At 31.8% G+C, this 72089-nt stretch overlaps 2 protein-coding genes and 1 long non-coding RNA gene across 3 annotated transcripts; 2 read left to right on the top strand and 1 right to left on the bottom strand.

Annotated features, from left to right (window-relative positions):
* Positions 1-18101: 18101 nt before the first annotated feature.
* On the top strand, positions 18102-20906 carry LOC134691714 (uncharacterized). Its single transcript, XR_010102188.1, has 3 exons — positions 18102-18760; positions 20188-20247; positions 20777-20906. It is a non-coding gene; the product is annotated as an uncharacterized LOC134691714 (long non-coding RNA).
* An 18808-nt stretch (positions 20907-39714) lies between these two features.
* LOC134691713 (collectin-12-like) lies at positions 39715-47083 on the bottom strand. The gene is made up of 5 exons (XM_063552272.1): positions 46816-47083; positions 43090-43371; positions 41561-41655; positions 40892-40976; positions 39715-39951 (listed from the first exon to the last, which is right to left on the bottom strand). The coding sequence occupies exons 1-5, from the start codon at positions 47042-47044 to the stop codon at positions 39719-39721; spliced, it is 924 nt and encodes a 307-aa protein (XP_063408342.1). The 5' UTR covers positions 47045-47083; the 3' UTR covers positions 39715-39718.
* Positions 47084-61391: 14308 nt separating this feature from the next.
* Positions 61392-67390, top strand: LOC134689750 (collagen alpha-1(VI) chain-like). The gene is made up of 10 exons (XM_063549720.1): positions 61392-61422; positions 61647-61737; positions 62079-62088; positions 62380-62438; positions 62682-62691; positions 62984-63042; positions 63286-63395; positions 64218-64721; positions 66921-66986; positions 67329-67390. The coding sequence occupies exons 1-10, from the start codon at positions 61392-61394 to the stop codon at positions 67388-67390; spliced, it is 1002 nt and encodes a 333-aa protein (XP_063405790.1).
* Positions 67391-72089: the final 4699 nt, after the last annotated feature.

Here is a 72089-nt window from a genome sequence, read left to right as displayed (position 1 = left end):
CTATACAGCCCTTGCACGGTCGGCCCTGACTTGCGCCTTTTTGGGCATTAAATAATTTATATTTTTACCATGTGGTAATTTAAATAATTTAGAATAATAAGAAAGTTTAATAAAAACAAAATTTAAAAAGCAAAAATTTGGATAAATAAATGAATAAAAAAAGTAAAATTTTTAAGATTAAGTAAATAATCAAATAATAAAAAAATAATAAAAGAATATAAAAATAAATATAATAAAATAATATGGAAATAATTTTGTATAAAAAATAAAAATAAAATAAAACAAAATAAATAAATAATTATTAAACACGGAGCCACCGGAAGTAGGAACAAGAGGAAAGCTTGGCCAAGCAAACAGCAGTGAACGGCAGCAACGTTGTCCTGGTACACCAGCAGCCAAGTAAAGAGCGGATAATTTTGATATGCCAAATTGTGTATGTGAATTTATATGCCAAATATTATGTATAAACCACAATAAGCCTAAATTTGTGAATGTGAGTTTTGCAAAAATATTTAGTGGGATGTTTTGTATGTACTAGAAAAAAGAAAAGTGAAATAAAATAAAATAAAATAAATAAAAAACCAAAGGGTGTATGTAAATTTTGACTGCTTTGTGCTAGCCTACCGTAGTTGCAGGACTTTAGAGTGCTAGTACACTGGAACACTTATCCGCAGGAAGACAGTGCCCCACGCTAATTAAATCTGGATTAGCGCAAACCAGATCTTGCGAAGTACAATTTTTTGAGTCTTAGATTTGACTTGCGGCTTAATGACATGAAAAATTTATATAATGACCAAAAGTAGAAACAAAAATAATTTAGGGTGCCGCGAATTTGGAAAAAAAAACCAAAGGTTATCGTGCGTTCTTGTTTAGTTAGCATAATTTTAATAGTTTAATTAACTTATCCCTACATTTCAAATGTTATTATTATTATTGATGTTTTGGGAGGCGACTTTCCTGCTATGGAACTTGCGCCCTAATTTCACTTATCGTTACTGTTTTTAAAGAGAAAAAAAAAACTTAGTGTTTCGTGTTTTGTTCACTACACGTGAGTTCTTAAGTTGTGAGTTTTTTTTTTTTGTTCTTTTTTTTCTAAGTCTTTAATGTATTGTGGTTTTACTTTTGTAAAATTCTGAAGATGTTTTTTAAAATATTTATTTTGTCGTTCAAACTTTTGTTTCGTTGCATGGCTAATTACATAGATTGCTTTGATTTGTATGGTAGAAGTAGCTAATTAATATACATGAGTGTATAAAATGAATCTGAATGTCCATCGCTGAAGATAGAGATTAGATAATGCTTCCCGATAGCCCGGTGTCAATTATTTAATGAAAAATTGCCAAATATATGTATGCGCCAGGTAAAAAAAGATTGTCGCATACTTATGTCACCTACATTGGGATTAATAAAAGAATTAAATAAAAAATAATTATATGTTAAATCCCCTAGATACCAATTAAAGAGACCAGTTTGAGTCATGGTCCCCTTGTTCAGTGAGGATTGTCGTGGTCTGTGTATTGACCCCGACTGCCCTCACTGACCATGAGACCACCGAATAATCAATCTGGTAATTAAATTTTGAGCTGTAACCCACTATTGACACCGTGACTACGGGAACTACTACTACCATACTGTTTGGACCCAGAGATTGGCGTCCTGTGGCCAATGAGGCATGATAGTGTGTGCAACTTTGCAGTATAATGTATAATGAAAGATACATGTGCGACCAGCAGTATTATTTTCATTTGTTATGCAGCATTTTAATTTTAAAATCTAAAATAAGTTTAACAAACATTTTATCCATTAACAAATTTTCTTTTTTTTTTTTTTTTTTCTTTTTTTTTTTTGTGGGGACAGATCTCAATGAGTTCTTCCTAATAAAGGTAGACCCAAATTATTTTATGTAAAAGATAAAATCCATTTCCTGTACAAGTATTATAAAAGTAATACTTTTAGAGTATCATTCTATTCGTGCTCTTTACGTATGTATCAATTGGTAAAAAATTATATCCTGTTAGGATATTTTTTAATTGAAAGTTCTGTATTTGTAACTTTCTTAAACTGTCAAATAAAATAGATCGTTCTGCGTTATATAATTTGCAGTGTAATAAGAAATGTTCTACTGTTTCTTCAACACGACACTCCTCACACAATTTAGTGTCAGATATGCCTATTTGATAAAGATGTTTGTTCAATGGTATATAACCAGTTCTTAATTTAAAAATCAGTCTTTCTTTGTATCTGGACATTTTTGGTATTTTTATGTCAAAATTAATTTTTGGACGTATTTGATACAATGCTCTATCTTTCTCTTTATCCCATTCTTCTTGCCACATTTTTTTCATTAAATTTTTACACAATGTTTTAAAATCATCTTTGAACAACGGTACAAAGATATAGATATTTTGAAAACTTAATGCCTGTTTAGCATGAAAATCAGCCAACTCATTGCCTTGTATTCCTACATGACTTGGTATCCATTCAAAAATTATATTTGTACCTGAATGATACAATGATCTTAGTAAAAAATGAATGTCAAGTAAGAATTGATTTCTTATCTTGTTTAAAGGTATTTTCAGTGCTTGAAGCGCTGATAGAGAGTCTACAAAAATCACAACGTTAAAAGGTAAAAAGTCTTGTAACCATGATATACATAAATAAATTGCTGTCAATTCACACATAAAAATAGAAAGGTGATTGTTCAACTTAAATCCCTTATTGATTTTTAACTCTGGAATGACAAAGGCACAACCAGCATTGCTATTTGGATCTTTTGACCCGTCAGTGAATACTTTAAAATGGTGTTTATATTGAGTATCTATCATAATATTGGCTTCACTTTTAATTAAATGTGGTAAATCCTTTTTAGAAATGTAATCTTTTAAATACATATTTACTATAGGTACTGTAAAATGCCATGGGGGGATTGGACTTTCTCTATATATAACTACATTATTTTCTGAAAAATTATTTCCTTTTAGAGTATCTTTTGCAATTAATGTAAATGGTTTACGTTTAACAGTTTTAATGTAAAATTCAAAAGTAGCAGTATCTTGAATTGATTTTTTGGCTGGATGGTTGTTTTCGAAAGTAGAAATATTTAAATATGATTTTGTTATTAACGCTTTTCTTCTGATTTCGTAAGGAGGGTCTCCCATTTCCACCTGAAGTGCTTTTAATGATGCTGACTTCATGGAACCTGTACATAGACGTAAAGATTGTGTTTGTACCTTATCTAAAATTTTCTTAATAGATGCAGAGGCTGTATTGTAAACCTCACAACCATAGTCAATTTTTGATCTTATTAAAGCAATATAAAATGTTTCAAAGTCTGCTTGTATTGTACTTTTTAATCTAGGTGCTTTCGTTGAAGTTCGCGTTAAATATCAAAATGAATTTCATTGGTCGGAACAATTGCAAACTTTCAATACAGGTATTCTCATCGAGGTCCGCGTTCATGTTTCAAGTCAATACACAATATTCCATCTAGGTGCTTTCGTTGAAGTTCGCGTTACATAGTAAAAGGAATTTCATTGGTCGGAACGTTTGCAAACTTTCAATCCAGGTGTTCTCATCGAGGTCCGCGTCCGTGTTTCAATTCAATACACAATACGGTAAAAAAAAACAAATTATACTCTACGACGTCCGATTAACAAATCAAATTTAGAGGTATAACACTTTTTTTTATTCTTTCAACACATCTATCTTTTTCGCCAATGCTAGTTATAACAATTGATATAAGAACAAGGATTTGTTTACTTTGCAATTTATTGAAACAGTAGCATTAAAATATTATTGTATTCACACCCTTTCATTTAAGGTAATTAAATCCAAATAACTAAATAAATTAATTGTATATTTAATTTTATAAACTAAAAGACTTGTTTCGATATTTCTGTGATCAATCATGAATTTATAATGCATACGAAACATTAATGAATAATTAAAAATTGTCTTGAATATGGAATCATAAAGGACAAAACATATCCTCAGTAACGGAACAAAGCAAAAAAAAAAACACCAGGGTAAAAATAAAATCCGTCATTCTTTCAGAATAGTTCTCGACGGTTAACATATAATTATATAATGCAGCTACTCTATGGGATTGCGACGTCAAAGACGTTATATCTGCCACTGAACATGTACAAAATGGTTTCTTAAAACTGCCGAATAAATGTTTTGGAGGCAGACACGTAAAAAAAAGTAGATATATATATGCAGCAGATTTTTTAGCAGCACTAGTTGGCATATTTCGTCTGTCCTCGCTTCAAACTAATCCATCAAACACCAGAGATGACTAAAATAAAAGTCTTTTAGCAATGATTTTTTTAGGTAGGTATTAAACTTCAATTTGATTATTAACTACCGTAAATTTTCGTTTTTTTTTCAGTATTACGAAAAATATGTTATAATCCCTGACCTTCCCGAAGTTTATATACTTCGTTCATTCGATTGTATGAATTTTTTTCTTTAAACCGGTCTTTGTATGCCAAAAACAATTAAAAGATAAAAGCGATTTTTGTTTGAAGAAACACATGTTATTCTAAAAAAAGAACGTTTTCGCTGTTAACGTCGTCCTGGTGCAAACGTCAAAGTTAAATAAAAATGACACCCTGAGATTACCCTATAGATATTTCGCTAGCTGTGCTAAGGACTAAATTCATAAATCGTTCATTGGCAACCACAAAAAAATAATGATGCAAAACATACATGATAAAACTTCCCAATTTAAAATTGAGAAAATCCAATAGACAACCAAAGTACTATATATATTCTTTATTGCCTCCAGGAGGAGAGTGAAAAATAAATTTTGCCTCCCCGATAAAGACTATATATTTAAAGACACGGAATAAACAATTAGGAAATAGTAGCATGTTACATTGGTTACAAACACATGTATGCAAACATGAAGCAGCCATTTCTTGACCGAACTGGTCAGTGGTAATACAAAACAGGGTTGAAAAAAAAATGAAGAAGAAGCAGACATTTTAATTTATGAAAAAGCAAATCAGAAATTATGTTAAACTGAATTTGAAAGAAAAGAAATTATAAAAATATAGTCTATAATATGTAAATATTTATTTCGGAAAGCTAACAATAAAATGAAAGTAAAATATGTGAATCTTCAGAACATTGGACGGGGCCGTACCAGCCTCCTTTTTGAAATTAAAAAAAAAAGTTGAAACAAAAGCTTGTCTTCATCTTTGTGCATTGTTTCACGGCGAATGCTCAAAAGAAGCAAACTCCCATTAGTCCGGTGTCGCCCCTGCATATTTTGCGTGATCCATGCATGTTTCGCATTCTTTTTAGTTTTTAATTTTGATCGTCTTTTGTTGGTACTTATGTGTCTTATCTGTACCCCATGACCCGGATTTGTCTTTTGTTCATTTATTGTCCTACTTTATGACTATATTCTAAGTGTTAATTGCCATTTGTAGCTTGGAAAGGAGAAGACATGCAACCACTTGTACAGATAAACGACAGAATAACCATACAAGCATTTATGCTTCTCCATTGACGATCTATAGAAATAACTTTATGACTTAACCTAACTATGCAGCAAGCTCTTTTCGCTTCTCTTTTAAATAAAGTTATTGGCAAAATTTTGGCCACCATTTGTGGCGCTATTTTATTCCTACTGTAATTTCAAATTTATCTACAACAACTATAATGATAAGCGAAGGTGGGGACCAAACATTTGCCACCGAATTGTGTCACAATCTCCCCCCCCCCCCTGCATTTATAGTCAACACAATTAGAAAGAGTTACCATCGTCGGACGGGGAATATGAAGGCTTCCAAAAATACAACAAGTGACATGTCTTACTCTTAACAGTTAGAAAACGGACTATCGACATCGACCGCTTGTTTTTGATATTTGAAACTGCATGCATATACGTATAGTATACGTTTATAATAGTGATGAGTTCTTTCGTTTGACGAAAACTGAATTCCTGCATGTTTCACAAGTGTACAACACAGAGAAGCTCTGAAATTACATTACTCCCATTTTGTTTGGTTGTGAACCATCGATGTTTACAGCAATATCAAAGAATAAGATGATGATGTTAGAAAGAACTATGAGCGTCATGTGGCAAATATTACATGCATATCGGACCATGAGTTGTCAATTTGTATGAAAAGATTTCCAATACAACCATATTGTTGAGAAGAAATGTTTACATGCTATACTTTTGTACTAGTAAAACAGGTTTCTTATGGCGTTCACCTTACACACACATCTTTTTAACGATGTTTATAAAAAGACAGAATCAATGTAATGTCATATTTCCCTATTTTTAAATATAACTAAGTTTTTTTTATCTGGCAAGAATATCCCTATTTAGCGGACAAGCAGTTTATTTTTTTTTATACCCCCGCTTTGAAAAAATGGGGGTATACTGTTTTACCTCTGTATGTCACTCCGTCCGTCAGTCAGTCCGTCCCATGAAACTTTCGTCACATTTTTCTCAGGAACTACACATCCACCCTTTCTGTAATTTGGTATTAACATTTATATATGTCAGCCATACCGTGTGATGCGTTTTCAGATTCATCATTCATCGACTTCCTGTTTACCGAACACTTGTATGATTTTACACGTGATAGCCAAGTTGAAAAATTTCGTCACATTTTTCTCAGGAACTACAATACAAGGATTTCTGAAATTTGGTTTCAGGGTTTATCTATTTCAGCTATACCGTGTGATGCGTTTTCAGATTGATCACTTGACAACTTCCTGTTTACCGAACACTTGTATGATTTTACACATGATAGCCAAGTTGAAAATTTTCGTCACATTTTTCTCCGGAACTACAATACAAGGATTTCTGAAATTTGGTTTCAGGATTTATATAAGTCAGCTATACCGTGTGATGCGTTTTTCAGGTTCATCACTCGACAACATCCTGTTAACTGAACACTTGTATATTTTTACACTATTAATATAATCCACTTGCGGTGGGGGTATCATCAGTGAGCAGTAGCTCGCAGTTTCACTTGTTCTATTATTGAATACCAAGACAGAAAATAAATCCCGAAATTCATTTGAAACTTTGATACTCAAAAAATTTCCAGCAAAATCTCCACTTCCCTTGGGGAATATTAGTGTACGTCCAGTTGCATATATAACATGCATGTCGGAACAGGAAATTTGGCATAATGTACTTTAAGAAACACTGCTAAGGAGTCCTTAGTGCTCTAAGGACTGATAACATGCCACTAAGAACTAGATGGGGTGCTGTTACATGTAATTTCTTTTCAAATTATGGTTGAAATTTATATATAATGCATAAATTTTAAATTTTATAGAAAAATAATCATAAATAAACCAGATATTCAACATTATTTAGACACGTGCCTGGTTCTCTTTGATGTACCGAAAATCAATGAACCGTTTGACACGTGTCAAATTACATAACTGAATACACGGGGCTTCTGCTATCTATCTTGTTTAATCGGGCACAGGACGTTTGCGCTTTTTTACCTGTAAAACGATAGGACATTTGCGCTTCAAATACTATGGACATTTGCGCTTTTAATTTTGATTCACCTGTATTAAATTGACCGGACATTTGCGCTTTTTACCTAAAGTGGTCTACCTGTAATCTTAATGAGAAGTAATCATTAAGTTAAAAAAAAAAACTTATATTTGTCATTATAGTTAGTTCACATTTACACAGTCTTGAACATGGAGTTTAAAGTTATAGAGACTAGTAAATGAAAAAAATGTTTATGATTAGGTACATTAATGAACAGGCTCCCCAAACAAGAATTGAGAAGTAGAAACTCGATCATTTATTTAAGTACCAATCAGGACAGATAACAAGAGCAAGATTTGTTCACTCATTGGGCTTCGAATATCAAGCTATAACTGACCTGTAATTGTGATGACAGTACATGCATGGTTTTATCTCATAAGAATGTGTACTTTTAGCTGTACATAAACTTTTAAACAAATATCAACAATATGACATGTTTGTGCTATGAAATGATTTTTAAACTTTTAACCATAAAGAATGACTTTAACTCTGCCCGGTCAAACCTGCCGGTCCCAAGCCCGGATAAAAGAAAAGGGAAGTCATAGATATATATATAAAAAAAGCGCAAATGTCCTATGTGAAAAGCGCAAATGTCAATTTTTAAAAAGCGCAAATGTCCTATGTTTTGAAGCGCAAGTGTCCACAAAAAAAAGCGCAAATGTCCTATGAAAAAGCGCAAATGTCCCGTGCCGGTTTAATCGACAAGTTTGGTAAAGTGGGATACTAATAAATGAATTGTTGTTGAAATTTTGTTAATTTTTTTTTCAGAATGAAGATTTATTTTCTCAAGTATATATTTCTTGTTAATAGTAGATTTGTCACCAGAGCGACACGCGATTATGACTATATTAGGCTACTGTGGTTTTGGTCCTTTGAGGTTCATAGACATATAAACGCAGAGAATTTATACTCTAAATTATAAAATCGATGGTGAGCTCTTGTCTAGCAGAATAAAACTTTAATTTGGGTAGCTATGAATTTGAACATTTTTTACAAAATAGACATAATATTAATTTCTGATTTTTTTGCGGTGTTTAAGAATTTATAATGGTAAATTGAAATTTTGGCAAGAAAAATGTATATATTTATGAATACCATGCAGATGAAAGGGGTCAGAGATCAAACATATTAATGAAATCTTTGGTTCTATTATATTTCTACTACCTAAATAATACATGCTTTTTGTGTATTTATTTCAGAGTCACATGATATAATAATTTTATTAAATTTGTCAAAACGAATTTATGGTTTAAACGATAATTTAGAACAGAGAATAAAAACACTGTCTAAGAGAAAATACATATTCGTGTTGAATTCGCCTCAGTTTGTTAATTCAAGTTTGACAGCAACTTAATCCGTAATCCACATTTAGCTGACAACCTTGTTTATTGTATTTTTCTCAATGAGAGAAACCCCCACTGAGGAAAGTAAGACAAATACATGTATGTTATATTTAATGGTATTTATCAAATCTTAAACGATTGAAAATATCTAAGTAGAATATGAATTTTGCAAAATATATATATCTAATTCAGAGATGTATATATGCGAGCGTAGTTGGTTATAGGGGAGGGGTGTCAGACAATAGTTTCAATTACATGTATAGTTCTATGTCATTAAAAAAATCACCTTTCCACTCTATTCTTTTTTATTATGACTATTTTATTCGTCGTAAACATGCATGGACTATTTGTCACTGGGCGTTAAGCAACCATAAGTCATTTTAAATCTATTCTTTGTATTGTCCATCTCTTTATTCTGTATTTCAAAGTGCTTATCCCATTATCATCTTTATGTCTGTCAATTCCATTTATTTACACATAAATGGTAATCTTTTCATAGCCTCATATATGTACATGTATACATGGTATTTGGAACAGAAAAAAAGATACGTCGTAAATTAGAAAAACAAATGAGAATGAAAATGGGGAATCTGTCAAAGAGACAAGTAACCCGACCATAAAGTAGACAAAAGCCAAAGGCCTCCGATGGGTCTCCAATGTAGCTAGAAACTGGCTACATATAGCTACATGTATGTACATGCAAGCATTAATTACGGTATTCATACGGTAGGTCCAAATACCAACTAGGCCGCCTTGGTGCACTAAGCTCAAGGAATTGCACTAAGTCCATGATGGACCAGTCAAAAAAGTACCAAGGTCATTCAGTACGATACAGATTTGAATAAAAAGCATATATTTAAATTTTGGTGTAAATATGTTCAGAAATAAAAGAGTTATTAACATTTTACATGGCACGCGCCGATTTTGTGTAATGTGTCCAGTTGTCACATTGTTGATTGAATCCAACGAAGCTTGACGAATTTATGAATACTGCACTACGGATATGTAGCAAAGGTTAAATATGCAGCAAGATAACCATTATATTAAAAAAATATGTTAAAAGTTGGTTCGATGATATACAGAAATTTAAAAGTTATTAACATTTTAACGTGACACGCGCTCTGCTTGTGTAATAACTGAGCACCTTGTTAATTGATCCAATCCATTCTGTCAGATTGATGATCTTTTAACTATTAAATTATTTTCTTTGTTTTTAATTAGTAACGATAAAAGGGCTGTTGATCTTTTCTTTGATGATTTTTTGGGGGAAAAAAATGGAGAAAGTGTTTGTTTGCGCTCAGTTTGGAAATTAAAAAAAATACGGAAATAATATAAAAACAACAGCTCAAAGCGGAGTATAATTGTTGATTATTTCTTTCTTTTCAATCTTCCCCATTTACTGTTTAAATATTTGCACGAATAGACACAAATTATAATACAGACTTATTTCAAACTATAAGAGTTAAAATGTGGCGTCCTTGGGGTTCAACGCAATCCATTTTCAACAATAATGACAGTCCGCTTGAAATTTTACAAGAGGTGAATTATTATCAAATTTATATTTCATATAAATAAATAGTTAGTGTATGATTGCCAATGAAACAAATATCCACCACTGTCCAAATATCATAGTGCAACGGCGAAGACAAAAGCAAATAAAGGTCGCGCAATACAACTTTAAACGATGAGAAAACGCATACCGTTTTGTCAGCTTTATTTCTCAGATTTAGCCAAACAGTTTAAATCAAAACTAAATTGTAGAAACATGTTTTTTTATATGCTGGATTTTAATAGTTTTCACAGAACTGAAATAATTTAGGTTATGTAGTTATATTGTTTTACAGAACCGAAATGTTTTATAAACTATATCTGTTGATATTTATCATAATGAAATATTAATAAACGAATTTATATGGGAGAGATCTGTTTGCGCCATAACTGCGTCCTTTTGCGCCACAACTTTTTTCTCCAATGCTACGTTTGCGACACCTGTTTTAAAATTACATGGTATCATTTGCGCCAGAAATAAAACATACGATTGCGCCAACTAGAAGAAATATGACTTCCCTCCACCGTTATTCGGACTTGGAACCGGCAGTTTACAGCCAAATGTTTCCTTTTATAAACCATCCTTTCTTCCAACTGCTGCTACATGAGTACATCCTAGTTTAATGTATGTAGTAGCTTTTAACTTCACTTTATTGTAAAAAAATACAATCATTGAAGGATGAAATGCATAAAACAGTTCACAATAATTCCCCATGGAATGCTTCTGCTCCGTTACAAGTACATATTGCGGTATAAATAGAGTTTCACTCCATAGGGGTGGTGAATGCAAAGCACTGTTTCATGATCAACGTATGTGTGGAAAACATTATCAGCAAAAGTTGATATTTTCTTCTCTTTTGGCATATCGCGTATTAAATATTCAGCAAAGCAAAAAGTTTTCTTCTGTCTCTGTACATAGCTGTATAGACTGTCTATTGCATTTCACGTCATTTCTCTCCAGATGCCCATCATCATGGTGAGAAATACATCCGATCATTATGATACTTTTTAAGACAAACATATTATAAGAATAAAATATTAATCATTAATTCAATATATATGATAGAAATGTGCACAGGTACATTTGGAAGATTAGAATTTGGCGCAAATGATACCCCTGAAAAACAGTAATAGGCGCAAAAGTACTGCCGTGTAATTGTTATGTTTCTTGATTTCTTTATGGATCAGTGATTTCATTACCTGGTTAAATAGGTTCATTCCCTCTATTCCCACTTTTTATAAATCTGGTAAGAAAAGGTAAAATTTCATGTGGGAATAGGAGGAAAACTTGTGCAAACAAAGGATTAAACTGTACAAACATTTTTAATCAACTGTTAATTGACCAGTGAATTTTTTATTAGAACATGTAATAAGTTATTTTTCTGGGTTTTTTTAAATAAAAGAAATATGAAAGAAATTAAAACAAATATAAGTTAATTATTTTATAACTTTTATAACACAAATTCAACTATAGATTCAAATTATACAACAGCATTAAATCAAATCACACATTGTAGCATGCACATTAGACAATCACTGTATATCCTTGAATTAAGAAGTAGTGGTTCCAAAGGTTACTAGATCTTCATCGTAGATGATTGGAATTGCTGAGATTTTGGTTGGTATTGTGTTCAAATTATTGATTGAGGCAGGACAGTTTGAAGTTGAACACTTCCAGTAAGTTCTTATGTCCCTTTTATTCTTTGCCTGGAACTTAAACCCACTGTGTACAATGTTTTGGTTCCCGATTCTGTTTGTAACAAACTTTACTTGTAGTTGTGCTTTAGCCATTGTAACTGAATAATGTCTTGACTGGGCGAGGACCACAAATTATATCAATGTTTTATGCTTTGAAGTAAAGATAATGGTTTTCACCAATTATTTTATACCTTTGGTTATAGGTCCAAGTAATTATATTTTTAGAGGATACTTTTATTCCACATCTGAAGATTATACTTTGTTATAATATTATTTATATCACGATTTATTAGTACAGCAGACAATTTTTTAAGGTTACAACAGAGACATATATATGTGTATATATGTCTCTGGTTACAAATTCAAAAATTTAAAAATAAATCTAACTCCAATCTATTTATACTGGCACGTGCCGTCGAACAAAATCTGTGATGACAGAAAAAATTAAATAACGATTTGACTACAACTTTTAATGACTAAAAAATTCAGATACATTATCTTCATGTAAAAGTACGTCCGATGGTATGTTTTGTCCCTTCATAGCACCAGCCCATCATGGGCTTAGTGCAGTTTCATGATCTTGGTGCACCAAGGCGGCCTAGGTGGTGTTGAGACGCTCCCGTATTTATATGCTAGGACTTATAAATGCATATACGTGTACATGTTTTAGATTGTGTTATAAAGTATTTTTTTAGAAAAAAAAACCAGAAGAATTTTAAAATTTATTGAAAATTATATACTAGACAATGCCAAACCAATCTATCTTTTCTGCTAAAGAGTTGGGGATTAGGGGGGAGCAGTGTCATGATTTTAACAAAATGCGATATATAGTTCATCTTGTATGAATAAAAAGTTTGCTTTTTTTGAAAAAAATCATAAAAGGGTCAGGTATGAAATATAAAAAAATGCAAGAAATTTTAATGCGAGAATTGTATTATAAAGACATGCATATCGGTACTACTTTCCACTTAACATTTATTTGTACATATTCATTTAAAAAAAAAAGATTGAGTTAGAATTATTTTGTTGATCAGAAGATTTTACCAGTTAATCTATACATACTAATCCATACACACAGGTGTCAATATCTACAAATCTACCGATTATTATAAGTTGTCATAAAAAAAAAAATGAAATAGTGTACTTTATAAAAAAAAAATATATATGGATGAATAGATAAATTTATTTCATAAAATTCCAATCCTTTGATAATGTGGCACTGTTATATACTTATAAAACAGCTCAAATTTTATTTGGTTAACACGGTTGAAAAACTTAAAATATAGTGTATCCTATTGAAACATGAACGCGGACCCCATTGAGAACACCTTGGATTGAAACATTGTAAATCTACTAACCAATTAAATGCTTTGGATTTAGAACGCGGACGTCAACGAGAACACCTAGATTGAATACACACTCTCATCTTCAGACCGTCGAACAGGAAGAATACGTGTTGTTGTGCATTCGTGATTGATAAAGATTTAATCAGATTCGCAAAAATATGTAATAACAACTTTAAGTGTTTCTATACAGATTGACCGATGTGATTGAAAATATGCATTTTATATGCATGTTTTGGCTTGAAATTGTGTCGATCTCTAAAGCCGGCAACAGTAGTGGTAGATATCTACAGGTTTTTTTTAAATGAACAAGCATTTTTACATATACATGCATATCATATGTGTCTGTTTTTTAACGAGTTTGGACTTAGTGTGTATATATGTATCCGCTGATAATAATGCTATGTTAGATAAACATAATTATTTAGAATCAAATGTTGTATAGCTATCAATAAGTGCATTTTCAAAATATGTGTTTAGGCTTGATTAAGATTTACATGATTTAACGAATAAATGTAAGAAGATGTGGTGTACTTGCCAATAAATTAGTTCGATGTACAGCCTTCAACAACGAGCAAAACCTAAACCGCATAAACATTTACAAAATTTCCTAAAATTACAAATATGAATTCAAACGAGAAAACTATCGGACTGATTGGTGTACAACACTTATAGAAAAATATACTCAACAACGACAACCACTGGTCACAGAAAAGAGGAGTTCAAACCATCTGTCCCAATTGAAAAAAAACCCGGGAGTTTTTATCTACAGAACAATATCTGGACCCGCCACTGTATAGTGTCCTGGCTAGTATACCTGTAGAATAGTCACAAAGATAATGGCGTCAAAACATATTTTCTTTATTTATGTTTTCATTCCATTCAGTTCTTTAATTTATCGATTGATTAATAAAACTATCGAAGCAATTATTTTAGTTAATCTAATTAAATGTCAGTACGATTTTTTTATAAGATTGTAAGGCCTATATTGCTATATGGCTGTGAAAGTTTTATTGATGCAATAGAAAGTTTTGTAAACTTTTCTTAAAGAACTTGAAAAATCTACTCCAAGCCAGAGGCGGATTTAGGGGGGCAAGGGGGGGGGGGGGCTTTTGTGAAAACATTTGGTTGCTTATATGGGGAATCACTGAAGCGTGACTGAACCTCAGAAGTAAAACCACAATACATTAAAGACTTGGGAAAAAAAACAAAAAAAACCTCACAACTTAAGAACTCACGTGTAAGCAAAACACGAAACACTAAGATTTTTTTTTATTCTCTCCAAAGCAGTAACAATAAGTATAATTAGGACGCAAGTTCCATAACAGGAAAGTCGCCTCCCAAAACATCAATATATATATATATACAGCTCCGATAGTAAATTGACAAATAATCTATATAGATATATTTATAAACTAAACGTATATGGTGGATTTACTTTCGAATGATTGATTTGTATATAATATATCTTGAAAAAATATGGATTTTCAAATATTTGGGTAAATCAGAGCAGAGACATACATATGTGTATATATGTCTCTGCTCAGAGTAGCTAGAGTTTTAATCAAAAAGTTGAGCATTAAACAGAGATTGTTTTTTCAAATTTCAGCAGACTTTAAAATCAGAAATTGAATATTCTCCCAAAACATTATGTTAAAAACTGTTTAAAGAAAACTTTGAATTTGACGAATATTTATACTTAATAAAAGATAAGATAACGTTATGAAGGTTTAGAACTGGAAAGCATCGGTTACCTATAGAGACCGGTAGATGGCGTAGAATTATGAGACAGGAAAGTTACTGTGTACTTTGAAACTCTCAAGAGATAGATTGATGTATTTCACTTTATTCTAAACTGCACAGCTCTAACAGAAAGCAGAAGAGCTGTTTTTTAACCTTACTATGTCCGAGTAAATGTTTCGAAATTGGGCACTTTTTTATTTCAAAAAATATTGTGATTTGAAAAAAATGTATAAATTAATTTGATTCAGAATTATATGTACAAATCAAACTTATTTTTCTCGAGGAATAAATTGAATCAGGAACATATATAGTGTTAGGTATACTGTTCCCAGAGTGAATAGTTACTGAATACAAATCGATATCCTTGTTCTTACATAAAAGTAATAATTTTCCATCAGCGGAAAAGATAGTTACTTTTATTGTGTTGGAAGTTTATTGAGTTAGAAGAATCGTAAACATGTTTTATTTTCTAAATTCTATTTATTTACCCGGACATCGTAGGGTTTAAAATTCATTTGTTTTTACCACATTGGACTTCATATTGTGTATTGAACACGAACGCGGACCTCGACGAGAACACCTGGATTGAAAGTTTGCTAACGTTCCGACCAATGAAATTCATACTATGTAACGCGAACTTCAACGAAAGCACCTAGATGAAATATTGTGTATTGGATTAGAACATGAACGCGGACCTCGATGAGAACACCTGGATTGAAAGTTTGCAATTGTTCCGACCAATAAAATACATTTTGATATGTAACGCGAACTTCAACGAAAGCACCTAGATACAATATTTTATTTCTACGACAATATTTTTTTTTTAGAAATTACCGCTAAAATATAGTAAATAGAAATTATGTCAGAGCAGCAATGCATAATTGTTTCTTTTTCCATTCTTGTTTTTTTTTTTAAATAATGTTGATGTTGATTTTAATTTGGTAGGTAGACTTATATTAAATACCCTAGCCGTAAATATACGGGTTTTTCTTTAAATGCATTAGACGTGAGAGAATGTCGACTTAGAGCAAGTCAAAATCGTTAAATCAAATCGACCTACCCATCGTTTTCGCTGACTAAATTTTATATCATATAAACAGAATACATGTTCATTTATAACAAGACCTTTTGTACGTCAAGGTGAATGACAGCACAATAATCTCTTTACAGAAACGGAACCACAATTCACAATTTTCGTATGTTGCTGCTTTTCCACAATTAACGCCCGTTTCACGTCAGTGACCGGTTTTACAATTTGACACAGTTTTAAAAGTTCATTGAGCTGTTACATCACTTGCAATTTTGAGCAAGACTTAACTGGTTTTTTTTTAAATTCAACAAATGTCTGCATTATCTTCATTGATTTTATTATTTAACACGCCATTGTTTCTTATTACAAGCTACACATATCATTATACGGCTAAAGAATATTTGTTGTTGTCCGAAAATATAAGAAACATTGATTTAAACTATGCTAAAAATAAATAATTTGTGTAAGTTACTTTTATTTCCGTGTCTGTATTTAATGAACGAGTACACTATAGTAAGACAAAAAAAAAGAGAAACGGAAATCTACAGGAATACATACAGTTTCGTAAGTCATTGCAATGGACCATACGTTACTTACATGTCACGAGTTTCATAGCACTCCGCAAGTTTTGAAACGAATATGTGACACAAAGATCTACTGCATTTGAGCAAATTAGAAATAAGTTAAACATCTAACCAAGGACTTATATATACGTCTCTGATCTAACTTTTTCATTTTTAACAGATTGACAAGTTTTGCATTTCTTAAACCGTGCATCAATATCTTAATGTTTTTCTTTAAATTCCTTGTATGTTACGTGTATTGTTCATTCGTGTGAAGATTGTGACTTTAAAAAGAATACATGCATTTATATGTATACAAGTCGATAAAGTTTGAAACAAATAAACGAAAGATACATCGATGATGTTTTGCTTGAGTGATTTACCTGTTAAAAGCTCGGGTTCAACATGGTTTAAAACGAATTAATACCAGTTTGAAATAGTTTAACTGGGGCGTGGCCTATTTTTTAACGTAACTTACCATCAACTTGATTTCAATTGAACGACTGCAAGCGAATCTATTTGACTGGCATTAAAATGATTTGACATGCATTGAAATGAATTAAAAATGATTTTTAATTTTTGTCAATCTGTATCAAATGACGATTAATCTCATTTAAACAGCGTTAATGCGTTTTTGTCCGATCAAGTTAAATTCGGGTTACTAGTGCTTGCAAGAATCGTGTAAAAAGTCAAAAGTCCCTTTATTTTTTCAGTTTGTATGTTTTTTCTACCTATATTTAAGTAGCAGTCTGGCTAAGAATCATGCAAAATGATGAAATAGTGATACACACTGTATCACAAAAATCCACAATACTTTTTGTGTTGAAAGATATTGTGAAGTAAGAGCTGAATTTGTAATATGAAACCATTGAACACATTATATTTTTCTTGGTGCTTTATTGAATATTGGACAAATATGAACTTTCCCCACTTATTGCAGTATAAGAATTTCACTATTTTCTCCTAAGACCGGATGTTTTAAGGAAAATGTTTATATGCAACCTAAAGAGAATAATTTTCTTTAAAAAATATCAAAAAATAAAATATGTAGCCTAGTACTGATTTTGAGTAAATTTGATTTCTTTTTTATTCAAAATGGTCTAAGGGAGATAACTCCTTTGAAGAAACATTACTTTCTCTTACATAACAACAGTTGCCATGTGACTTAAAAACATCTAACGTCGTTATTTTAATTGAATAAAACATAGCTGTACCATTTTCTATCTTTTTATGAAAATACAGAGTGGTTCCTATTTAATTAAAAGGAATAAATAGTATAAAGACTATATTTTCTTAATTCACCCCTGAACTGCAATGTTTACAATAACTCATTTCCTGTTTGCAAAGATTTTGCATCTGCTGTGTTTCATTAGATATAACACAGTTTTATTCCGTTTTTACTGTTACGGGAGTCCATATCTACTTTAAGAAGATACTGTGCATGATGTGGAAATATTTTAGAACATTTTTAGACAAAGGCGAGTCCTTTCACAACTTTTCCAGTGTCAGTTGCCTTGTTGATGTGTATACCATGCTACCGAGTCCGATGCCAGTATTAAAAGAACTTGAGAATTCCTGTTGTAGTTTTCAATTTATCAGGACTGTATCATGATCAAAGACATCCCAACAAAGATCAGCTAGTCAGACTGCAACTCATACATTGTGTAGAAGTACCAAGATTACATAGACAATATCATTGTCAATGTCCATGACTGCATGAGCAAGCAATGAAGCATGACATAACTTGATAACTTCTAAGTACATTTTTGTATGTGTGGCTTTTCACTTGACTGTCTTTTGACTGTGTGGCACAGTGTCCTGTTTATTGTAATAAAAAAGAGAAAACAGTGTTCATGGTGTATGCACCCTCTATCCACTGTGAAAAGGGAGAGCAATAACAGGAGTATGCAGGCATGACCAAAACAGAAAGATCCCTAGACCATGGAGTAATAGTAAGTAATAGTCATACTAACTTAATTTAATTTAAATATTCTTTTGTATGAAGGATAGATTTATATTGAGATAATGAATTCAAATGATATTAGAGTGCAGTAAAATGTCTAATAATAATGATGTACAATGTAACTTATTGTTACCTACAGTGAACTAAAACATTCAAATGTTTTATACACTGTAAATCATTACCCAACCCCTCCATTTTCTATGTTTCATCTCAAAACAAGTACTAGTAACTACATGTACCTCTTAAAACTTTGTGGAAGTAGACCAGCACCATGATCACACACAAAAAAAGGTAAATTGGCAAAATGTGACTAAAATGTTCATGTACATGTATATGATTTACAATCATTTAGCCTGACTTTGTAAATGGGGTATAGCCTAATAATCTTATAATTGCCAAAACCTCACTCATCTCAAAACTATATTTCAGACCATACATGCCATAATATAATACAATAAAATGTATAGTAACAGTTACTTGCATTTATTCAAAAGAAATAACTAGGTATAGAATGTACATGTAATGAACTACATAACCTACAATTGATCAAATAATATATTTAAGAAAAATATATCAGTTACCAGTTACATACATGTACAATAAATTTGTAAATGTACATTACATCTACATGATCTATAATCATATCAAAGAGTCAAAGTTTTAAATCATTTCTTGAAGTTTTGCATATTTGGGTTACCCCTTCTGACAACAACATGCATGACATGTATTGTATCAAATGCCCCTCAATGGGCCCTCATCCAACTTTTCCTTTTTAAATAAATGTAAACCAACAAATAAAATAGCTACAAAGGTACCTTCTACCCCTTTTGAAAAAATATTTAAATAAAGTGAGGTGTTCATTCTGTAACAGTGTTACAAGTCTGATAATATCTAATAATGTACATCAGTTGTACAAGTCTGATAATATCTAATAATGTACATCAGTTGTATATATACATGGATATGAAATTCAGAACCTGTCATTCAATTTAAAAAATAAACTGCTACCCATCTAACATAGCAACAAAATTGATGCTACATGTATTTTTAAGAGTTGTGGAAAAGAAAAAAATCTGGATAATTTAAATTACCTTTCTTTGTTGCGAGAGATTTACAACTGTTTGATTGAAATTTTATTAATTGTATATATACATTTGTACCATGACCACTCAAATGACAATTTTTTAATGACTAAATACTAAAAACCACCTCCCCATATCTCATGTATGTTATAAATTCTATTAATTGTTATGTAATAAATTTTATAATTACAAATTATTGTATTTACTGATTGAAGATCATCCTGATCTTTTAACATTGTTTAACAAAATGAAAACTTGAATTTTCTATGTTATACATGTACTGATCATGATGTACATGTAAATTATGTTCAACATTTTATGTCTTATTTTTTAGGTACATGTATTTCTAACCAGTGTTACCCACAGTCTACCAAGAAAACTAGTACCGAATAAGGTAAGTGATATTTTTTAAATAAATAGTAAATGGATTATAAAACTGATGGTCAATTTTTCAGCAATTCTTATGTACATGTACCTACAATGTCATGAATGTATGCAGTGAAATTGTTTCATTAAAACATATACATTTATCTTGATATTTAAAAAAATAACTGGTTTATACATTGTTCATGTTTGCAATGAACTTTAAAAAAGCATGTTAGGAATTTTGTAATGTAAAATATTGTACATCCACCCTTGGATTTCAAGCATCACTTGATTTTCTCAACTTTCTCTCTAAATTTGAAGATTGTATGTATAAACATGTATGAATGAGATTGAGAGCAGTTAATAAATTTCTTCAGTTTTCATTAGGTAACATCTTTGCTAACCAAGGTTTCTGATCTACTACCCTTTACATTTGATCAAGCTATATTTGTTTTCCCATTCATGATTACTTTCATATATCTTAAAGGGGAGTTACATAAATACATTATGCACTGACTTTATTCTTTTATATTAGGAAATTCTGTCTTTTATTTCAGGTTTCACACACACAATGGTGGTTCATGTGAGAGGAAGAAGTGATTTGTTGGAGAAAGTTCTTGCTTGTCTTTATCTACAAATGATGTTCATTTTACAGTACACAGAACATTGAGGGATGGATTGAACAAAGCTATATATAGAAAATATATCAGAATATTAACTTTATGAATGAATAATAAATCTTTAAAGAAGACATATTTTCATTTCCTCTTGTTTTGAATAATCTTTTGTACATGACTTTTGAATACTGCAATGGGCTTTTAGAAAAGTCAATTACAATACCAGCTGTTAACTATAGCTAATGTACTTTTCTGTTCCTTACCTCCCCAAATAACTGACCAAAGGAGATGTGGTATGATTGCAAATGAGACAACTATCCACAAAAGACCAAAATGAAACAAACATTAACATAGTATAGGTCACCGTAGGGCCTTCAACAATGAGCAAAGCCATACCGCATAGTCGGCTATAAAAGGCCCTGATAAGACAATGTAAAACAATTCAAACGAGAAAACTAACGGCCTTATTTATGTAAAAAAAATGAAAAAAAAACAAATATGTATCACACAAACAAACGACAACCCCTGCATTACAGGCTCCTGACTTGTGACAGGCACATACATAAATAAGGTGGCTGGGTTAAACATGTAAGCGTGATCCCAACCCTCCCCTATCCTGGGACAGTGGTATAACAGTACAACATAAGAATGAACTATCAAAATCAGTTGAAAAAGGCTTAACTCATCAGATAGACATAAATACAAGTAGACGTGGCCGAGTACTTATACATCCAGACACAAAAAGACACAATGAACAGATCTGAGAGTACTTGCAGTTATCTGACAGCTAGTTCAAAGCCACAAACAACTAATAAAAAAATCAAGTCTATATGAAAGAAAGGAGATGTGGGTTGTAATGTATAAGTCAATGAAACAGAAAACAAACACACAAGCACATCTATTATGAAACAACAAAACCAATTGCGAAAGGCAATGGTTTGAATAGATTAGTGGTACATGTATTTGGTTTAATACAAAAAAATGTGGCACCCTTTTTAACAATGATATTCCCAACAACCTTAATACTGATAACTCATCAGTTTTACAAGGTATCAAGAACATGAAGAAGGTATGTAGAAAAGAAAAAGAGATAATCCTAACAACTGAAGTATACACTAGGAAGACAGCAACTCAACAACACAAATATGTCACAATTATTTTGAATACCATACAATTATCAGACCGCTAATGTCAAAGCAAGAAAACTGAAATATCTTTATTTTAGTCAGAATATTTCACTCGATTTGATCAATAACACTTTCAAATTTTAGGAACAATAAAACCAAACAAATAATGATATGGTCACATAAATCTTAAGTCGAAAAATTGATTTTCCAAATATCATGTCATTTCTGAAATATAAAGCATGTCTTTTGAATACCAAAAAATCTGCCTAATCATCACCAACAAAATAGAGATTTGTTTGGAACTGAAAGTCTAAGGTCAAAGTCTGGTCACTGGTACAGTGTGTACAGTTCAAAATGTATAAATATAACCAAGGATTTGTATAGTTAACTATACAAATCCTTGATATAACTATTGTCAATCGGAATTTAAGATCTGAGAATACTCACTTGCTAAAAGCTAGATTACAGCCAATAACAATAAGTACAAAATATGTTTGAAAGACTAAAATAGCAGTCAGTACACTTACAGTACACATCCAACATCCAATGAATCTAGTGTACAGACGTCTTAAACAGTCAGGGAAAAACACAAGCTTGTGCAATGCTAAAATATAGGTACCGACATTGTTTTGAAGTTGCAGATCTAACAATAAGTAATGTTTTTTTAGCTTTCTGTGTGAAATATTTAGCTACATTGTAATCTGACCCAAACAGCATGAATAAACTTCTGTCTGAAATCAAAATTCACCTCATGTTTTGTGCATTTTTCAAAAATCATACCCTTGGCAAGGTGCTCTAAACTTGGTCAATATGTTTGTAAATCCGTCTTCTGTTAGCCTTCCTTATGACCATGATTACTCTAATAATAATTTCGTCGCTACTTAACAGATCTTAACAGAATTGTATATTTGGTCAGCATCTTAAATGTTATGATATATGTTATGAAAAAAAAAGAAGATGTCATTGTGGTATGAGACACCTCACCTCTAGAGACCAAAGGTATTAGAAGGTGTATAATTTTGAGATTTGTCGGGTACTTACTTACCTCCATCTCCAGCTGGGACAATATTTGAAAATTTTAAAGTAGAAGCAAATATTAGTACTAAATAATGTTTGCTAGGAGTCAGACAAATACCTTGGTCTAGGTACTTTTCTTCTTGTGGAGTCTTTTGCACATATTGCAGTTTAAAAAAAGACTAAGTGTTGTTCTTTTATCATTCATATTTCATTAAAATTAATTGTCAGAAACACGCATGAAATATTTGCCACTGTATGTTCTAAAAACTAACAATCAGAAACAGATAATCATCCTTTGTTGGGTAGATGGCGTAAACCATGGAAAATAAATATGTGTATTCCCCCGCAACTGAACGTTGGGGAGGGGCATATTGTTTTACCCATGTTCGTCCCTTTATGGATACATAGTTATTCAGCTTAACTCCTCCTAAAGTTTGAAATCTAGGAAGTTTTCACTTTGCTATCTGTTTGCACATATATTAAAGATGTGCATGTGGTCAGGGTTTGATTTTTATTCTTTTGGGAGATACCAACGGGAGTTTAACTTTTGTCTTTTTTTAGGGTATAAGGGGTTAAATGTTAAAGTTATTTTTAGAACAACACTTTTGTACTGTGGGGGCATCAATTACGTCTCCCAGCTGACACAATAATTTATCAAAGAAAGTCATAAATTGACTTTGCTGTAATATAGTTACTTCAGAGTGCAGTTCTGGGGCGTCACTTTGTATAGTTTTTCATTCAATCTTTTTAAAAAATGTGTAATTTTGCTCCGCTTACCGGTATACAACATATATTCCGCTTTCATAATTAAACCCCCCACCCACTTTTTTTTGGGGGGTGGGGATTTATGATCTACCCTTTCTTTTTTTACATGATACAGATATCATTCAAAGAGAATGTTGGGTCAAACCTAGCTATATAGCAAGCATAAATTAATCTGCCACTTGTATGACAATTGGTTGTCTTTCCATTTTGTATTAAAAACAATGATGCTTCCGACACGTCCAAGTACTGATGAATTTAACTTATTTCAGGGAAGTTCCCCCCCCCCCCCCCCCCCCCACGCAATTGATTCTTAAGATGTAAAGACATGCTCTTTTTTCAATTCATCTATTAAGAAAAGGTTGTTTTAAATAAGTGTAGCCACATAAATTTGTACCATTCTACCATTCTTCTTAGTTAAGTGTCTTCATGAACCTGAAAATCAACTTCTCAAAAAACCGGATCGTATTTACCTAAAAATGTCCATATTAACAAAAATTATATATGCTTTTGCTTCAGAATTCAACAGACTATCTTTTAAAATGGTTTAAAAACATTATTCACATTAAACTAGCAATAAAAAGTAAATAAGGTTATCTACAGAAAGCTTATTTATATAATTTTTGAGAAAAAAGTGCATAAATATTGTAAAAAACGTGACGACATGATCAACATTTTTATGAAAATTCTGTACTAGGCTACATATTTTTATTTTTGATATGTTTTAGACAAGAGTCAACTGAAATAGAAGGATCAAACAAATCAATTGTATCATCAGGGTCTAGGGAGATAATAGAGTTTGAAAATGTCATATTTTTGACAATTTTCCATTTTGAAAATATTTGTTAATTTGGTTGTCATGGTAACCAAGTTTCCCTTTTTGCATCCATCTTTTCAAATGTTTCCTATTTAAGTTGAACATTATAGATTGAAGTATCTGGTATATACTTTTTATAAAGTTCATCAGTATTGCACTTTTTCCAATTAGAAAAAAATATGCAAATTTTGGGTATTTATGGCCATTAAACACCTTGTTGCTAGGAACAGCCGTTTCCATAGCAACAGCTTGATTTTTTGTGTGCAAATTGCCATTTATATTATTTTTGCCTCAAGTTGAATCAATTAAACTATAGCAGATGGATATCCTTCACTATGGATGTATCACCCTTTGCATGATTCTTAGCTGGACTGCTACTTAAGGAACAAAATGCATAAGGTAGCATTGAGCTGATATATACATGTATTGTTTGCATTTAGAAGTGTAGATATTGTTTTTTGCGTGTAAGAAAAAAGAGAAGCATACACTTTTGATCAGTCATTGTTGAGTCTTCAGCTGAAGTAATGTCAACACTCACAATTATACTTGACAAGGTTGATAAGTCGTCATTTTCAGGACACTCATAGAAAATCATTCAAATACCAAAATGTATTTAAGTTAAATGTTCATTTATTAACTAAAACATATTCATAATTCAAATAAACACTTTTTCAACAAATTTTTAGGTAAAAAAAAGTTGATAATTATCATAATTATTCACAAATATGTTACAGAACATGTAAAAATTCTAAGAATTACATGTAGTTATTTTTAGTTATACAACGTAAAAAATTAAAATAATGCAACGACATTCTGAATTATTCTTATAGGTACCCTGTACTTATATGATATAAAACCTTTACTATTCAGTATTGTTTTTTTTCAAATTTCGTAAAGTTTACAAGAATTTTCAAATCTCGGACCAACGGTTAATGTGATTATATCATATATTCCTATTTATCTAGAATTGTTATGTGCAGGATGTATATGAAATTCTTGAAAAGGAGAAAAGTTTACAGGTAAAATTGATGAGTCGTCTCAAAGAAAGAAAATATAGTATCATACTTGATCAAGAATATTTTCTAAAATGATTTTGATTTGAACATAGTCATTTTTACGATTTCTAGAGTTATGCCCATTTTCATATTAAAAAAAATGCTGTATTTTTTCATTTCCGTACTTTAATTTCAGTTTGCCTCAAACAAAGTTTGAAACTAATGTGCAATCTGTATTAACACAAAATGCAGGTAAAGAATGCATTTTGGTGGCATTACTATTCAATGTTATGACCTTTATAAATGGGGAAAATGTTGACTTTATCGGTTTTGTTTTCTATTTTTAGTTTGCCTCAATCAAATTTATCGAACTTATATGCTCGTATCAATAGAAGTTAGATCAAGTATAAGTTTGGGTTGTGTCACCTTTGCCGTTCTTAAGTTTTGTTCTTTTATAAAGTTATATCGTTAATCGACTCTTTTTTAAAGTTCATGTCCTTTGATGGTGATTGGGACAAAATGTTTGTGTATTTAACCTTATATATTAAATCAACAATAAAGACAATATGAAGGCGACTTTATTGAAATTATTGCACTTTATGTAGTGTCTTTCGCATTATTTGAATGTAAATCCAAGAGATCGTAAGGTCCAATTTTTAATCAATGAAGCAAAATTGTATGCAGAAATGAAGCATGTGCAGTAAATTTTCATTTAAAAAAAATAACTTTATTAGATTTGAACTAATTAATATTAAAAAAATTTCTAGCGTAGATTTAGTTTTTTTGATTTTTCATGTTTTTGAACTGGGGTATTAGGGGAGATAACTTTGAAATGGTGCATTTTCTAAGAAAGTCTACATGAACGTTTGCTATTTTAAACATTAAAAGAAGAAAAAACGAACGGTGACCTTATCTTATCTCATGATTCGGTCAATTCATTTTCTAAAAGCTATCTTCTCGCTTTTTGTTTTTAATTCTATCATTTAGATCAGCTTTTGGTCACATAATGCTGTTTTCTCCGTTTAATCCGTAATTTTGTTACAACCTATATCTAGTGAATTTCAAAATGCTCGGTGACCTATCATGTTATATATATTTTTGAACATTTCACAATATATACTACGTTTTGGCAAAGTCTGGACAAATTGTATCATTTTTAATCTATACTACCATACTACCATACTACCTTGAAGACGATTTTCACCTTAGGCACTTTGTAATATATTAAGAAAATTATGATAGATGAAGATACGCTTTCAAGGACAAAAATGTTCAGCAAGTCAAGATCCACAGTTATAAAAAAGTCAAGTGTTTTCGACATAGTAAGGTAGATTGTAACTCTTTAAAGAAGTCATAGCTCTTAATTGATGATTTTTTGTATTCTTTTTTGTGATTTGGACTAGAAGATGGAAGGAAACTAAACAGCACAGGATCAGCAATACAATATCAACAAAAAAGATTTTGTAAATAATTATATTCTTGTTGTAATGTGAGGTATCTTAAATATGAAATGAGGTCAACACTTACAATTATACTTGACAGTGTTAATAAGCCGGTATTTTAAGTAAACGCTTAGAACAACATTTAAATAACAACATTCAAATAACAACAATTATACATTTTTACATATTAAGTGTATACTCTAACATATTTATCAATCATATATACATACGTATTGTACTTAAGTCAACAAATTTTTCAGACAAGGAGTGACAAATTATCAAAATTATTCACAATATATTTCAGAACATTTAAAAAATCTACTAATTACATGTAATTGTTTCCAGTTGTACAACGAGACAAAATACCAATACTTCAATGACATTCTAAATTGCCTTATAGGTACAATGCATTAGTATGGTGTTTCTTCTTTACTTTTAAGTATTGTTTCTACAGATTTGTAAAGTGTGTAGGAATTATCAAATCCAAGGCCGTTTATTTATGACGTCATATCGTAAAATCCTTGTACAACACTGACAGATGTTAGTCGTTGGTTTGTTGTAAAGAAATCTATACTATATTTTTACTTTACCAACAAACAGGTGTTTCAAATTCAAATGTAAATAATAAACTTTTGTTCTAACATTATGGATGATTACGATATATAAAAAAAATATAACTTATTAAATGTAATGCAAACTGTATCTATTCATCTATATTTTAATAACTAAAACATATAACAGGTATTGTTATGGACAGGATGTATCTTATAACATGTATGACTGTAAAACACTTTTGGCCTTATCGAGCGCCGTTTATTCGTATCGTAGGTTTCAACGTAATTTGACGATCCAGCATTCATGCAATAATCGTGTAAAAAATCAAAAGCCTTATTGTGGTTTCAGTTTATAGGAGTTTTCTTATATATGTAAGAAACAAATGCATAAGGTAACATTGAGCTGCTATATACATTTAGTGTGTGTATTTAGAAGTTTAGATATTGTTCTTTGCGTTTTACACTTTTGACCAGTCAGTGTTGTGTCTTTAGCTGAAGTGAAGTCAGCACTCCCAATTATACTTGACAAGGTTAATACGTCGTCATTTTCAGGACATTTATAAAAAAACCTACAAATTCCAATATAGGCTGTTTGGTCTTTAAGTTAAATGTTCATTTATATACTACAACATATTCATAATTCATATACACATTAGACATTATACTTTTTCAACAAATTTTGAAGACAAAAAAAGTAATAATTATCATAATTATTCACAAATATGTTACAGAACATTAACAAAAGATTTTAAAAAATCTAAAAATTACATGTAACTATTTTCAGTTATACAACGTGACAAAATATCAATAATGCAATATCATTTTAAACTATTTTACCTGATGATTACAACATGTAAAATGTATATAAATGATTAAGTATAATTCAAAATGTACCTATTTATTTTTTTACCTTTATTTAAACTCACAAATATAACAGTTATGGCTATACAACGATATTCGCTTCATCGTGTGCCGTTTATTTATATCTTCGGTTTCCATGTGATTTGACCAACCATTTTTTTCAGAGACAAGTGTCTTGTTGAAGGCCGTACGGTGACATACAGCTGTTAATTTCTGTGTCCTGTTGGTCTCATGTGGACAGTTATCTCATTGGCAATCATACCACATCTTATCCTTTTTATTTCTACATGATTAAATCTTTCCACTTTTCTGTGGAAAACTTATTGTTTTTGTTCTGTTCATTAGGTCTTTCCACTTTTCTTCGGAAAGACATATTGTTTTTGTTCTGTTTATTAGGTCTTTCTACTTTTCTGTGGAAAAACTTATTGTTTTTGTTCTGTTCATTAGGTCTTTCCACTTTTCTTCGGAAAGACATATTGCGTTTGTTCTGATTATTAGGTATTTCCACTTTTCTGTGGAAAGACCCATTGTTTTTATTCTGATTGTTTTATTTTTTTTCCGCCTAATTCTGTTCTTGCGATAAATATTTGTTACACAATATGTCGCTTAGATATTTGGTATAGGATAGCGAACAGTTTATGCGCTTTTGAAATTTACCTTGCGTAATCGAATACTTTTCTTTGTCGGAGTTTTCTCCCTAAACACTGTTTTGCTTGTGTCCAGTACTCCTTCGCAACCGTAAAAGGTTACCAAATTCATTTTATATAAATGCTCATTATATCCTTCGCAAATGTTGTCCTATTTTGACCGAAACAATATGAACGCTCCATATAACAGTTATGTCCCCTTATGCATTTGATATACGTGATATTCATTTATATATTGTAAACCATACGTGATAGAGACCTAGGATCTTTTTATTTGAGGTCATTGGTCCAAAAAATGAAAATTAGGTAGAGGTCAAAGGTCGTGTCCTAATTTTTGAATTTGACTTATTTCCACTCATTTCAAGAAACCGTTTAAGATATCGACAAATTGTTTTTCTAGTTGGTACATGTCGTAACAGGTAAATTTTGATTGCAAGGGTACGTTGAACGTAAATGTTAGTGTTCTCCCCTTTTGTATTTTAAAATAGGCTTGTCGTGATATAACTCATTAACTAAATATAGTAAAGACCTATGGTCTTTTCATTTGAGGTCCTTGGTTTATGACCTTGAAATTCATCTCAAGGTCATAGCTTAATTTGACGTTCTAGATTTTGACCATTGCTTCTAGCTCCTATGTATACATGATAAAGCCATGCCACATTAGGCAAAAGGTATCAAACCATTTAACCGGAAGTGAATTTGTGTAAACTGGAAGTAGCTATTTTTTGTACTTTTTTGATATGAAAGTATATAGAACCAGATATTTTTGGAATCAGTGTCAAGTAAATATTCAGATATTATTGAAAGTAATATTTTTTAAACCGAAAGTAACAAATCATCTCCCTTATTTATAAAACAAAATGTATAGTAACCATATATTTTTGGAATCAGCGTACAATAAGCTATTATTTGACGACTGAAATGATATCTAAACTGAATTTTACAACGTTCATATTAAAATACCTTGTTTTTGGTGGAAAGTTTCAACTGTTCTCTGAACATTTGGTTTTTATAAGTTTTTCCTCTTTTCTGTTGAAAAAACTAGTGTATTTGTTCTGATCATTATTTTTTTTTTATAATCTTCTTTGGCAAATTTTGTTTTTGCGATAAATGTTTGTTTTGCAAGGTGTCGCTAAGTTATTTTTGATATTGTATCGTATAGTTTATACGCTTGTATATTTCACCCTGCTTAGCCGTACCATTTTCTTTGTAACAAAAACAGATAGCGACAAAATTCTTTTTACGAATGGTTCGTTTCATCCTCTGGATCTCAAATCAATACACATGTGCTCTGGTCAACGGTCTACACTGAATATCCTGACATATATATTTGAACGTCACGTAACTTATAAACACCCTCGCGCGAGCGTACCTAAAATCAAAATAAAACGTTTCATATTCAAAAATAGAATGTGAAACTTCCAAGACAAAATGTTACTCAGTTTTTTTTTTCTACAAGTTCGAACAAATTGCAAACAGCATGTTATTGAAACCACGAAGTACGAGTCCCAATACAAAATAAAATAAATTTAAGATGAATGAAGCTGTCAGCTGTTATTCCTTATGATATCCTTAAGCTGTTTGTCCTATGATTCTCTAAGAATGGGAAAGTGCCATGCAGACTTCTAATCAATCAATCAATCAATTAACTAATCAAGAAATCTGTTTGAAACGGGTTCCAAGATCCATTAGTTTCTTTCTTGCTTGTTCAAAGAGACAGCAAACAAATACCAACATTGACATAAGCCATATACAAATTAAAAAAACAAAACATGGGTTTTTACTCAATAGCTGTATAACAGAAGAACAAGAGATACATGTACAAAAGAAACAGTCAAACGCATAAATCTAAAACAAACTGACAACGCCATGGCTAAAAATGAAAAAGACAAATGGACAAACAATAGTTCACATGACACAACATAGAAAATTAAAGAATAAACAACACGAACCCCATCATAAACTAGGGGTGATCTCAGGTGCTCAAGAAGGGTAAGCAGATCCTGCTCCACTTGTGGCACCCGTCGTGTTGCTTATGTGATAACAAATCCGGTAAATAGTCTAATTCGGTAGGTAACATTCATGAAAGGGGAGGGGATTGTAGTTACGACGTCAAGAAACATATCCGATATCATTTGTGAAACGGTTATTCCATAACGGTCAACCAACTCGTGTTGGCGTCCGTAAAATTTACAAAAGGATGATTTCATCCCTCACCGTTTGGAACTCTTGCTTTAATAGCTTCCTTGTGAGCAGCAACCCTCTATCAAGAAATTCATGATAGGAAATGAAAGCACGGGAATATCGTTTCAATTGGGAGATATATACACCGTATGCAGTGGCTGCTGGAATGTTGTTACTTAGAAATGAACAGTTCAAAATTTGAAAGCTGAAATCATCTCTTTTGTCGTAAAGTTTTCAACAGACCCTCATTGTCAATTTATAGATGTAAGTCAAGTTATGAAGCCGACTTAACTGTATCTGTAGTATCCTTTATCTTTAGTTCGATGGAATAGATGCGTTCGACATAGTCACCAAATTGTGAATTATTTAGTGTAAGAAGATCATCTATATAGCGGTGTGCTAATGGGGCGTAAAGCAACCAACAATCAATCAATCTATATGGCGGAAAATAGAGTTAAAGGATATTGCCAACTTTTTATTTTTCTTCCTTAAAAGTTCCAGCGTGAAGTCGGCCTCATAATACTTAAGAAACAAGTCGGCAAGTAGAGGGGCACAGTTTGTTCCAATTGGAATGCCGACAGTCTGTTGAAAAACATGTAACAAATATGTTGTCAATTATAAAATCAAGCATCTTGATAATATCAGTTTCAGAGAATTTTTTGTTTGAATCAGAGTGATCCTTTACAAAGTAGGATTTATCCCTTCCTAAGACAAAATACGTTGGCCATGTTTTTATAAAGCAAAGCAATATTAACTCTTTCAATTTGTCATTTACCTTGGAATGTGGAATACTTGTGTAAAGAGTAGAACAGTCAAATGTTTTAATACTGTTACAAGATGAAAGAGAGTTAGATCGTATGTACTCTAAAAGATGTTTGAGTTTTTAAGTATTCACATCTGATTCACGCCACCTCTAGAAATGGCAGTTTCACAATAACTTGGAAGCCCCTCTTTGATTAATGATAAGATAGATGTTAATAATTTAGAAAGAGGTTTCGTGGAATACTTGGGAGTCCCATCAATATACCGTTGTTTGTAAGGACACTTATGTAGTTTAGGTATCCAATACAGTGATGGAAGACCCAGTTCTTCATCTTTGGTTGAAATTCCTAAGGAACATAGAACAGACCTATGATTATCCAGGATTTCTTCTTTGGTAAGTGTCGTAAGGGTATATGTTAAGTGTCCAAGTGAATAATAAATACCTAATTCGTTAATCAAGCAGTTGATGTAATGCCTTTTACACAAAAAGACGATGTTATTTGGGGCTTTATCTGCGGGGACAACAACATTTGTCATGGCGGTCGGATAAAAGTTTTGCGACCTTTGGGTCTTTAAAGATTGACGTAGCATGATCATTGATGGACCCATTCAGTTCTTAATTCTGATTTGTATCAACGACCTCACTGCCTTAATCTATTCGGAAAGATTTTCTACTTCTTCTTTCCCGCGCTAAGTGCATTGCCTGGCATAATCCTGAACTGAATCAATCACAATTTGAAAGTTGTATTTCCAATTGATGGATGAAAGCTTACGATATTTCGGACCTTTCGATAACACATTTCGTAGAGAAGTGTTATTTACAATGTTGAGGTCAATTGGAACTCACACAAATGCAATCAGGAGGTTTAGAATTGAAGACGTCAATAACGAGATCCTTCAAAACGTGTTTGTAATTGAAAATTATAGTTGCAATAGGTTTGGTATTAGTATAAGAAATTATTGGTACAGACTGGTCTTTGAAATAAGGAGGTATTTTCGATTGAACTAAATTATGATGAAGGATATTGCCTAAGTTGACGCCATCGAGACCTTTGTTGGCAAAGGAAAGATTTAGGAAAGATCTTTTCTCTTTTTCATCTGTTCCAATGCGGACTGGCTTGAAAAGTCGGTGAATTGCAATATTCGAAAGTATAGCTTCAAGTTTGTATTGGTTTAAATGGGGGTTTGTAACAGTGGATTCTAAACATAAATTGAACAAAGAATGAAGTGTTCATGTTAGGTCACAGTGTGTCCTTACATGAAGTGTCTCAGGAGATACTATTATTTTAATTTCGAAGAAACTAAATACCTTTCACTCTGTTGATCGTTGAATATTATTGTACAATTTTAACATGCATTGCTCTGTGAGTTTTTATCATGAAAAGAAATGCAGTACTGTGTGTTTTATTGGATTTGTTTTTCCTGAATCTCCCATCTTATATATTAGAATACAAGTGTTTGCTAATTACCCTAAAGTACCTTAAATTAGAACGTGACACTTAAGTTTCAATTCATGTACAGAAAGATGTATAAAACATTCAGCGTTGTGTAGGGTTCGTGCTAGCGTATGATTTTATTTTGACACTGATGCCAGGATCTATTAAACGTTGGATAGTATTTCCTTATATATAATTTGTAATGTTTTTATTCTTAGACTCGCGGTACGGTTTGGCGGTCGGGACGATGTAATTAATGGTACTAGTTATGGTCTTTTTCCGATCAGTTATTATTGTAAAACTTGTATTTTTTTTATTTTTGCATGATTGCATGTGTGTTTGATATCTTATTGTTTAATTTCCTTGACATATTGCCGGTTTTAATAACGGGAAAATAAGTTCACAAGTCGAGAATATGAGAGATGTTTTTCACTTGGTTCGATTATATTTGACAGTATTTTAGGACTTCCTTTCTAACTTGACTTGGTTTTTGGTATTTTGTTGTGTTTTTCTAATTACAAACCGATCTCTTAACTGACAACTGCAGTGCAAGAATTCAAATTGAAAAAGAAACATTTAAATCAACATTTTAATTGAGTAAGAATTGAAAACTTATGAAGTGACAACACACGCACACCAAAGCAAGACTAACGCGTTAAAAAGAGTTTCAGTTCTCTGCTAAACATATTGCCAAAAATCCTAAACAAAAAACGTTTACTAAATACAAACAGTAAATTCCTTTATTTCAAACCGATAAATGAAAATTGGTGTTTTAACACCACTTTTAAGCACTGCATTTAATCTTTTCGTTGCGGTCAGTTTTTATTGGTGGAGGAAGTCGGAGTGCTCTGGGAAAACCAACGACCTATCAGTGTTGACTGGCTAGTGATAACAGTGATAAACGATGAAAACACATGTATGTTGCAAATCATATGTTAGGGATATAACGCAATAAACGTATGCATACAATTTTTTTTATTCAGCTTTGCTACATATTTTACATCAAATTACAATGATGATCGAACCAATGCTAGCAATATCAACGTAGAGTACACGACCTTCCATAATTCTAGATTGATATAGTTTTCACTCAGATAATTGAGATGAATGAGATATGTAGATACTGTAAAAAATATAAATTGAGCCCATCGTTGTAAAAAACAAGTATGAAAGATAAACCAAAGTTAATTAAAAGAGATAAAGCACTACAAACTTTCCTACCACAAGAATAACATTTCCACTACCAGGGATAATAAACCAAGGTTAATTAAAAAAGATAAAGCACTACAAACTTTCCTACCACAAGAATAAAATTTTCACTACCAGGGATAATAAACCATGGTTAATTAAAAGAGATAAAGCACTACAAACCTTCCTACCACAATAACAACATTTCCACTACCAGGGAAACTAAGCAAGAAAACAATTGATCAACAAAATAGAAATGAGGACAGTTGTTTATAACCTGTGAGATATACATTTCATAATAATCTATATTTGTATACATAATTGTGCCTTAATGTCCTTTCCATTTTTTCTGGTATCATAAAAGTTTTCGTGAATTTAAGAAATTTAACCAAATACAGATTACTTTTTTTGTAAATCAAATCCATTCCATTATTCAATTTGTCTTTCACATCGTTCAATTTGATGCTATGCAATGAATATGATTGTGTTCAAATGTCTCCTTATTTTAGTATATGACATACAGATGTAACCATGAATGACAGAATCAAAAACATATAACGAACCTCTTGGATGCGAATAGTTTTTTGGGCTTACCTTGAACGGAAATGCACAAAACCCATACATTATAAAAGCTCGTCATTTATAAAGAGCTACATGTTTATGACCAAAAAGGGCCAAACAAGAATAGCCGAAATACATGTTTAAATGCAAATATGGCACTCACGAACAAATTCGGTACAAGAAATACAGAACGAAATACACTCATGTTATTTAATAGTCGAAATATCAATTGAAGAAATAAAAAATCATGATCTCAACAACTGTTGACTGACTGGTATAATACCGAAATTAGTGAAATGCAAGAATAAAAGCCCAAAATTTGTTAATGTATCTCACAAATATATGAAAATTCACGTGAACATTTGTTGTCGTTCCATCTATACATAGCCCGATATTCAATGTCTACACAATCTTCTTCATATACCCCGTGATTACTATCAGGTTTGCTTCCGTACCAGTCAGTATAGGTTAGAACTGTATTATCTGATTCCCATTTCAAAACAGATTTCTCATCAGAATCAGAAGCTCCAATCCAAATATGACTTGGGTTTTCATCTAAATGATTGATTGATTGTTGGTTGCTTTACGCCGCATTACCACAAAAAGGCTATATCGCGGCGATAACTTATTCAAGTATTTTTTTCAATTAAAAGCATATTTTTAAAATAAGACAAAAAGTCCTTCAATATACTAAAATCCTAGACTAAAGCAAATTGATTATTTACAAATAAAAAACAGCAGTAAGATAACGTAATAAAAATTAAAAATGAATTAAATATAATAACATTGTTATACTTTAAAAGTAAACAACAACTATTAAATTAAATTTGAGAATGATTTAACGAATCCAAAAATATCTGAAGAAGTCAGTTGTTGATAGTGTGTTTATATGTTGTGTTACTTACTTATTTAGTATGTGTTCATTGTGTTTACCTTTGTTGTGTGAATCAAAACAAATTTTGAAAGATATTTCTGTTGACGTTAGCAAAATAATCAATAACATCTCAAAAAGAAATCAGTTTTAAACGAGAATAAAATTATTTATAATTAAAGTCAATAAATTTGATAATCGTATTTTTGTCAGTTTCAATGTTCCAACAGGACTGCGCTGATCATTCTGATTAAATTTTTAAAAAATCCGAAACTGACATTATCAAGATGCTTGATTTCGTGATTGACACTATATTATTTACGTATCGATAACGTGTTTTCAAAAACCAATCGGCTTTCCTATTGGAACCAACAGCTCTTCTGATCGATGTATTCTGCTATTCATAAGAGGCTTTATTCGTATCAAAATTTCTATGGAAGAAAGAAAAAAGTTAGCGGTATCATTTAAGTTCACCCATCGCTATAAAAATGCTGCTTTCTCCCTCAATAATTCGACCAATTACCCATGAGATGCATGATACAACAGAAATAACAAAGCATGCATCATATCTTGACTTTCATTTAGAAACTGACAATGATGGTTGGTCAAAAACAAAATTATGACAAAAAAGATGATTTTAGCTTCCAAATTGTGATTTTCCATTTCCATGTAGCAATATTTCAGCAGCGTATATTGGTCAGTCAATTGTTTCTAGGTTGTGTTGGGTTTACTCTTGCCTGTTTGTCTTTTCTTTAAGCCGTGGCGTTGCTAGTTTTCTTCGACTTTGAATGTCCCTTTGGTATCATTTGCCTGTTTTTTTATTTAGAAATATTACATATATTCGTTGTAGGGTAACACTTACTATCATAAAAGAAAACATGACTGATTAACAGCAAAAAAAATGTTATAAAGTGGGGTTTGGTTTTATATGTTAATATTTCAGATTGTACCTACCGACGGTTGTTAATTTTTTCAAAAACTCATTTTCAAAAGAATTGTCAATTTTTACAAGAAATCCTCCCTTTCTGTGGCAAACAGTCTACAAACAAAACACCCATCAGATATGTTGTCAGCATAGGATGAGTGGTATATATATAACACAATTATGTAAATTTTATTTTTTAAAGTAACATATTTGATAATTGTTTCTATGTGCCACAAGTCATTTAATTGTAAAATACTGTAAAGCACATTCAACATGTTCAAATGAATCTGATCATATTTGATGGAATTTTTGTAAAATTCTATTATTTTTTTTTCTTGGATTGTGACTTATTGTATTCTGTATACAACTCTAAGCCTAATCAAAACCCTCAAGTAACTATAAAGACTTCGACAAGACACATGTTCTACAATTCAAATGATAAACTACTACTAATCATAGTATTAAACTGTCAATAAAGTTAAGTAATTAACTTACATAAACAAATAGACGAATATTGTTAATGTTATACTTTTTTTTGTCACACTTGACACATTGTCATGTGTTCTTTTTTTTCTAAATTGTTTATCCATTGATGTGAACTATTGGCGATTACATTTCAATAAAAGGGATTAACTGATAGTGAAAATCTATGAGTAATCTTTTTTACAAAAATCGTTTACACAAATGTTCAAATATAAAAAAAGAAGATGTGATATGATTGCCTTTGAGACAAATATCCACAAGTGACATTTTATGTACCAAAGTAGTACACACTCATCCCGACAAATACAAACTGCTTGACATTTAATTTTAGTGAAAATACTTATGTTAAGAATACATCATGTACATAGCATCCTAAAGTTAATTGATGTTGCTAACTTCTTATTTTTCTTCCTAAGAATTTCATATATAAAACCTCATAATACTAAAGAAACAAGTCGGCAAGAAGAGAGAGACCATTGGTTCCCATTGGTATTCCAATAGTCTGTTGAAAAACACGTCCTCCAAAGAAAACACATATGATGTCAAATAAGAAATCATGCATCTTGACAAGGTCAGTTTCAGAAAATGTTTTCTCCGAATCGGAGTAATTCTTTACAAAGTAGGATGTATCCCTCCCTAAGACAAGATAATTGTATCTACGTTTGCCAACATGTTGATTCAGAGTATTTCTTGTCGATGTGGTCATATGCTACTGTCCATAAATTGAGTGAAATCGATACCAGATTTAACATACAGAAACTTGAATTTGAAATAACTTGGTTCTTCGTCCATAATCAAAGTCGCCTAATACTTTATCATGTTTTAAGTCATCCCAGCTTATAAAACGGTTAAGGTGAATTGCAAATAACAAAACAATCACTTCTCTGCTGTACATATTTTTAAACAGCTATCTACAAGTACATTTACTTTAAAATATTATTGATTCGAGTCATATTCCTTTTGTTGCCAGAACAAACAAAAATTCAGATTACTTGTACCCCATAAAAGCATGTCTAAAATAGACATGCAAAAGTTCATGGGTCGATATAATTTAATCAGAAAAAATATAGTGGTATTCCAACTAGTGTGACTTGAGCTCCAGTGAACAATCGAAAAGAGTGAATAGCTTAAAAAGTTATGAAGTTGTTGTATTTTCAAAGGTTTCGTTGATGCTACTGCAGTTTCACAAGAGAGTGGACAAATGAAAATTAAAAGTTTCGTGCTTCAGGTAGTAATAATGATATGTGAAAGTGGTTCAACAGATACCAAAGGGACAGTCAAACTCTTAAATCGAAAATAAACTGACAACGCCATGGCAAAATATGAAATAGACAACAGACACACAATAGTACACATGACACAACATATAAAACTAAAGAATAAGCGACACTAACCACACCGAAAACTTGGGGTGGTCTCGGGTGCTCTGGAAGGGTAGGCAGAACCTGCTCCACATATGGCACCCGTCGTGTTGCTTATGTGATATACAAATCCGGTAAATAGTATAATTCGGTAGGTCACATTCATAAAAAAGTTATATCTCAGAGATAGTATTCAAGAAAAAAATTATGATATGGCTACAAACTCAAACAAACAAAAGACTAATGCATTAAAAAAGGTTTTAGTTCTCTGCTAAACATATTGCAAAAACAGCCTGAACAAAAGACGTTAACTTAGAAAAAAAGAAGGATAAATTCCTTTATTTCGAGACGATAAAAAAAACTTATCTGTTGCCAACCGTATGCAAGGGATCTAACAAAATGAACATATGCAACCTGTAATGTGCATATTTTATCATAATTTTAGATTGATGTAGTTTGCACTCAGATAAATGGGATAAATTAGATATGTAGATACTGTGTCTCTCACGCGTCATTGTTTGATTGTTCAACTTGGTGACATACTGTGCAATTGCTATGTTTATGTTCAAATGTATACTTGAATTTATAGATACAATACAGATGAACAAATAAATGACAAAACATAACATATAGTTAATTCTTGCGTCCAAAAAGCTTTTCGGGTTCATCTTAAGTAGTACATTTTAAAGTCCAATACGTATAATTATACTAATTGTACGGAGCTATATGAACACACGTGATCTTAAAAGAATTATAAACATGGTATTTAATAGTCGAAATAACATAGACAATTGAAGGAGAAAACAACTGAACTAAAAAAAGAATAGCTATTGAGAAAATGGTATATTACAGACATTGATAGAATGCAAGAATTACCGCACATAATGTTTTAGTGTATCTCAAAAATATATGAAAATTGTCTTGAACAAATATTGTCGTTCCATTTATACGCAGCATTACATTCCATGTCCACACAATCTTCTTCATTAATTTCCTGACCATTATTAGGTTCCTGTTGGTTCCAGTCAGTATAGTTAAGAACTGTATTATCTGATTCCCATTTAAAAACAGATTCCTTTTCAGAATCAGAGGCTCCAATCCAAATGTGACTTGGGTTTTTATCTAAAAGTTGACAACACCATTATTTGAATGAAGGATAGTTTACAGAAGAATTCAGTTGTTGATGGATTGTATATATCTTTTGCTACTTACTTATTTATTTTAAGTTCATTGTGTTAACCTTTGTTGTGTGAAACACAACAAATGTGTGAAGATATTTCTGTTGACATTAGCACAATAACCAACAACATTTCAAAATGACATCAGTTTTAAACGAGAATAATCATTCAAATTGGAAGTGAATAATTTTGATGATCATTTTATAGTCAGTTTCAATGTTCGAACATAACCGCGCTGATCATGCTGATTTTTTTTTCTTTTTAAATCTGAAACTGACATTATCAAGATGCTTGATTTCGTGACTGACATTATATTGATAACGTTTCGAGAACGTGTTTTCAAAAACCAATCGGCTTTCCTATTGACACCAACTGCTCTTCTAATCGATTTATTTTGTTATTCATAAGAGGCTTTATTCATACCAAAATTTCTATGGAAAAAAGAAAAAAGTAAGCGGTATTATTTATGTTCACCTATCGCTTTAAAAATGCTGCTTTCTCCCTCAATAATTCGACCAATTATCCACGAGAAGAATGATACAAAAGAAACAATTAAGCGTGCCTTATATCTTGACTTTCATTTAGAAATTGACAATGATGGTCGGTCAAAACCAAAATTATGACAAAAAAGTTTATTTTTCATTTCCATGTAGCAATATTTCAGCAGCGTATATTGTTTAGTCAAATGTTTCTAGCTTGTGGTGTGTATACTCTTGCCTGTTTTTGTTTAACTTTAAGCCGTAGCGTTGCTAGTTTTCTTCGACTTTGAATGTCCCTTTGGTATCATTTGCCTCTTTTTTATTTAGAAGTATTACATATATTTACTGTAGGATAACACTAATTATCATAAACATGATAAAGGAAAACATGGTTGATTAACTTACCGACGGTTGTTAAATTTTTCAAGAATACATTTTCCATAGAATTGTCAATTTTTACAAGAAATCCTCCCTTTCTGTGACAATCAGTCTACAAACAAAACAACCATTTGATATGTTGTCAGCATAGGATGAGTGGTATATATATATACAATTATGTTGAAATTTTTTAAAGTAACATATTTGATAATTGTTCCTATGTTCCACAAGTTTTTTTCAATAGTAAAATACTGTTCAGCACATTCCAAACGTTGAATAAAATCTGATCATATTTGATCAAATTTTTTAAAATTTTATTATATTTTTTTCTTGGATTTTGACCTATTGTATTTTGAATACAAAAATAAGCATTGTCAAAACCCTCAAGTAAGCTGTAAAGGCTTCGACAAGACAAATGTTCTACATGTCAAATGATAAACTACTACTGTCAATAAAGTTAAATGATTAACTTATACAAACAAATGCACAATTTCATCCATTTAAAAAGATCTTGTTAAGGATCTTTTAAAACTGATTAATATGTAGTTTGTACACCCATGTGATATTAACGGTTTCTTTTACATTGAATAACACTGTATCATATCATCAAATTAACTATAAATTACAATGGCAACGTCAAAAGTCAGTATTCAAGAAAGTAAAGCAACGCCAATGTCATATTCATATTCATCTTACTTGTGCCGAATGCCATGACTTTTTTGGCATAAATTGAAAGTAATACCAGCTTCCCATAAATTGTGCCCATCTGGAACCACAGGTATTCGCCTTCTCTGAAACAAAAACCACAACAATTTGAAGGTAAGTTGGTTTAAATATATAATGGTTGGTGTCAGTGATATAGTTTTAGAGTTTGACTAACTAACATACATTTTACGGAAGAATAAGATGCAGCAAAAATTTGTATTGTTACAATTATCACAATAGGTATTGTCGGGTATATCAGTTAAAGAGGGATTATTATGTGAATTAAAAAGCAAAATAGCTAAGATATCTTACTTCAAGGAATTATCATTACGGAAACACATCAAACAAATGAAAAACACCTATCATTATTCTAGACTTGGTACAGGTACTTCGTCATGTAGAAAATAGTTGATTGAACCTGGTTTATATAGAAAGCTGAACCTTTGGCTTGTTTTGCATTCGCATAGAATTCTATTATATTTACAACAATAAAAAGCAATAAGTATAAAATGTATAAAAAGTGAACTACTTTTTGAAATCAAGTTGAGCTAGATGATTTCTTATATTTTATTCAATACTTTGTTAGTTATTTGCATAACTGCATAAAATGGAAGTAATTTTTTTTCTTTGGTTGAAAAAAAAAACAAACTGAATTGTATTTCTAAAGCAGTTATTAGGTTTTCTCATTATTTTCCTTATGTAGTACTTTAAATGTCAGAATATTTGTTATTAAAGTCCCTTTTCAAATTTAATTCTAAATTGGAACTTAGTTATTTCGTTTGTCATGTTTATTTCCGATCTATTTTGATACCTGAATTTGAGAAATCTAAATCTAAATAAACTGATTATAAATACTAAGGTAAGAGGAAGAAATGGTATACTCAGTGCGAAGCGATCGATATGTTGCTGTCGTAAAGAAGGTATTCCACCATACATGTTAAATTTTAAGGTGAATGCTTGTATATGCCAAGCCATTGTATCTTTTGCAAACAGTAAGTAGACATATATCCTTGACAATTATCAACCGGAAGTGATCTTATGCAAACCTGAAGTATTTTTTATTTCCAGAATCAGCATACAATAACCAATTATTGACATATTAGGTAACCTTTTAATCCCAAACATACTTAATTGACTCTCTTTTAAAAAAAAATAATATATATAAATCATATATATTCGGTATCACTTGAAAGTAAGCTATCTTATGAAACTAGAAATGACATTTTTGTTACCAGATAGAATATTCACTGCCATACAAATGTAAAAGTATAAAAGCCATACATTTCTTTCAAATCTAAGCGACTAAATCTTGTACTGAAGCTATCATGTGATACTGGGACTTTCTTAACCAAAATTAGCAAATTATCTCATAGACTAAAGTCAATCGAATATAGAAACCATGCATATATGTTATAAATTAGTATGAAGAAACCTAGGATTGGACGCCAATAGTAACTTTGGACTGCCCATTCCTCCCAGAGAACCCATTTCATCATTTGGTCTAATTATGCCATGTTCACCTTTGTCTCCGAGTGGACCTTTATCTCCCATCGGTCCTTGTATGCCAACTTCACCTTTATCTCCGAGAGGACCTTTTTCTCCCATTGGTCCCTTTATGCCAACTTCACCTTTGTCCCCTAGTTGACCTTTATCTCCTTTTGATCCTTTGTCTCCATTTAGACATTTTTGGACTCTCGGGCCTTTTATACAAATTTGTCCATTAGTTCCAACTAGATATTTTTCACCTATTTCGCTCATGTAGTCCTTTTCAATTGTTGGTGCATCATTTATTTCAGATCTACCTTCAATAAACGAATATCAATTTCATTAAATAACCAATTTTAAAAGAATTAAACTAATTAGATGAAAGCTTATAATATGTCCTACTTTTGCCAAAAAAATAATAAGAATGGAAACGTATGCATACCTTAACTTAATAACGATCAGCGTAATAATCAATCACATAGATTAATGTAAGAAATTGGTACTTTTTTAACTTCTTCTGTGAAATAAACCATCAGTATATTATAATGCATTGAGGACAGTGCTATACAATGTTTATTACGCAAACTTGAAACGGTTTATGATGTCAGAAGAATGACAGTTGTTTATCAAAGTCGATAGCTGAAAATAAAATAAAAGTTTCTTCAGGTTATTGGCGTGGTCCTGAATTCAAAATATACTTATAAAAAAAATATAAAGAAAAAAACATCATCGCTAACACACAAAACCCTAAAGTTGAGGTAAGGTGCTATGTTCCAAAATTCGGCGCAAGTTTGCCTAATGCTTACTTTATTTCTGTATGTGTTACATTTTAATGTTGTGTCGTTATTCTCCTTTTATATTTAATGCGTTACTCTAAGTTCTAGTTTGTTACCCATATTTGTTATTTTCTATCAACTAATGAGTTTCGAACAGCGGTATACTAAATGTTTCCTTTATTGGAACATGTTTTGTGAGATATCCCTCCCCATTTTACCCCCTACACCTCTAGCAAATGTCGAATAAATCAACATACAGCAATACGCCCAGTTACACTATGTTCAAAAGAAGTCCGGTCCGACGCCGATGTCAGAATAGGTTAAAGAAGAAACCAAATGAACATTAAGATGTCTGCATATTGATTTTTTTTTTTATAAATGAATGAAGTAAAAATGTGACGCGTCTGTGTTATCGAGTTTGATAATTTATCATTAATATAGAGATTTCTCTTATTAAACTCAAGCACGTTGTTACATACATTAGTGAATCAAGCAAGTATAGATATATAAACACCATAGTATGGTGACAAGGAAACGTCACAATAAAACGATGAAATGACAAATGCATACCTTGGTATTAAGCTTCCCGTTACAGATATCCATGTTGATGTAGATACAGGAAAGGGAATTGTTTATTGTTAGTATTAGTTTTATTTAAAGTCAGTTCAGCAGGATAAACCTTTCAATTTGCTGAGTTTAAATGCTTGAAAAATGGCATATCAACATTTGAAGGTACCAGATGTACACTTTTGTGAATGCAATATATTGATATCAATCTAGTGTATTCGAATACAAGAAAACAGTAAAACAGCAATTGAATAGGAATGCAATTGTCCAAAATATGTTAAATCAAGGTGTTGTATACCACCTTAATTAACTTGTAGGTAATGAATCCCCAATTTTTTAAAAGATAATTTAAAAGATAAGGAAACGTGATATGATTGCTCATGAGAAAACTGTCTAATAAACTCATCATAGGTACCAGGATTGAAATTTTACACCAAACGCGCGCTTCACTCACCAGTGACGCTCGAATGAAAAAATGTGTTAAGACCAAAAAAGACCTTTATCAATGACCAATCACATGTAAATTAATTTGCTCGAGAAAATTAACGGTCTTTGTGTTCAAATTGATGAACGAAAACAAATATGCAACAAACGACAACCACTCAATTACAAGCTTCTGACTTAGAAAAGGAACATACAAAATCAAGCGGGGTTGAACTAATTTGTTGACACCAAACCCTCCTTTAACCTTGGACAGTGGTTTTACAGCACAGCATAAGGACAAACTTTAGAACAAGGCAACAGTAATATACCGCTATTCGAAAGACAAACATCATTTGAGAGAAAATAAATACGGGTTACAACCTAAAACCGAGTTTAAAACACATCAGCTATTAGAGGGGACAATTAAAACACTGCAGTGCAACTAAAACAAAAACGACAGTGCCACACATACAGAAACGAACTATAAGATAACAACTCCCATTTAACAAATACATGCAAGAACATACGGACAGAATCATACACAAATAAACATTATAATAGAATATTTTGACTAATTGTTATCGTAGGTACCAGGCCTACAATTTTATACACCATACGCACGCTTCGTCTATATAAGACCCAACAGCGACACCAAGATCAAAATAGTAAAGAAATCCAAAGCAGTACAGAATTGAAGAGCACTGATGACTTAAATTTTTTAAAAAAGGTACCAAACCCAGGTATTTTTATCTATACCGGTACAAGAAAATCCTTAGTATTCAGAATAATTCGTACCCTTGCATACAATACATTTATTTAGATGACTTTATAATTGATTTTCATGTCAACACCGCAGTGGGGACTCACCACAGAATAAAAACGAACACGCAAAAAACCTCTCAGACAGCCGATAAAACAGCACAAAAAAACCTGCATTGTCACACGATGATGACGCTACAAAAGTGACGTCACAGGTAATTTAGAATTGTTTTGATATAGTTCAAAATCAGGTTTGTGAGTATGGTATTTGATGTATAATATTACAATTACAATTTTATTAACACAGAATTGTGTAAGTAATTATATAATTAGTTGTATTATCTAGCCATGTCCATGATGTCGGTATTTTTCTTAGATATAGGAAGATGTGGTGTGAGTGCCAATGAGACAACTCTCCATCCAAATAACAATTTAAAAATTAAACCATTATAGGTTAAAGTACGGCCTTCAACACGGAGCCTTGGCTCACACCGAGGTTAAGTTGCTTTAAACTAAAATCTTATAAATTAACTGCGTGGTTAATTATTTTAACTTTGACATACGGCTTTACTATTTAAAAACAGAATTACAAACTACAAACAACAACACTTTTAACAATGTTCGATCAGAATTACAAATACAAAATCATAACTAAAAAACATTAACTTTGGATAGCTTAGTAACATGACTGGTCTTATATTAATGCGAAATTACAATCAGGAAATCAATCCTAACGTTGGACAGCCACGCATATGGCGGGGTTAAACATTTTTATGGCACATAGCTAGTTCAAAACCAAAGACAATGAATGGAAAAATCATGCGTCTAAGGATATATTGTTTACATATACATGGTTGTGTATGTTTAAAAAAGACGTGAAAACACATGTATCCAAATAATTTATTTTTATATCAATTTTAGAAACAAATAAAATGATTTGCAAACAATTTTATTTACATGTTCACCAAAGTAAAAAGTAAAATTAGAAAAATGCCGAACTCCAAGGGAAGTTTTTTTCTGTATAAGAATATATCACAATCTCAGGAAACACAATGTCTTTAGAGATTCATGATTTTAAATGTACACTTTCTTTGGGATTCTTTTTTTCATTAAATTTTAAATGTACACTCTTTCTTTTAAAGCTACTGTTACCGTGGTTTGGTATTTTGTGAATACATACTTGGACTGCAAAAATGTAACGAAATTAAAAATAAGGTAAAATTGAAACATGCTTACCATTGAAATGCATAATAATTGATGTAATTGCCACTGCCAAACAAACTATCTGCATTACTATCACAGCAATCATGATTCTGTCTCTTATCCTGCTTGATTTACAAATTTCAGCATGTTTATTATTCCACAATTTAGTAAAGGTACTATATTCGTGGATTGATGTATTCTCGTATTCCATCGGTATATCATATACATTTTCATCATGTTCAACATGTTCATCCATTTTCATTAAAATATTTTCTTCAAAATTACTTAACAATGCAGTGAGTGTTACATAATGCACTAAAGAGTCTTTGCAGTATGCAACAAGGATTTTTCACTAATTTGTCAGTAACTGATCATTTCTATTGTTCAATATAAACAAAAGAGGTGGTTTCAATAGAACAATAGATTTATACTTCACTTTTGAAATGACATTGTTTTATATTTTTCTGTCTAAAAGTACTTAAATTATAACTATATATAGACAGCAAGTATACACATACATGTAAGTATAAATATACCTACTCATAATAAGAGAAGTGTAATATCGTCCGCCATGATGTAAATACGGCGGAAAGATCTATATCTTGATATACATCGGAACTTATAATTGTGTACAGGTCCAAGGCAGTTATATTTTTTTTAGAAAAAAAAATCTTATTATGATACCATATCATCTTACTATTGTAAGCTTTGTATACGACCGCAAATATGTGTTTGGGATCGTATAATGGTATGGTGTCATAGTCTGCGTAGTCGTCTAAAGACACATTGCTTTATGGACAATAACTTAAGTTTAAATGAATTGATATCTTTGATTTTTGTTTAAAAGATTCAGTACCACAGGAAGAAGGTTTGGATTGATTTTGGGAATGATGTACGTTCTAACCGTTAAAGGGATCACAAAGGGGCCAAAATAAATGCATTTTTCTAGTTTCAGGATAATAACAGTGTATTAATATTATATTTCTCTGAAATTATATATCACAAGTAGACGGTAATCATTTTTGTAAAAAGTTATGGGACCAACAATTTAGAAATTAAGGGTAAAAAAGGGAACAAAACCACCATGTTTCTAGTTTTCGAACAGTATCTTGTGTGTAAGTAAACTTGAGAATAGAAATGGGGAATGTGTCAAAGAGACAACAACCCGACCATAGAAAAAAAAACAACAGAAGAAGGTCACCAACAGGTTTTCAATGTAGAGAGAAATTCCCGCCCCTGGAGGCGTCCTTCAGCTGGCCCCTCAATAAATATATAATAGTTCAGTGATAATGAACGCCATATTATTATCCAAATTGTACACCAAAAAACTAAGATTAAAATAATACAAGACAAACAAAGGCCAGAGGCTCCTGACTTGGGACAGGCGCAAATATGCGGTTGGGGTAAAACATGTTTATGAGATCTCAACCCTCCCCATACCTATATCCAGTGTAGTGCAGTTCAAGAGAGGTCCGAGTCTGGTGTCAGAAGAGGTAACCAAAGAAAATAAACAAAATAACAACAATACATAAATAAAGACAGACTACTAGCAGTTAACTGACATGAAAGCTCCAGACTTCATTCAAACTGATTGAAAGATAATGATTTTTTCATATGAATATCAGGCACAATCGTATCCGTTAAGGGTTTAGTATCACATTATCATAATATATAGGAGAAGAACAAAATCCGTGTCATGTCAACAACTGGTTTTTGGATAAATGTGTATGGATATTTTTGTTGTGATATATCTTTGTAATTCTAAATGGCGGATATAATAGAAAAATAAGCAAGTATTCAATTTTGAGGATTGACCTGAATTTAATCATTTTATCAAAGTATAGTGTAATGAGTCTTTGTTTCAGTTTTGTTCATTCGCCTGGCTTCTCACTTCAGATACAAAATAGTAGCTTTCATTAAAAGCTACAACATATTTGATCTTGGCTCACACATACGAGCTATGATTTGAGATTTATCTGCCAGATTGGAACGAGGGAATTCCTCAGAGGATGGAAAGACAACTCTGCTGCAAGGCATGTACTACAGAGGAACCCAGAATCGATCAACAAATCGTTAAAACAACTGAAAACATCATAAACACACCTGATGTCGATCTATTGAGAAACAATTGACAAGTATACCCATCGGCAAGTCGTCTTTGCCAATCAGTATTTTGCGCTTGATCACCGATGTATAAAGGATATATGAACAGTATTATATTAGAAAATGAAGTGTGGAGCCTCACTCAAATTGTCACAATACTAGCTAATGTTATGCATTTATGCTTTGTTATGTACCGCAATACTCCCACGAAGCCATATATCTTATTGTCCCCAAGTACAATGAACAGTATCGCCACGGACAAACTCGAGAAATCTCGATTATTTTAGGCAAAGATCACCTTCACCAGGATACAGAAAAAAATCAAAGCGCAACCCAAAAAAACAGAGTCTCTAAACAGCAACCGGATCGGGTGAGAAGGTCAACGCTCAAGGTCAAAGTGCTGACCAGGAGTTCATTTCAGAACCATGTACGCCAAGTAGTTGCGTATTGGTTTCGCACGTAGTTTAAAAAGGAAATAGTTGTCTGTTAACCATTTTAAATGCAATCTAAACATCCGCCTGAAAAAGGTTCATCTATCAGTTGCATAGAGTCTCTAAACAGCAACCGGGTCGGGCGAGAAGGTCAACGCTCAAGGTCAAAGTGCTGACCAGGAGTTCATTTCAGAACCATGTACGCCAAGTAGTTGCGTATTGGTTTCGCACGTAGTTTAAAAAGGAAATAGTTGTCTGTTAACCATTTTAAATTCAATCTAAACATCCGCCTGAAAAAGGTTCATCTATCAGTTGCATAGAGTATTTAAACAGCAACCGGGTCGGGCGAGAAGGTCAACGCTCAATGTCAAAGTGCTGACCAGGAGTTCATTTCAGAACCATGTACGCCAAGTAGTTGCGTATTGGTTTCGCACGTAGTTTAAAAAGGAAATAGTTGTCTGTTAACCATTTTAAATGCAATCTAAACATCCGCCTGAAAAAGGTTCATCTATCAGTTGCATAGAGTCTCTAAACAGCAACCGGGTCGGGCGAGAAGGTCAACGCTCAAGGTCAAAGTGCTGACCAGGAGTTCATTTCAGAACCATGTACGCCAAGTAGTTGCGTATTGGTTTCGCACGTAGGAAATAGTTGTCTGTTAACCATTTTAAATTCAATCTAAACATCCGCCTGAAAAAGGTTCATCTATCAGTTGCATAGAGTATTTAAACGATATGGTTGATACGACATATACAAAAAAGTGACGTAAGACGTGACATTGAAAACAAACGAGACAAGGTACCCTAGGTACTGCGTCTAAATTCAAATAAGTAACTCAATATGACACCACATTTAACCGACATATACCAACGTTCAAACGACTCACTTCAACCTATTTCATTCCAACCAATATAACTGAAAGCCAATTACGAAAAATTACATTATCATGTTACATATTGATTTACATTTTTGATTTTAATTATTTGTTTTTGTGTATGCAGTTTTGTTTGCAAATGGATGCATTCTAAAAATAACCAAACTATTTTACTTATATTTCAAAATTGATAGCAAATTCAGGAACATGACGATTTTTTTTAAATATTACTTTAATATCCGGAATCATATGGAATACCTTGCGGACAGTTTTTGATATTTATATACCTTTTCACTCTTTTTGTCTCTTGGAAAATGTTGCTTTTGTTTAATTCCGACGACCCATCGACAACGATATTTGTTTTAATTGGACACGTTTGACATATAAAAAAAGAATATGTGGTATGCTTGTCAACTTTTAATTAGAGACTAAAGTGACACAGAAATTAACAACTATACAACTTTCAACAGCGAGTGAAGACATTACCGCAAAAACGGATTTATTCAAGATTTAAATTATGTGATAGCAAAACAGTGAAAATTATATTTTACACCTCAGTTATTACACTGGTCAAACTAAATTTTCGTTAGTATAAACTCTTACATTAAATTTACTCACTATATTTTTCGTTCTTTTTATTGGATATAAACTTTTCCTTTGTTGTTAAATGTTTATTTATACATTTGCAAAGTTTTTTCTTTACATTTTTGAATTTGATATAACGTTGAAATAATCAACCTTCCCTCGCTCTTTATATTTTTTTCTTTCCTTTTATAAATCTATAGCGGCGGAGGTTTGCCAAAAAAATTGGTTATATATTTATGTTTATGTATTTTCATTTGTGTATTCGATTATTTATGATATATTGTGTTTTGTAATATATTGAAAAAATATTTATAACAGGCAATACAAATTATTCCTATTGACTTCCTTTGATTTTACCCACTTGATAATTAGCTTTAACAGGCCCTGTAATGACAATAATGTTTCATACACTAAAGCTTATGTATGAATTAAAAAGTCAATGATTGGATAGAAAAATGTAACTTTTACAAAAGCTCACCTATATATTAATTTGTGGCAGCTAAGCGACACTGTAGTAAATACGATTAGTGTAAAAAAGAAACAAACATGTTCCTTCTTCTAAATTTTCAAAATATATAATTAAGTATAGATGCAAATGTAACATTGGGTTTATGAATTGATATGGTTAGAATATGCAGAAGAAACAATCATTCCTTGCATTTACTTTTAAGGCTGAAATATAGATATACTGATAAAGTTAAAGCATGCAAAAGACACAAGTTCCCTCATATTTACCTATAGGCTAAGATATTTTTTAAGGTATATGGGTCGCGACTGACCCCTTACAGATCAACAGAGGGTTCGTAGCCCAAATCCTCGATGCATTTTATTAACCCTCTGAGGTCCGTTTGGTTTCAGTAGGTAACAGCATAACAAATTTACCACTCTATTTCTGCTGCAATTTGTTAAAAAAAATACAATGAACAACAGCAACAGTAACATATGACGTCATCATAAATGGTAAACGTGACGTCATGAACACCCTATGAATTTAACTATCATCAACGGTTCTGTAGTGTCCACTACATGATGACATAAACCAACCACAACGTGGTAGTTTACCCGTAGTAGGATAAGTAAAGATGTTGTTTAAACATGCAGAAAAATATTGTAACGTTCCGGAGTTTTCTTGTCAGGATATACACCCGTAGTTACTTTTGTGGGCCTCTGGTGAAGGAAGTAATAATAAAAACCATAATCGAGGTCATAAATTGTATTATTTCTATTTTAAAAACAATATATCAAATACAGCGGTTCAAGATTAATAATTATATACAATAAATCATACGGCAAGGTGCATTACTTGCATTAAGATAGATAAAACAATTGCTCGGTACAAGAAGATCTCCTTGGTGCACGCCATTCAAATACTCAGCGTACTCGGTGCAGCAAATCTACTTGGTGCAGGAAATTCACTTGGTGCAATGCATACTCGGTGCATTGATAAATATAATCACGAAGTACTCCTGCTTGGTGCACTGCATTACTTGGTGCGGGAAAATCTACTTGGTGCACTGCATTTAAGAGCGATTGCTAACTGCATGGAGGTTGTTGGAGAGAATCTCCACGTAGGAACATGCGTTTTTTTTATTTTATACCATGTGTGACGTAATGCACAAGTTATTAAAAAAGAACACGTAACGTTACATTTGGCGGGTTATACTGAAATTAAGTATAAACAAATACAAAAGGAACAATAACACAAATAAATAAGGCGATATATAGATTTAAAGAAGTCAGTATATAAAATAAGGTCAAAAGTAAGCTATTTCTTCTGTAAAATACGAATCACAAAACAACCATGACAACAACGGACATCTGCGTGTATCAAGTGTGAAACGGAGACCACAGTAAAACTACAAATTACCGGGGCGAACAATACCAACCCTGTCATTTACTTCTATAGCCCTTGTATCTGTAGTGATAATATAAACAGATGCAGAAGAAAAGATCAAACCTCATATGTACTTAAAAGCTTGGTGTTTGTAACGAACTAATTAGAACATGCTGAAGAAATGATCATCCTGCGTATCAAACTATAGGTCAGGTATCTGTAATGATCTCAGGACCATACACGTATGGTCATCACCATATGAGTATACACTCATATGGTCATGACCATGCGCGTATGATCCGAATATACATATGGTCCGGAAAAACGGATTTATTCAAGATTTAAATTATTTAATAGCAAAACAGTGAAAATTATATTTTAAACCTCAGTTATAACACTGGTCAAACTATATTTTCGTTAGTATAAACTCTTGCATTAAATTTACTCACTATATTTTGCGTTCTTTTTATTGGATATAAACTTTTCCTTTGTTGTTAATTGTTTATTTATACATTTGCAAAGTGTTTTCTTTACCTTTTTGAAAAGGAACAATAACACAAATAAATAAGGCGATATATAGATTCAAAGAAGTCAGTATATAAAATAAGGTCAAAAGTAAGCTATTTCTTCTGTAAAATACGAATCACAAAACAACCATGACAACAACGGACATCTGCGTGTATCAAGTGTGAAACGGAGACCACAGTAAAACTACAAATCACCGGGGCGTAACAATACCAACCCTGTCATTTACTTCTATAGCCCTTGTATCTGTAGTGATAATATAAACAGATGCAGAAGAAAAGATCAAACCTCATATGTACTTAAAAGCTTGGTGTTTGTAACGAACTAATTAGAACATGCTGAAGAAATGATCATCTTGCGTATCAAACTATAGGTCAGGTATCTGTAATGATCTCTAGGACCAGGTATCTGTAATGATCTCAGGACCATACACGTATGGTCATGACCATATGAGTATACACTCATATGGTCATGACCATGCGCGTATGATCCGAATATACATATGGTCCGGAACATATACACTCAGATTGAATATCTGAAATAATTCTATTAACGCATGTACCAAATATGTTTATATATTGCAAATTTTAAATGGCTGCAGTTTATACTGATACATATTTTTTTCTCTTATCTTTCGTCTGTATTATTATACAGATCTGTCTTATATACTGAGACATACTTTCTGACCTGAATACTGATATACTATGTTTGTTCTGAATTTCATCATATACTGTCTTCTCTCTATATGTACTGCCACATGGTGTATGATAGATACAGTATGTTCTGTATACAGATACAAACTGTCTGTCGGCTTTGTCTACTGATGCATACTGTTTGACTTATATACTGGAAAATGACGTCAGTCTTATTTCTTGATACATACTGTGTATTCTGTACAGTTGCACATAACGTATATCTTGTATACTGATCATGTCAGTTTTGTAAACTGATACATACTACTAGTTCTGGTAATTAACACATGCTTTCTGTCTTGTACACTGATACAAACTGTTTGTCCTATACACTTAAACATAGTGTCTGTCCTGTATACTGATATATCCGGTTTGTTTAGATACTGATGCATACTGTTTGACTAGTATACTGGCAAATGACGTCTCGTATTATGTGCTGATACATACTATATATCCTGTATACTTACACATAGTGTCTATCTTGAATACTGATAGAAAACGTTTCTTTCGTTATCTGATACATACTATTAGCTAGTCTACTGATGTATGTAAGTAATGTATGTTTCGTATACTGATATGTTCTGTCTGTCCTATATATACTGATACATAATGACTGTCCTGTATAATGCTGCATAATGTCTTTCACTAATTGGGTACATAATGTTTACTGAGTCATAATGTCGGGCCTGCGACCTGAACATAATGTCTGTCTTACTGTCTGTTCACCCGTCTGTCTGTTTGACCTCGCTTTTACTGGGTTTTTGTCGATGTTGTTGTTCGTCTTGTAAACTGATACATACTATTAGTTCCTTTTACTGATTAGTAACGTGTGTTTTGTATAATGATGATTAATATCTGTCAGTAATCGGATACATAACTAATAATGTCGAACCTTTGACCTGAACATACTATTTGTCCTACTGTCTGCTCGCCAGTCTGTCTGTTTAACTTTACTTTTACTGTTTTTATATATTACACTGTTTAAATGTTAAAATCAGTTGTGTCAACTGATAGGTAATGTATGTTTTGTAAACTGATATATACTGTCTCTCCTATATACTGTTACATAATAACTGTATAATCAGACATACTATCTGTCGGATACATTATGTATAACTGATTCATAATGTGGGGCCTGTCAACTGAACATTATCATGATAATGTTTGTCTAACTGTCTGTTTTCCCGTCTATCTATTAAAACTATCTTTTATCTTTTGTGTTTACATGGTGCACTGTTTAAATGCTTACGTTTTATATTTGAGCCTTTAGTTTTGCCATTAGCTTATATTAGGTACTTTTCATATTGAATTTTTTCTCGGAGTTTGATATTTTATGTTATTATACTTTTTGTATAAAATATTTAGCTTAAACAATTTATCCTCAGTTTGACCTACATGTGTCGCCACAAAATCTGATAACATTTTATTTTAAAAGAAGGTAAAAGAAATGTTTTGCAGAAAAATAGGTAGTTTAAACCTGGAAAAAAACAGCCATTCAAGAAAAGGTGGTGGTAAAAAAAGATTTTTTGTTATGGCCAGCAGTATTTTCTTAAAAAGTATATAATAATGATGCTTCGTGCTAATTTTCATGCTTGTATCATAATTAGCACAACTTCCCTCATTTTACTTGCTAATATCTTCCACTATAAGTATATCAGAAAGCATAATCATAGCTTACTCAACATATGACACCCATCATCATGATCATGCTTAACCAATAATTTCCATATTTCTCTTAAATTAACATTTAAAATGTATTAATATAGTCCTAAAAAAAATATTGGACAATATAGTTTTGATGATTTCTGAGTAGCAATACAAGTTGTTAGTAATGATCAATATCTTTACAAAATAGTGTAAAATTTTATACCCTTAAAAAATTGAAGATCGAACTTCATTTCGAATGGTCACATAAATACACGTTCTGTACAAAACTTTTTTAGCCCGCTTAACTAAAAACATAGTGAAACATACCGTCTGTATTGAAATTATCAAGAAAATAAGGTTTCAACTTTCTGAGGCAAAGATGAATTTAGATCAATTTAGCCATACATTTTAGTTATTTTTGACATTCAACTGTTTTGGCTATGAGTGTCCCTCAGTGCGTGAACTGGTGACAAAATATTATCGCCCCTGTAAACAGTGGGTTCTTCTGACTAGAGGTAATCGGTAAAGAATAGCGGAAAATGGTGTACATTGTTTACGAGCTTGAAATGAGCTAACACAGACGAACTGAGACGTGTCAACGTAATGTGAATATGATAATGCACCAGGTAAATTATTAATTGTTAAGTTTATCACATCATCGTATCTTCATATGATACGTAAATAAGTGAATTTTCGATTTTCAGTGTCGTCAGGGTTCACACCTGGAATCATGCCAACCTTTCATTATTTTTTTTTAATACTAACCTATAGTCGGAACATCTTGATTTTCTCCCAATTTGTAAAGTTAATTATGCTGGTTGACATATATTTTTTTGGGGGAAAAAAATCATATGCAGTCAAATGTGGCAGTTTTTAATATTTGTTGCTATGTGAAATAAAGGAAAGTAAATTAAAGTAAAAGAAGGCGCGCTTTTTCAAATAGTAAACAAATTAATTCAGATGCATAGTATTTTGTCAAATAATAAAGAATATCGTAGAAACTTGCTAGAAATTCATCTAATTTTTAAAAGATATACAACATGACATACTGAAATCTGAAAAGGGGTAAAACCACCATACCTTGAACAAATTCAGTTAAAAAGAGGGGGGGGTAAAATGCTACGACATTTAGATTTTATTTATTTTTTGTCGACAGCCAAAAGATGATTTGACATGTAACTAACTACTTTTTCAATTTCATTATAAAGTAAAATTGGCTTTTTTTGGGGTCTCTGTTTATTGTGGTCTGATGTTTTCAGGTTCTCTTTGGATTGCCAAATAATATTATAATCATCTAATTGAATGTTCAAATTATTTTGCAGCGATGGTGTGTATGGAAGGAAGACTGTCATAAAACCCAACAGTTCCGGATGGCCCTTTAAATAATTGCTTAACATCAATAGCGATGTAAGATTCAAGTGTTTGATTTAGCACAAGTTAAGACAGGTTTTCCTTGTAATTGTGGCAGAAAAACCACTAGACAGTGTCATGCATTGAAAGAATATCAAACGGATATTTTATGGAATGATTCTCATACATATTAAATCATATGCATAGGAAAGTTGAGCTAGTGTCTTTCATGCAGTAATTTTTAATTTCCAATATAAACTCTGAAAAGACAAGAGCATAGAAATGTATACCAGTGAGAAACATTCTTTGTGAATAAAATCATTCCAAAACTTAAATGTGTCATTAGTGTTGCATTATTTATCAGTAGAGATAATCAGATTCCAGTAAGATTGTTCAACTGATGGTTTTTGTTTGTAATCATTTTTGTAAATCTTAGTTGTTTTGACAATCCGGGCTGTGCATGTTGCCCGACTGCCCCTTTCAGTGTGAGACAATATTTTTTTTATGATAAACAAAATCACTGATTCAAGACGGGAGCGGACCCCTTTTGGGCAGTTAGTGCGAATCCGTTGAAAATTCTTGTGACGAAACTACATTTCGGAACACGTTAAAAATTGGATACCCAGAAAGCTACATTTTTAAGGTTTGATATATATTTTTTTCAAAAAAAAAGAAAAATATGCAGTCAAATGTGGCAGTTTGTTACACACCCCTATGTTGAACAATATGTTGTTCAATTAACAGCATGTTTGGCAATCAAAAAATCATATATTAACACATTTAGCTGTAACATATACTTTATTTATAGTGGTTGTATAAAAGTTATATAATGGTTTTGTGTTTTAAGAGATATTCATCCCTATGCATATCGGGTTTTATGCGTAAATTGTCTCTCCTGTTTTTAGACCTTTTCTATCTCTTTCATAAGAAGAGTGACTTTTCTATTGTTCTAGTGTCACTGGAAATCCCACTGTCCTGATGAAGGTAAATTTATAAAAGCGCTACGAACAGCATATAATTAATAAACGTGTTGTTTTCAATTCTTATAGGGCGTAACCACATCACATAAAAGAGAATGTACTGTTTGCTTGTTGATGCGTTTGATTTGTGCAACTGTTACCTTTTGAATTGTTTTGTTAATATTGTTTTATTTTTGAATCTGGAAATTTAAGTGTTATAATAATCTTTATGATTATTGAATATTTGAAATGGTAATAAAGTAAAACATGCGTTCATAATGGTTAAACAAAGAGGGCTTTGTTGCTAAAACTTAAAAATGATTAAAGGGTGAAATTTCAAACAAAAGAAGTAGAAAGAGCTTGGAAGAAGTATTTAAACGGATCACTTTGACAGTATTATGCAAAGAAACCAAGCACATATAAAAATGTCAATGTATATGTGTCTTTGGTTTTGCTTAGCTGCGCCTGTTGCTCTTCAGACTAAACAAATATTCGGTAAGTTCTAACTTTCCAAACAAATTTGCAACTTGTATATGGTATTATCCTTCTTTTCATTCGTTTCAATAAATTACATAGATTTCGCGGGGAAATAAAAACTGATAGTTTCACATTTGAAATAAACGTGGTTATTTCATTCCTCTGCTGTCATATGGCATTAGACAATGACAAGACGTCAAAAACTTCGAATCAAAACAAATTATGAATATGTAGTTCCTGGAATTTTTATTTCATTTTAAAAGTCATTTGCTAATATGACAAAATTATTAAAAAAATCAAATACCGAAAAATATTTAACTCGTGACTGAACAATAATACTGATGTACTAATTGGCTACCCTCAGTAATACCAAACCTTACATGTAGACAGAGCGTTCACTCCGAAATTTCAGTAGACTTAACAAGAAGTCATGTTTGTTTTGACTTTCGCGTTAACTTAAAATCGGCGCGTCTTCATGTTTTGTAGAGATTAAACAAGCGTTTACTTTCGCGTTCCCTTCTTTGTAATGTGAATAAAAACGCGTCTTTTATTTTCTTTAATAGTTAACGGATGTTTTCAGTTTGTAGTTAACCCGTGTAAATGCAGAGTATCATCGTATCCTGAATACAGTGACATTAAATGTCACACGATATGGAACATGAAAATCAAATTACCAACCGGTAATTTTCGATAGACATTTTGACAATTATAGTTAGTAATAATTTTATTACACCTCTGTAATCAATCAAGAACTAAACACAGTAAAAAAGTCTAGACAAGTCTTTTTTTATTCATATAATAGAATCGTCACTCAAATCCAGACTTAGACTGTCTGACTCAACATGACTCTTATAACAAATTTATTTGATCCCTTTAACTCAAACTGGCATTATTTTCACTTCATCAAGTAAATCAATATAACTGCACAGTAATTCAGTTATATATTTAGGTCTAGAGGTATTGTATAAGATAAATGGCAGCAATATAAGAAAACAATGTCAACAAAATTTTGTTTGTTTCATTTGATAGTGCCAAATTGTGTTTTTTGTATTTACAATAATGAATAATAAACAAATATCAGTAGTTTTTGGACCTCTAACTGACTCGCGTAATAACGTTATGTGTCCGCATCAACCAAAGCTGATCATTTGTGCAATTTATAATGTAAATCTTTTTACCTGAATAGTTTATATTTTGAATTCAATAGAGACTTTACATACTTGTACCTCCTATATCCTCCTAGGAATCTAATTCGTTGAAAACGTCCACATAGACAGCATGTTTTTCCATATTATATAAGTAGGGAGGCATGGCGTAATTCAATACACTGTTAGTTATGGAGTTTCAATTTTGACATTATTTGATTATTCAAATTTTTTCAAAGTTCTGTTTTATATTGTTATATCAAGGTTGTTGATGTTAAATTGTTGATTAATTAAGAAACATTTTTTTGTAATGTGTTTATTGGCTAGAACTACATATATAACTAGTCATAGAAAGTTAGTCCATATTACATCACCATAGTTGGAACCAATACATATGGTTGATAATTTTTATAATTTACAACTGCTTAGCGATTAGCATGATTAATAATTGATAATTATAATAATAATAATAAAGAAAATCTGACTTTGGCAGTTTGGAACGGGTAAATATTTCAATTACGTTAATTTTTACTCCCTTAGTGGGAGACAGGGATTCCAGCAGGAAGTCGCTCTTTTTTGCAATGTTTTTTTTTTTATATAAAAATACTGTTTTTATGAAAGAAAAAATTTCTTTAAGATATTTTTTAAGGTTGCAATATTTACTTGTCCACATTTTTTTCTTTCTAATATGTCAAAAAGACACTTTATCTAGATATTGTGTTCGTTCAATTTGGACTTTTGAATATATTCAGGGATAAAGTTTTCCCGAACATCAAAAAGTTTGGGAAATGTCCAGAACATTTTTTTTTATAGTTCCAATTGAGTCCATACAGAAAATGCGTTTATTGTTTTTTTTAGACACGTATTTGCTCTCGAAATTCTGGGATTAGTAATGTATTGGAGCCACTGTTATTTAAATAAAAAAAATCTCAACAATTAAGTGAATTGTTGAATTGTCTATTTTAACAGATGAACCTCATGCAGTAATTGGTGAGTTATAAAATATATACAACACCAAAATATCGATTGATTCACTGTTTTAAAATACATAGCATGCATAGGAAGTCGTAGGTGAGTTAACAACCTGTGTTGTTTACATATATGCAATACCAACTATCAATTGATTCGCTGTTTTGAAATATAAATGCATGCCTGGTACTGTTTTTAAGCATTTATCACAACGTTGTTATTGGCTAATGAAGTCATGAACACATAAAACCCACTAACGTCTCAACTAAAATCCCCTTCCCTTTCATGAATGTGACCTACCGAATTATATTATTTACCGGATTTGTTATCAGATAAGCAATAAGACGGGTGCACAATGTGGGGCAGGATTTGTTTACCCTTCCTGTACACATGCGATGGGGTTCATATTGCTTATTCTTCAGTTTTCTATGTTGTGTCATATGTACTATTGTTTGTCTGTTTGTCTCTTTTTCATTTTTAGCAATGGTGTTGTCAGCTTATTTTCGCTTTATAAGATTGACTGTCCCACTGGTATCTTTCGCCCCTCTTTTATGTCCTGATGCTATTTTCATGATACAGATACAAGATAAGATCTAAATATAAACAGTTTTCACAAATTTTAAATGTAAACAAGATGATGAGAACGTTAACCTAATATTTCACGCCTAGTGAAACGTTTTGATTTTTGTTAGGATGTGGTATTTGTGATTTTTTTTATAACCTGATTATTATATGATGACATCGCTTTATATCGGAACGAAAAGGTTGCCCGTTGTTGCAGAACTAAAACTGTATGACTAGAAAACATAACTGTATCCTTGGTTATGTGTATTTCGGGTCCTTTTTGTGCCAACACTTTTGTTTAAAAGTCGTATACGCCCGAACGTAATCTATTTTGGGTTATTTGTAAATGGTTTTGACACATGTTAGCAGTTATTGATTCTATATTCGACAAGGCAAGCAAAGGTTTCGAAATCATATTTTCTTCGTCTAGTCTTACATATCTAAATAGTTACTAAACATGCTAAAACGTAAAATCAAAACTAAACACAGTAAAACAGAAACAATGAGAAAAGAGGGCAAATATTAAAGTTGTTAACGTTGTCAGTTTGAAGTCGACAACGCATAGTTTGGTATAATTTCATATCAAGAATGACACTATGAAAAGATATAAAATGTCCAGGAAGGTACAAATGTCAATGCAATAACGATGATAATGTCAATCAGGAAAAATATAACCAAAAATTACCGATACATTTATATTGTTTATTTTCAGAAATAGGATTACCGGGTCCTCCTGGAATGCAAGGTGTTCAAGGTAAGACGTCCTGTAGATTCATTGATATTTGTAACAAAGAACCACAAAGGTAAAACGTACGATAGATTCGTTAATAATTATTACCAGGAACCACAAAGGTAGGAAATACTGTAGATGCATTGATAATTATTATCAGGAACTACAAAGGTAAAACGTGCTGCAGATTCATTGATAGTTATTATCCGGAACCACAATGGTAAGAAGTGCTGTAGATAATCATTGATAATTATTACCCACAGAACTACAAAGGTAAGACAGACTGTAGATTCATTGATAATTACTACCAAGACCCACAAAGGTAAAACGTGCTGCAGATTCATTGATTAGTATCATCCGGATCCACAATGGAAAGAAGTGCTGTAGATAATCATTGATAATTTTTACCCACAGAACTACAAAGGTAAGACAGACTGTAGATTCATTGATAAGTACTACCAAGAGCATCAAAGGTAAAACGTGCTGCAGATTCATTGATAAGTATCATCCGGAACTACAATGGTAAGAATTGCTGTAGATAATCATTGATAATTATTACCCACATAACTACAAAGGTAAGACAGACTGTAGATTCATTGAAATTACTACCAAGAACATCAAAGGTAAAACGTGCTGCAGATTCATTGATAATTATTATCCGGAACCACAATGGTAAGAAGTGCTGTAGATAATCATTGATAATTATTACCCACAGAACTACAAAGGAAAGACAGACTGTAGATTCATTGATAATTACTACCAAGACCCACAAAGGTAAAACGTGCTGCAGATTCATTGATAAGTATCATCCGGATCCACAATGGTAAGAAGTGCTGTAGATAATCATTGATAATTATTACCCACAGAACTACAAAGATAAGACAGACTGTAGATTCATTGATAAATACTACCAAGAACATCAAAGGTAAAACGTGTTGCAGATTTATTGATAATTATTATCCGGAACCACAATGGTAAGAAGTGCTGTAGATAATCATTGATAATTATTACCCACAGAACTACAAAGGTAAGACAGACTGTAGATTCATTGATAATTACTACCAAGACCCACAAAGGTAAAACGTGCTGCAGATTCATTGATAAGTATCATCCGGATCCTCAATGATAAGAAATGATGTAGATAATCATTGATAATTATTACCCATAGAACTACAAAGGTAAGACAGACTGTAGATTCATTGATAATTACTACCAAGAACATCAAAGGTAAAACGTGTTGCAGATTCATTGATAATTATCATCCGGATCCACAATGGTAAGAAGTGCTGTAGATAATCATTGATAATTATTACCCACAGAACTACAAAGATAAGACAGACTGTAGATTCATTGATAATTACTACCAAGAACATCAAAGGTAAAACGTGTTGCAGATTCATTGATAATTATTATCCGGAACCACAATGGTAAGAAGTGCTGTAGATAATCATTGATAATTATTACCCACAGAACTACAAAGGTAAGACAGACTGTAGATTCATTGATAATTACTACCAAGACCCACAAAGGTAAAACGTGCTGCAGATTCATTGATAAGTATCATCCGGATCCACAATGGTTAGAAGTGCTGTAGATAATCATTGATAATTATTACCCACAGAACTACAAAGGTAAGACAGACTGTAGATTCATTGATAATTACTACCAAGAACATCAAAGGTAAAACGTGTTGCAGATTCATTGATAATTATCATCCACAGAACTACAAAGGTAAGACAGACTGTAGATTCATTGATAATTACTACCAAGAACATCAAAGGTAAAACGTGCTGCAGTTTCATTGATAATTACTACCAAGAACATCAAAGGTAAAACGTGCTGCAGTTTCATTGATAATTACTACCAAGAACATCAAAGGTAAAACGTGCTGCAGTTTCATTGATAATTACTACCAAGAACATCAAAGGTAAAACGTGCTGCAGTTTCATTGATAATTACTACCAAGAACATCAAAGGTAAAACGTGCTGCAGTTTCATTGATAATTATTACAAAGCACCACACATATCATAGTTGCTTATGTTTCCTCCTATAGGAACTTAAGCAAACTATGAAACTTTCCTCTATCCAAAAAGTAGCTGCCATGATATAACTCAATCCACAGTTTAGATTAAACAAATTTTATTGTTCAAAATGACAAATCGATCAGACGCAAGTTTTCCACTTAGAAACGTCTTCTTCAAATAAAAAAAAAATATACATCTTAATTAATTAACACTTTTCGTTCTTACAAATAACTTAAGTACACAGTTCAAGCAATGGATGTTTAGACTGCAAATATATAAATTTGTATCGAAAGATAACCGACTTCTCCATCTTTTGAAAGAAAATCGCAAGTTTTTAAGATGTCTGAATGTAAAGTTGGAAATGAGACATAATAACGCCCTATTCTGAAGCATTCATTCATTAATGAATTGCAAATATTTTGAAGGCTGAATAAAAGTACTCAGATACTTAAGACAAACAGATACGTAACCGCTATTTACTAAATATTGGTTTCTGTTTTCATTCCATTCATGTTTGACATTGAATAGGAATGAGAGGAGATCCTGGACGATCGGGAACTCCTGGATCGAAAGGAGGTCGTGGAGACCCTGGAAAAACAGCCCATGCTGGTCCTCGCGGATTAAAGGGGTCACCAGGAAATACAGGTGCGATTGGAGATTCAGGGAAAACTGGAAAAAATGGTAAAAGAGGACCTGCTGGACTACCAGGAGAAAAAGGATTGGATGGAGCCCGGGGTACTAATGGAATGAATGGAACACAGGGACCACCAGGGGATGATGGTATACAGGGAAGACGAGGCGAAACAGGACCTGATGGAGAAAGTGGACTCACTGGAGAAACTGGGCCATCTGGCTCATCTGGTAAGACTGGACCTCGTGGACCACAAGGAGACATTGGATTCAGAGGTTCAAGGGGATCAAAAGGAGAATCTGGTCACACAGGGGATCAAGGAATTAGTGGACTTCGTGGAGAATCCGGAGATACAGGGTCAACTGGACCCACTGGTCCAAAAGGAGATACTGGATCTCGGGGTATTTAAAATCTTTAATATGTTATATGCTGTAGGAACAAACTTTTAAATGTGTGATACAGATTCAATGCTAAATAAAATATTTTCAGTTCAAATTTGATTATTTATTTCCTGACAAGATTCTGATTGTGTTTAATATATAAGTACACTAATGTTTAATGTTAAGGTATGAAAATAATGTACATTGTAGCACACTATTAAGTTAAGTACAGCTTTGATCTGTTATGAATGCATTTGAGATAAACTATGCTACTAGAATTAAGTAAAATATTTCAGTTAAAACAACGTTTGATGTTGTTCTGGGAATTCACAGTTACTATCACAATACAATTTATACCCAATCAGATCTTTTGAAACCTATTGTATGGAATTTCCATTTGATTTCATAGGAACTGTCCAACGGGCTGGATTCATTATGGTGAATCGTGCTACCTGTTTAGTACCGAGGATTTATCCTGGCATCTCGCACAGGTATGATATAAATGTGCACGATACCTAACTTTGAATTACAGAAAGTGATGTGCGATTATTTATACGCATATTGATTAAATAAAGAAGTTAATAAGAATGAGAGTGTATTAATATCTGTTGTTTTCGAATTGGTCATACGTAATATAACTCATTGTTTCATACATATCTATTTAAGGATCGAAACGAACCAATCATGTATACCTATATATATAGTATAATAACACATAACTGCTCAAAACCTCAAGTGTATGACTAATCAATATGTATTTCCTTTCAATAGGGTTCATGTAGAGAACTCGATGCAAGACTTGCTGAAGTAACATCAAAAGCACAGTCAGATTTATTATTGATTTTGCAATAAGTTTAGCTAGAAGTATGTTCTTTATGAAAAACTACACTTACCAAACAAAGATATTTATATGTAACTCGTATCAATCTACGTATACATAATACTAATTACATATGTACATACGTAATATAACAAGTTATGTGGATGCATTTCTTTTCCTAAATACCAATTTTCGTGGATTGAGAAAAATAGAAATTTTCTGAATAAATGAATCCTGGTTAATAAAAGTCTGAGTAATAGCTAATTTAGAATTTAGTTCCCTTGAAAATAATCTTTTGTGGTGTACATTTTCCTACGAAATCACGATAAATTAAATGCTTAACTAAGAGATAACTTTATAGGAAACGTAATTAAACATATGCTATATTTTATGCCCTGGCAAAAAAGTAATCTTTGCCTATCAACCTCAAGAGAAGTAGAAAGCTTAGGGACCTATTTTAAACAGGCATTATAACTGAGGACAGGGGACTTTTAATGTATCTATAAAATATATTTATATATCATATAGATAGATTGTTTTGCTTTTTTGCTTTTTGTTTATGGTTTTGCTTGTTAAATGTATTTTGTATATGTTTATATCATTTGTCACAAACTTTATATGACAAAAAAAAATTGAATTGAATTGAATTAGAAAAACATATAATTTGAGAACTGTCAAGTCCGTGTATATATATTTTTCGAAAATGCATAACCTCTTTGGAACGTTCTTTTAAAAACATTATCAATTAAGTATACTATAAAATAAATACGTTACGAGGCCTGCGTAATACTTGTAATATGAATAATATAACATATCAACCACAGTGGTTAATATTACATGTCTACCACCATATAGGTTGGTCCTCTCCGTAAAAAAATCAGTATGCCTTCGAAATATATATATGTTAACAATAATTGTAATAACGGCCGGGAACCAGACTAACAACCATAAAACAGTTTGCCTTTCAAGCATGTTGCACCCTTAATAACAGTGAATATTTAGGAAAGGGAAATGTCAATTTGTTTATTGATATCATTTCAGAACGTTTAATATGCAAATATAGTTCAATCAACACCAGACACTATAGACAATTACAACATACACCGACAAACATTAATAAACACAATACACCATGTACGATATATCATTAACTTTTCATACACATTCGAAGTATAACACTGTACACAATATAGCATAGTTCAAAAGATTCTATGTTGATGTTTATTCTATTTAAATAAAAAGTATGTTTTGTCAGTTAGAACTTGTTTAATTAAACTGTTTCAATTGTAATTTATTTTGTAAACTAAAAGGGCGATTACAAGAACGGACCATTTTAGTTGTTGTATCAGAAATTCTTCATGTTCTTCGCTAAAGCTTATTTTAACTTTTAATCATTGTAGCCAATAGTTATTGGCTTGGTGGTAGTGATGAAGTGACGGAAGGGAGCTGGGTTTGGACTTCAACTGGTAATGCTTTCAGTTACACAGCCTGGTGGTCAAGGCAGCCCGATGGTCAAACGAGGCAAAACTGTCTTCAAATGTACCACCTTTATCAATACAGATGGGATGACAATGGCTGCACGGTGTCTCAGCCGTTTGTTTGTGAAATGAAATGTAAGAGTACAATATAAATGTATACTACAGTTTTCGAATGATGTGAATTTCGTGGATTTATCACCAGATGTAGGTATATATGTAAAATCGTTCATTGGTGAAAATCTGCAATTCTTTAAGTAAATGATGGTGGGTCTTTATGTGGTATTTATTACATTTAACAATTATACTACATCTCCTTATGTGTATTTGTAGGTTCCGTACAATCGTTCAATAACAAACTCAGAATAGCTGCCGTTGTGGTGTCACATAAATGACAACATTCTAAGATTTTGATGCAAACATGTATAGTATAGAGATTATTAACATAGCATTACAATATAGTCAGTGTTTGATACTCTTTATTGCTTAAGGCCTAACACACATGACACAGGTCTAGACAAACTATGTTTAATTAGTCCACGCTAAGCCTGATTTATGGTTTTGGATATGAACATTGGCGATATCTGTTGTTGTGTTATGTGTGAATGTATTAGTATTGTTATCATTCCTTCATTAATATGCTTTCGTTATCAAATATTTGACGTGTGTTATCCTCGAACATACAGTATTTTGTGCTTTTATTGCAATGTTTATGTATACACATGCTATAACTTTTCAGATATGTATTTGTTATACATAAGGGTCACAATTCACCTTGTGCTAATGTTGCAGCAGTCTATTATCCGATGATGATTTTAAGGATAATATATAATCAATATATTATCAATTTTGTCGTTACTGAAACTTATCTATTATATTTTTAGTTTTATACATTTTTCCAAAGTTGATTTTCATATTTCACGAATAAATTATAATCTCTTTTTAGATCATGTGTAGATACCATAATACTGACGAAATCAGCGGATAAAAGATCTTACTGATAATAAAATCTTTAAAATAAAAAACAGTATAGTGTTTTACCTCCCTCTACTACACTACACAACAAGATTATTACAAATAAATAATGGTCAAATCTTTTTTTCCAGCTCGAATTTTCTCAATTAAGGTGATACCTAACACTACAGAGAAACAACCCTGTAAAGTCAGCTAAACTTTTTGATTACGTTGTGGTGTTAATGGAATATTAGGCTTCTCAATGATAAAAATGGGTGATTGTCAAACTGCTATATAACCAGTGTAATTTTTCTGATAAAACGGTTGATTCAAAATTTTTGATTTTTTTTTTATATTTTTATTAAAGGGTCAAAGTAAATACTTTGTCAAAATTTTATGTAAAAAATAAACGAGCCAAATTAATTTTAGTGAAAGTGTGAGGTACCAAATTAAGGCTCCGAAGTACTAAATATATTTGTAAACCAAATATATGTTCTCTTCATTATGAAAGACACATGCGTTATCTATCAACCTTTTGAGCAAATTTCAACGTATTGAATTATTAAAAAACAATAATGTTTGTCGTACAATAATTTATAACACTTTCGTCACCTCAACGTGTTTTATTCTGCATTATGACATATACGACTGTCAGGTTACGATGAGTGTCGTACACATGTTTGAATACAAGTATTTTTTTGGGCAGTGCGTTTTCCTTTTCTTTGCAGATATTCATCCTTTTTGCAATGGGGTCTTTATTTATTCCTCATTCGTCCATATTGGGCCTTTTGAATTTTATAGTTGGTATTTTTTTTATAAAATATAGTAGATATGGAACATTGTTCAACGATGTTGACTGACTTATTTGTCTTGCGCGAATTTACTGGATTATGATTACCTCAATATCAATCTAACACTGGACACATGCACGATGCTGTAAATTGAAATCAGCACGAAAACCAAGACTTCTGTATGGTATATCTGAATGAAATTTATACATTTTCTATTGACAAATGATGATATTCATTCCAATGTTTCCTTTCATCATTGTCTTTAGGAAATGTCTTAGTCTTATGCAAATGCAAGAGAAAATCTATGTTTCATTTTGTATTGTATACTTTTGTATACTCGGTCGATACATCTGCTGGTGGACTATGAGTACCCGAGGGTATTATCATCTCAATATTCATTGCCAGTGCTTCGGTACTGACATCATTCAACGAACTTTACTGAAATGTTCCGTTTATGAATTTTAAAATTTTTATAAAACTAAGGTTTCAACTCCCTCAGTCATAGTTGGCTTTAGATGAATTTTGCTATACATCTTAGATATTTTGGACATATAGGTCTTCAACGATTTTTGGTACTTATCCATCTTCGGATTTCAAATGTTTGGATTTGAACGTTCCTGAGCAAGGTTAATCCAGAAAAGCGATTCGAACTTATTAAACGTGTTGTTTTCCATTTTTTATTGACACCAACCATCCATCTATAACAAAGTTAGTTTCTACCTGTATGTTTTTTTACTCAGTATCTACTTTTTAATCACCATGGTAGACAGTTCTGATAACTTGATATACGATTATAGCCACGGTTTGATAGTCACTGTGTTTGGTGTAAGAGAACCGTTTGAATCACCCGTTGTCTGCTTAATCTAGATATATAAGTTTAGGTAAGCACGGATAGCACTCTCTTGCAGTACAGTTATGTTGAACTTTCAATTGTGAAGCTTCATCAGAACATACAAATGTCTTATAGTATCTTTGAATGTTTTATTTCTTTTTTCTTTCTTTTTTTCATGTTGTTGTTGTTGTGAAATGAGCAAACGTTGTGACTGAAAGGGGAGTTATGCACATTTATTTCAATAATATATTTGACACGTTTTCACAAGATATATATTTTAATCATGAACAAAATATAACTTCTGGTTTTTTTTCTCTATGCAATATAAATAAAAAGATATGGTATGAACGATATAGACACACATTTTCATCAAAGTCAAAATAAAAAAACAAAAACAGCTATGGAACAACAAGCTCGTACAGGCTTAGGGTATTTGCATAAGAATGCAGTGGATTACATTTAACAGTCACCTAGTACGCTTACATAAACCTGACACAGTAGTTATATTACGATATAAAACAGACAACGGTCATGTCCACTTGTTATCTGTTTGGTCCATCTTTTAATATTAGCCTTTTTCAACTGATTTTTATAGTTTGTACTTATGTTGTACTGTTTAACAACTGTCCCAGATTAGGGACAGGGTTGGGATCCCGCTCACATGTTTAAGCCCGCAACATTTCATATGTATGTGCATGTTCAAAGCCTGGTATTCAGTAGTTGTCGTTTGTTTATGTGTAAGATATTTGTTGTTCGTTCATTTGTTGTACATAAATAAGGCCGTTAGTTTTTCCCATTTGAATTGTTTTACATTGTCACTTCGGAGCCATTTATCATTTTATAGCTGACTAGGAGGTATGGGCTTCTCTTATTGCTAAAAGCCGTACAGTGACCATAGTTGTTAGTTTCTGTGTCATTTTCTCTCTTCGAGAGTTATTTCATTGGCAATCATACCACATCTTCTTTTTTATTTACACATAAGTAACATCCTAAAAAGTTTCGGGAAATTTTAAACTGCTTGACTATACCATAAACGAATTGAAACATAAGCCAAAGGAATAAATTGGACAATAGATTGAGGAGGATGATTTCAAAAATACAACATGCATTGAACGCAAGTTAATCTAATCTTTTAGAAACGCCTGGTGTTAGTGATGCTTTATTATTTCTTACCAACGAATGCAGTGTTCCGTCTTTTTTCATTTTAAGTGCAAGTACCCGTACAAGTCTACTTTTTTTGCTAGATGTATTTATCTTTGTATCTATCTGATAAGTTAAGTCTTTTACAACTTATTTTTATAGTTTGTTCTTGTGTTGTACTGTTGCCGCACTGTCAAAAGTTAGGGAAGAGTATAGTTGGCAGACATCAAGGGCCTCTGCTACTTTATCATTTGCACACTTTGTATCAGAAAAGATTTCAAAAACATACTAAGAGACATGTTAGCACGTCAAACAAGCAGTTATCAGCAAAAAAGAATTGTGTCAGATGAAAGAAAGCTTTACAGAAATGCGAAAAAAAGAAACAAGAATGTTTAAGCTTGCAATTAATTATTCAAAACAAATTCAACAGTTCTGAAATAGAGAAGAATTGATCGTTAGTTGCTAGCATGTTGACCGTAGAGTAAGGTTATCATGGTTATGATTCTTTTTTTCACTTTTGAATGACATGTAGTAATGGAATATAAAATATAAAATTGAGAATAGAAATGGGGAGTGTGTCAAAGAGACAACAACCGAACCATAGAAAACACAACAGCAGAAGGTCACCAACAGGTCGCCAATGTAGCGAGAATTTCCTGCATCCGGAGTCGTCCTTCAGCCGGACCTTAACAAATATATACTAGTTCAGTTATAATGAACGCCGTACTAATTTCCAAATTGTACACAAGAAACTAAAATTAAAATAAACAATACTTACAAAGGCCAGAGACTCCTTACTTGGGACAGGCGCAAAAATGTGGCGGGGTTAAACATGTTTGTGAGATCTCAACCCTCCCCCTATACCTCTAGCCAATGTAGAAAAGTTAACGTTAATATTTATTTATTTAACTGTTTTCATTTAAATTACTGTATTGCCAGTTCGATCGTTTATGCGATGTTTTCTCCATTATTTTTGTATCTGACAATTAGATTTTAATTAATAATATGATTTTCACGGTTAATTATAATCGTTAGATGCGTCATTCAAATCTTATCTTGAACTTCATCTAAATTCCATCTTAATTTTGATAACTCGTATTAGAAATTACAATGCGTCGTCACTTTGAGCGTAACACTGGTTATGGCTAACAAGGTTGTAAACTTTTGTAATGTATCCCTTTTTGTTCTGTAGCTAGTCACCACTTCAATTTAATTATGATTATCAATTATATAGTATTTTTTTGAATTTACTGTTTGCAAAAGTATGTATTATTCTAAATAATAAGGATGTACTTGTCACAGGTGGATAACCCTGGCCGTATTGATCACAATTTTTTAGGAACTAAGTGCTTTCAACTTTGTTCTTGTTTTGGCTTT

Source organism: Mytilus trossulus, chromosome 11 (assembly GCF_036588685.1).
Source record: "Mytilus trossulus isolate FHL-02 chromosome 11, PNRI_Mtr1.1.1.hap1, whole genome shotgun sequence".
NCBI lineage: Eukaryota > Metazoa > Mollusca > Bivalvia > Mytilida > Mytilidae > Mytilus > Mytilus trossulus.
The sequence above is the reverse complement of the archived record's forward strand: the minus strand, read 5'-3'. Positions and strand labels throughout refer to the sequence as shown.

What these genes read in the sequence shown, in the direction of transcription:
- LOC134691713 (XM_063552272.1), bottom strand. Translation starts at nt 47,044, where the DNA reads ATGAAAATGGATGAACATGTTGAACATGATGAAAATGTATATGATATA. An exon ending in AGGTCCACTCGGAGACAAAG is followed by an intron (nt 41,656 to 43,089) that starts GTGAACATGGCA and finishes TTTTTGTTTCAG; the next exon opens with AGAAGGCGAATACCTGTGGT. An exon ending in GAAAAATTTAACAACCGTCG is followed by an intron (nt 39,952 to 40,891) that starts GTAAGTTAATCA and finishes GTCAACTTTTAG; the next exon opens with ATAAAAACCCAAGTCACATT.
- LOC134689750 (XM_063549720.1), top strand. Translation starts at nt 61,392, where the DNA reads ATGCTAAAACGTAAAATCAAAACTAAACACA. An exon ending in TCATCCACAGAACTACAAAG is followed by an intron (nt 63,396 to 64,217) that starts GTAAGACAGACT and finishes GACATTGAATAG; the next exon opens with GAATGAGAGGAGATCCTGGA. An exon ending in AGGAGATACTGGATCTCGGG is followed by an intron (nt 64,722 to 66,920) that starts GTATTTAAAATC and finishes TAATCATTGTAG; the next exon opens with CCAATAGTTATTGGCTTGGT.